Source organism: Rhinatrema bivittatum, chromosome 1 (genome assembly GCF_901001135.1).
Source record: "Rhinatrema bivittatum chromosome 1, aRhiBiv1.1, whole genome shotgun sequence".
Lineage (NCBI taxonomy): Eukaryota > Metazoa > Chordata > Amphibia > Gymnophiona > Rhinatrematidae > Rhinatrema > Rhinatrema bivittatum.
In genome coordinates, this window is record NC_042615.1 from 511,645,675 (window position 1) to 511,717,763 (window position 72,089).

The 72,089-nt window shown below is 46.0% G+C and overlaps 1 protein-coding gene and 3 non-coding genes across 5 annotated transcripts in view; 3 read left to right on the forward strand and 1 right to left on the reverse strand.

The window, feature by feature from the left end:
* The first annotated feature begins 22,625 nt into the window (after nt 1-22,625).
* On the forward strand, nt 22,626-22,698 carry TRNAV-UAC. The gene has a single exon. It is a non-coding gene; the product is annotated as a tRNA-Val (tRNA).
* Nucleotides 22,699-24,537: 1,839 nt separating this feature from the next.
* On the forward strand, nt 24,538-24,610 carry TRNAV-UAC. The gene has a single exon. It is a non-coding gene; the product is annotated as a tRNA-Val (tRNA).
* Nucleotides 24,611-41,107: 16,497 nt separating this feature from the next.
* On the forward strand, nt 41,108-41,180 carry TRNAV-UAC. Its single transcript has one exon. It is a non-coding gene; the product is annotated as a tRNA-Val (tRNA).
* A 6,981-nt stretch (nt 41,181-48,161) lies between these two features.
* The window catches only part of LOC115096696 (anterior gradient protein 2 homolog), a 33,009-nt gene continuing 9,081 nt past the window's right edge, over nt 48,162-72,089 (reverse strand). For both annotated transcript variants that reach the window (XM_029611710.1, XM_029611700.1), the window contains 4 exons: nt 70,554-70,627; nt 52,038-52,101; nt 51,155-51,238; nt 48,162-49,595 (listed from right to left, as the gene is read on the reverse strand). In XM_029611710.1, coding sequence (XP_029467570.1) covers nt 49,546-49,595; nt 51,155-51,238; nt 52,038-52,101; nt 70,554-70,627 — 272 coding nt within the window. In that variant the 3' untranslated portion in view covers nt 48,162-49,545. The remainder of the gene's footprint in view (nt 49,596-51,154; nt 51,239-52,037; nt 52,102-70,553; nt 70,628-72,089) is intronic.

Sequence of the window (72,089 nt, forward strand, 5' to 3'; positions counted from 1 at the left end):
AGCACATGCGAAGTGGAAGAGAGGAGGCCCCTGTCAGCCGGGCCGCATGGCGGAAGAGAGGAGGCCATTGTCAACTGGGCCACGTGGCTGAAGAGAAGAGGCTGCCATCTGCCGGGCCATGTGACTGATGAGAAGAGGCCGCCATCAGCTGGGCTGCACAACTGAAGTGAAGAGGCCGTCATCAGCTGGGCTGCATGGCTAAAGTTAAGAGGCAGCCATCAGCCGGGTCGCGCAGCCTTATCTTTTCTGCCTCACAGCACAGCTGACAGGAGCCTCTTCTCTTCAGCCATGTAGCTGAAGCTAAGAGGCCCCTGTCAGCTGGGCTGCGAGTTTGGAAAATTGAAAGCTGCTATCTGTGGGGGCCACATGGCCAAAGAGAAGAAGCCCTGTCAGCTGGGCCTTGCAATGGAAAAGAGGTTATTGCTTGGAGCTGCACTACTTAAGAACTCTTGCACCTACAGGTCTGCATGGTTGAAAGATGCTTTTGTACTAGCAAGCTGTGTGGCAAGGAGGCTATTGTATTAGTGGGACCACCTGAATAAAGAAAAAAGGCTGATGCTATCTGAACCCTGTGAGAGAGTGAGTATGTCTGTGAGTAAATAGAATGTAAGACAGCATGTGTATGTGTGTGTGAGAGATGTTGTCCAGGCCCAAGGAGCAGGCTTCTGTTATTGGTATGTTCCAGGGAGAGAGGGAGCAAGTGTTTGTGTGGGTGAGAGAGCATATATATGTGAGATGGAGCATGTATGTATATGTGAGAGAGACCTTATGTGTGAGCAAATAACATGTAAGAGAGCATGTGTGCATGTTTATCTATTTATGTATTTATTTATTTAATACTTTTTTATACCGACATTCATGATACAGATCATATCATATCGGTTTACAAGGAACAGAAGGGTTATAACATTAACCTTAACCGTCAGCTGTGCTGTGATGCAGAAAAGATAAGCATATGAGGAAATAGCATGTAAGATTGCATGTGTCTGTGAGAAAGAAGCTGTGCAGGCCCAAGGAAGCCTCTGTATGTTCTAGGGAAAGAGTATGTGCATAAGAGAAATTATGTGTGCGCATGTATGTGTGTGAGAGAACATGAGAGAGTATATGTATGAATATGTGAGTGAGCATATGAGAGAGAGAGAACATTAGTGTGAGGATGTGTGTATAAGCAAGAGTGTGCAAGCAATTGTGTGCGTGTGTGTGTTGGAGAATATGGGTATGTGAGAGAGAGAGGAGAAAGTTTTACGACTCCATTCCTAAACTAATCCATGACAATCTCAGGGAGACTAGAAATCAAAAGTTCCCAGGTATGGAGAGCAGGGATTTTTTTTACCCTTAATAGTTTTAATAATTGGGTGATGAAAAGAATACCCAATAATTTTTTTTAAATTATTCCCAGATAAAATTAAAAGCAGAATATAAACCAAGTAAATAAATAAAATATTTAAAAACAGAAGAAATCAAATAACACGAGATCAGAATGGAGGAAGTGCAAGTCCCGCCAATTTTTTATATCGTAGCGCCTGCACAGAGGACAAGGCAGCAGAATGGGCTTCAGTGCCAGAAGCAGCAAAGAGTGATTGGCTTCTATCTAACAGTCATGCGACAGCGGTAGCAGGAGTGAGAGAAGCTTCGAGGCTACTGGAAAACAAAGAGAGGGGGCCTGCCTTCAGTTTATGTATGTGTATGAATGGTAGCTTGTGTGTGTGTGTGTGTGTGTGTATGTGTGTGAGCGAATTAGTGCCTGCCTGGGGGTATGTGTGTGTGTGTGTGTGTATGTGAGAGAGAACCGGTGCCTGCGTGAGGGTCTGACTATATGTGTGTGAGAATGGTTGCTTGCCTGGGGTTGGTCTGTGTTTGTGTATGAGAAAATGGATGCCTGCCTGGGGGTTGGTCTGGATGTGTGTGTGAAAAAATGGGTGCCTGCCTAGGTCTATATGTGTGTGTGTGTGTGTGTGAGAGAGAGAGAGAGAGAGAAGAGAGAGAGAATGGATGCCTGCCTGGGGATCTGTGTTTGTGTGAGAGAGAGAGAATGGGTGCCTGCCTGACGGTCTGTCTGTGTGTGTGAGAGAATGGGTGCCTGCCTGAGGGTCTATGTGTGATTGTGTGTGAGAGAATGGATGCCTGCCTGGGGATCTGTGTTTGTGTGTGAGAGAGAGAATGGGTACCTGCCTGAGGGACTATCTCTATGTGTGAGAGAATGGGTGCCTGCCTGAGGGTCTATGTGTGATTGTGTGTGAGAAAATGAGTGCCTTCCTGGGAGTCTGTCTATATAAGTGTGAGAATGGGTGCCTGCCTGAGGGTCTGTCTGTGTGTGTGAGAGAATGGGTGCCTGCCTGAGGGTCTATGTGTGATTGTGTGTGAGAGAATGAGTGCCTTCCTGGGGGTCTGTCTATATGAGTGTGAGAATGGGTGCCTGCCTGAGGGTCTGTCTGTGTGTGTGAGAGAATGGGTGCCTGCCTGAGGGTCTATGTGTGATTGTGTGGGAGAGAATGAGTGCCTTCCTGGGGGTCTGTCTATATGTGTGTGAGAATGGGTGCCTGCCTTAGGGTTGCTCTGGAAATGTGTGTGTGAAAGAATGGGTTCCTGCCTAGGTGTGGGGGTTTGTGTGTGAGAGAGAGAGAGAGAGGGGGGGGGGAATGGGTGCCTGCCTGGGGGTCTGTGTGTGTGTGTGTGTGAAAGAGAATGGGTGCCTGCCTGAGGGTCTGTGTGTGTGAGAGAGAATGGGTGTCTGCTTGGGGGTCACTCTGTGTGTGAGAGAATGGGTGCCTGTCTGGGGTTCTGTGTGTGTTTTTGTGTGAGAGAATGAATGCCTGTCTGGGGGTCTGTGTGTGTGTGTGAGAATGAATGCATGCCTGCCTGCCTGGCGGTCTGTGTGGGTGAGAGCCTGTGTATGAATAAGGGAATCTGGGGGAGTAAGAGCTATTGTTTGCACTGGAAGGGGAAAAGGGATTAGAGCCTGTGTATGAGATTTTGTGGGTATGTTTGAGAGCATGTATGTATGTGTATGTGTGAGAGAAAATAAACATTTGAGTGTATGTGTAAGTGAGAGAGGATAACGTTTGGGTGTCCCCCTAGCTCCCTAATTCTTGACAATCTCAGGGTAACAGGAAATCAAGAGTTCCTAGGTATGGACAGTAGGGGCTTTTTTATCCTCATTAGTTTTAATTATTGGGTGTTATTTGATATGCGTGCTGTTTTGAAATATGTTATTGGTGCTTGGGAAATTTTTTAAAAAGTATATGATTTTAATAGATGATGTTCTATTTGTCAGTAGTTTTGAAATATTCATTCTTTTATTAGTATGAGTCTACTGTTATAATTGATGCTTTATGTTTCTTGATTTTATTGTTTATGAGGAATGGTGGTTCTGGTTTTCCATTGTTACACTGTAGACAGAGTCTGGCTGCTTGGGGCTTCCATTTCAGTTTTTGTCTGCATATTGCTGGTTCTAATTTGTGATTCTTTTTTCTGTATTGGTTGAGGGTCTGTCTCTGCTCTGTGCGTGTGACCAAGGTGAGAGATTCTGCAACGTGATTGCCTGCTATTTGGCAAACGGTTCAACAGCTGATTGGTTGGTGAGAAACTCTGACACACATACAAATAAATAAATATTATATACATGATGTAACCCAACTTTGGTGCATGATGGGGCCCAACAAATTGTATGAATGGAAGGGGGGAGGGGGGCTGAGGCTCAAAATGTTTGCTCACCACTGGTCTAGCTGTTCTGCTACAGTGTGTTGATGATCCAACCAGGCCATAGGATTTAGAAAAAGTCAGGAAGTAAAGAGTGAACTGGATGTTGCCATGGGATGCACTGATTGCCTCTGTCCTAATTTGTTGGACATCACAGTCTGGATTCTCCATAGAAGCTAAAGAGGACATGCATTCTTGCAATCTGTTTCTATCCTGTAAAGCAGGCTTTTTATAGATACTAACCTGTGATTTTTTAGGGATCCCCGGGGGGGGGGGGGGGGGGGATTTCAAGGTCTATCCTTAGATTTGGGAAGATATGGCACAGGCAGTATAATTATCTATGCCTGGTGAGAAGTATACTAATGATGGGATAATCATCAGCTAGAGAATATAATTATTTTAATGATGGGCTATGCAAATTGAAATGTTTGAAACACTGTTATTAGGAGAGATAACGGTGTAGGAGTTTCAGTTAAGGACCCAATAGAGTTGCTAACCCACCAGAATTTTCCGAGAGTCTCCAGGAATTAAAGATCAACTTTTAGCACAATGTTGCAAGCAACCCTGGACAAAAAGCAGAGAGAAATCTAAAAAAAATAATGCTGAATTATGAATCATTTTTATCTGGATATCACTTTCTCATTAGATTCATATATTCTTTTTGATTATAACTTGAGTATGTTCATTGTTACATGATAACATAATAATATAGTAAATGACAGCAGAATAATACTCCTTGGTCCATTCATTCTGCCTGAAATATCCCAGTTGGGCAGTACCTGGCTGTCACCAACTTGTTGACCATTTGGAAGAATTGGGGTGTTATGAATCTGAAAGCAATAGTGCCAGTTCCATTCATGCATTTACTTCCCCAACTATTTCCTAAAAAATAAACTCCCAGGGAGTATTTTGTAACCAATTGGAGACTGACAATCTCCTATCTGTTATTTCAAGTCACCCTCGCATGGTAAGGGATAGAGGCCAGATTCCCTGTTTCCCATCATGGTACAGTTATGGGTGGGGATTGTAATGTTTGTTAAACTGAAGTAATGAGTTTGGTTAATGGAACACATATGTGTAGATGTTGTAGTATTACAGAAATAGTCTGAACAATTCCATATTCTTGGCATACACCTATACCATTGGGATATACATAACAGTTTTATTACATCAGAGTCCTGTGCTGGACATATCCACTTGTGTTCACCACCCACTGAACACCAGGCTTGCATCATATGCAGAGTGTTGCAATGGGAAATACCGGCACTGGGTGGCATTTGTAACAGCAAAAGTAGTTTTGTTCATTGTCGCAAGGAATGAAATAAAAAGGCCAACAGCTCTCTTTCCAGATTTCATGCCTATCCAACAGTTAAGTTGAAGGAGTTGGCGCAGTTCATAGTTAAAATAATATGTGTTTGTGAAGAGCGGGTATGCTTCCAGTATTAACCCATGAATGAGAAGAACAATGAACAGAAATGCCTTGGTGGGGCTCTAAACCACCGTACAAGGAAACAGGCTAAAAAGGGGGATTATTACACCCAAACATAACTTGGGTGTAATACCCCGTACCTCCAGATATTCCCGGCACAGCTTCCTGCTACGTGCTGCATCCTAGGGCCTGGTTAAAATCACCTGTACTTTCTGAAGCCCTTTTATAAGCCATGCAGCTAGCACTTCCTGTGGGCACTGAATGATGATGTCATCTTAGATCTAGTATAAAAAAGGAAGCTCATTCTTACCACCCAGTGCTTCAGGAACAGGTCTTTGCTGTCCTTCTTCCTGCAGTGCTAATTTCTTTGAGGTTCCTACCTTGCTGTGTTCCATTATTCTCACCTTGTTCCTGTCCTGCCATGTTCTAGTCCTCCTGCCTTGTTCCTGCCTTGTCATGTGGCAGTTTTCCCATCCCGTCCTGCCTTTTTGCCCTGCCTTCCTGTCCCATCCGTATCTCCCAAGTCTTTGTCTCCTTGGCTTCGCTCCTCAATTACTGACCTCGGACCAGGCATTTACCTTGCATGCCATCTACCACAACCCTTGCCTGAACTTTGATTATACCTTGCCTACTGTCTGCCTTGATCGCAGACCAAACTCTGACTTCGTCTTGCCTGCCGCCTATCATGACCCTTGCCTGACCACTTCTTTGCCTGCTGCCTGCCCTGACCCCAGCTTAGACTCTGAACACTCTCACTCTGCCATCAACCTGCAGTCTGACACATGGGATAGAGCTACCTCATGGTACTTCCTCCTCACATTGGCCCAATAGTCCATTCCATGCCATGCTACAGATTGCTGAGGCCATGGACCTGGCTGATGTTCTCCTGGTAGATTCCCTGCGAGACCTCTCCCAAGCCATCCAGCAGCAACACATAAACCAGGCCCTGATCATGCAAACCCTCAGGACCTCTCTATTAGGCTGGATCATCTGCAGACTCAGGTCACACCTGTTAAATCTCCTCTGTTGCCTCCTTCACAGGCTATCTCAGGACCTGTGCCTCTACACACGGATTCTCTCCATCTACCCTTGCCACCGTTGAACAATGGAAATCCAAAAGCCTGCCGGGGTTTTCTCAGCTAATGTGAAATTCACTTTGAGTAACAACCGGCTAATTCTGCTTCTGAGAGGGCCAAGGTTACCTTTGCCATCTCCTTGCACATAGGATATGCATTGGCTAGGGTTTCTCCATTTTGGGAGAAAAGGAACCCTGCACAATTTCTCTCCACCTCTTTATGGCAGCCTTAAGGAGAGTCTTCGATGAGCCTGCTCGAGCCTCCTCCACTGCTGCAGAACTTCTTTGCCTCCAGCAGAGTGCCATGACCGATATAATTCTACATTCTAGCAGCAGAATTGGACTGGAACGAGGAGGCACAGATAGTGTCTTCAGTCAGAGACTATCAGCATGCCTCAAAGATGAGCTGGCCACCTGTGACACCCCAACTCACCTCGATGACCTCATCTCTCTGTATTTGCAAATTGACATCCAATTCCAAGAAAAATCCATGAACAAGAAGATGCCCAGTGAAATTGGTTTCTCAATTCCTTCAGCCACTCCAGCCTCCTGCTCGCCCCCTGCCATGAGCTATATGTAACAAAGAACCTATGCAGCTCGGGAGAGCTAAAATACCTGAGGAGGAGAAGCATCACCGCAGATTAAAAAAATTGTGCCTCTACTATACTGCATCCTGCTCAAAGAAATCAGGAAATTTCTAGCCTAGGAGTGAAAGGGGAGGCTATCCTAGGCTCTACTTCCTCTACATCTCCCCTAAAGAAAACTGAGTTACATGTGAAATTCACAGAGGCCTTCCTAGAAATGGGTGCTGCCACTAATGTCATAGAGGAAGCTCTGGTCAAAAAATCTGTGGAACCATTGGACAAGCCCTTTCACATACCATCCATTTATGGAGAGGTTCTGACTATTAACTGGCCAATATCTCTACAGATTGGACTGCTGCATGAGGAAGTTATCTCCTTCTTAGTGCTCCAAAAGTCCATCAACACCATTGTACTTGGTCTGTCATGGCTTTGATTGCAATGCCTGATGGACTGATACACCGGGGATGTCTTGGCCTGGAGTGCTTATTGCTGTCAGCATTGTCTATATTCACTTCAGCCCTTGGTGATACTTGCAACCTCTGACCTCTTAATGCCTCCTGGATTACCCAAGGCATATGCATCCTTCTTGGATATATTCTCCAAGAAACAAGCCAAAACTGTTCCTCCACATTGCTTATATGACTGCGCCATTGACCTGATTCCGGCTGATGAACCACCTTGTGGAAGAGTCTACTCTTATCTCCGTTCTAGAGATGAAGACCATGTCTCAGTACATCAAAGAGAACCTGGGTAGAGGATTTATCCAGTCACCCACCTCCCCTGTTTGGGTGGGATTCTTCTTCATTGGAAAAAAGGATGGCTCACTATGACCTTGTATTGATTAACAAGGCTTGAACAACATCAACATTAAAATAAATACCCTTTATCCTTGATTTGAGAATTATTTGATCATCTGCTGGCGACTACAATATTTTCAAAATTAGATCTCCGGGGAACCTACACGTAGGTCCGCATCTATGATGGTGATGAGTAGAAGACCACTTTTAAAACCCATGATAGACATCATGTTTGGCGCGCCGCAGATGCCAGACCGCAATTTGCCACACTCACCCTTGGAGGCGCCAGTTCTTCACCACAGCTGTGGCTTCCTTAGGCGCACGTGCACACTAGTTGCATGTCTAAGTCTTGTGGCAGGAATTGACCGCAGGTCACGGAATGATGATGTCAGCCAGCTGGGGGATTTAAACCCCAGACGCACTACTCCCTTCACCTTGCAATGGGTCTCCTGCATCGCAGCAGTGCTAGTTGCTCAGTGTTCCTGTGTTCCAGCTAGTTCCTGCCCTTTCCTGTGTTCCAGCTCATTCCTGTGTTCCTGTTCGCTCCTGTGCTCCTGCTTGTTCTTGTATTCTTGTGATCCAGTGATCCTGCTTTTCCTTGCCCTTGCTCTGTTCTAGTTCTCATCCATGAGTCTTGTCTTGTCTGGTGTCTGCTCCCTGTTTATCCTTGTCTTGGCCCTATTTTGATTCCTTGTTGCCTAGATTTCAGATTGGACGCTGGCTCCACTTTGCTCTCAGCCTGCCCTGGCCTCGGGTTGGAGCTTGACTCTGTCTTGTCTTCAACCTGCCTGGATCCCAGTCCAGTCTAGAACTCATGAAGGCCGCCATAACCTGCAGGCTCAACCCAAGGAGCAGGAGGTTGATCAGGCAGAAGACCAAGGCTCACGACAAGTCAGCTACTGCCTGTTAAGGCTTGTGCTCGCACAAGATAGGTTGTGCCAAATTAACAGCTATCTAAGGGCTCACTGATAACTCAGCATAACATCTAGTGATGCCCTTTGGATTTTGTAATGGCCCAGAGATCTTCCAAAACTTTGTAAAGCATATCTTTAGAGATCTGCTATCGTTTACTTAGATGATATTCTAATATACTCCCCAAGCTCTCTGGACTCACAGGGATCATATAGGAATAGTGCTTCAACAACTGCATGATCATAAAAACATAAGAACATAACATAAGAACAGACCAAGGGTCTATCAAGCCCAGCATCCTGTTTCCAACAGAGGCCAAACAAGGCCACAAGAATCTGGCAAGTACCCAAACACCAAGAAGATCCCATGCTACTGATGCAATTAATAGCAGTGGCTATTCCCTAAGTAAACTTGATTTATAGCAATTAATGGACTTCTCCTCCAAGAACTTATCCAAACCTTTTTGAACCTAGCTACACTAACTGCACTAACCACATCCTCTGCAACAAATTCCAGAGCTTAATTGTGCATTGAGTGAAAAAGAAGTTCTCCAATTAGTCTTGAATGTGTTACTTGCTAACTTCATGGATGCCCCCTAGTCCGTATATTATCCGAAAGTGTAAATAACCGATTCACATCTCTCGTTCAAGACCTCTCATGATCTTAAATGACTCTATCATATCCCCCCTCAGCCGTCTCTTCTCCAAGCTGAACAGACCTAACCTCTTCAGCATTTCCTCATAGGGGAGCTGTTTCCATCCCCTTTATTATTTTGGTTGCCCTTCTCTGTACCTTCTCCATCGCAACTATATCTTTATTGAGATGTGGCGATCAGAATTTGTACACAGTATTCAAGGTGCGGTCTCACCAAGGAGCGATACAGAGGCATTATGACATTTTCCGTTTTATTAACCATTCCCTTCCTAATAATTCCTAACATTCTGTTTGCTTTTTTGACTGCTGCAGCACACTGAACTGACGATTTAAAGTAGTTATCCACTATGATGCCTAGATCTTTTTCCTAATATGGAACCTAACAATCGTGTAACTACAGCAAGGGTTATTTTTCCCTATATGCAAACACCTTGCACTTATCCACATTAAATTTGCATCTGCCATTTAGATGCCCAATCTTCCAGTCTTGCAAGGCCCTCCTCTAATGTATCACAATCTGCTTCTGATTTTACTACTCTGAAGAATTTTGTTTCGTCCGCAAATTTGATAACCTCACTCGTCATATTCCTTTCCAGATCATTTATATATATATTGAAAATCATCGGTCCAAGTGCAGATCCGTGAGGCACTCCACTGTTGGAGAAGTGTCTTTTTGAAAAGACTGAGCTGCCTTTCTTGGGCTATATAATATTTGCACAAGGCATATGAATGGACCCGCATGTTATGATTCCTCCTGTAGCTTGTGCCACGGGAGGCCTCTCACCTTTCTCTGGAGGCCGCACCGAAGCCGGGGCCTTGCCTGACAGTCTATCCCAGCTTGGCTCCATGGCCTAGGAGGCCACCGTTGCCATCTCGGCCTACCTGAGGCCTGCTCTGCTTCCTCCTTGACTTTTGGTTTGGGGCCTCGACCTTTCTTCCTAAGGGTCGGCCCGCAGCTCTTCTCTTTAGTTATAGGGCCAGCCGAGTGTGGGGCCATCTAAACTCCTCCCAGGGAGTTGCCTGCTTCCTGCTCTATAAAAGGACGTCTCTTTCAGTTCTGCTTTGCCTTGCATTGTAGTTACTTGCTCCTGGATTGTTCGCAGTCCAGCGCTCCGTCAGGCCTTTGTTCTTCAATGGAGCTCCATGTCTTCGTCTTGATGTCAGTGATCCCGTCCTGATGTTCCTCGCCTGTTCCTGATGTCCTGTACCCCAGGTTCCTCGTCGCCTCCTTTCCTGGCGTGACATGTCATGGTCCATGACTAGCCCATGGGTAGTGGCTGTGTAGGGCGCTCATGGTACAAGGCCATCTTCACCTGCACAGTACAAGCCTCCGGAAGACTTCTGCTTCAGTACTGAGTTGTCTTTGAATCCTTGCTTGCTTCCGTCCCGGTCTTTGACTCCATGCCTAAGACTCTGACTGAACCTGTGCCATTCCAGCGTGGTCCGTGACCAGCCTAGGATGGGCTGTGCAGGGCGCGCCTTGGTACAGGCTTCTACCGAATCTTCGCCATCTTCCAGTTTTCATCTATTCCATACCTCGTCTAGAGCCTGCTTCACATTCAAGCGTGGTCCACGACCAGCCCATGGGTAGTGTATGGCGCACTGCGTCGCAGTCTCAACCCAGTACTTGATCTTGCTCCTGAATACCTTTGCCTGCAGTATCTTGCTTCTGAACCTTCGTCCAAAGTCCTTGCATGTGTCTTCGTCTGTACCTCCAAGTTATTTGCCTACGTCTAGAGTCTCTATGTTCCAGAGCCTTTGTCTGCCCTTGTCCGTAGTCCAGCCTGCTGCTTCTTGTCATTCCTTGTGGCAGGTCCGAAAGGGCTGGGAACGGTCAGAGGACTGTTCAATAACCAACACCATGTGTTGGCTCCAGAAGCAAGTAGGTCCAGCAGAGGGTCAGAGACCGTCCTTCTCAACCCATGCTGGGACACGTCTTGGCCTACCTCGGTGCTGCCTTGGAGTCCTCTGGGGTCATGCCGAGGCCTAAGGGCAGACTATCTCAAGTTGGGACCACTCTCCCAGCATTCCCTAACACTGCAAAGGTATCTGTGATCATTGACTGGCCCCAATAGGTAGACCAGAAGGGCCACTCAAAGGTTCCTTAGTTTTAATCAACTACTACTGCCAATTTATAAACAAATACTCCTCTCTGGTAGCGCCCCTCACTGCCTTCATGAAGAAGGGTTCTGATACCAGAAAATGACCATCTGAAGTGATTCAAGCTTTCCACTAGTTAAAGACTACTTGTTATGGCCACCGGCCATGGCCACCCGTGGCAGGCTCAACTCAGTTCATGTCATGCTTGGCTCACTACCCCCCCGGTACACTCGCGGCGGTTGCCAGCTGCTACCGCCGCATTCCTCCTGGCTCCCTGTGCTCCAATATGGTGGCTGGTCTGTCCTGGGCCTCCCTAGGCTGAGCGCACACCATCCGTCCTCCCTTCAGGCTCGTTCCCACTTGATGACATCACAGGCCTGGGATATTTAGCCTTACCTCCAGCCACCACTGACCGACTTGGCAATGGGTTCCTTGATCCCTATTAGTGCCAGTTTCCTTCTCTACGGACCTGTTGTTCCTGCTCTACAGATCTCTGTGCTTTTCCACCCGGGGTTCCTGTCTCAGCACTTTCTGCTCCTTGGGGCCTGGCACAGCGCTACTTCACCTGGACTTCTCTCAGAGTTTCCCGCCCCTTGGGGCCTGGTATAGCACTATGTCACCTGGACTCTCTCTCAGCGCTTCCTGCCCCTTGGAGCCAGGCTCAGCGCTACTTTACCTGGACTCTTTCTCAGCACTTCACACTCCTCGGGGCCTGGCTCAGTGCTAATTCACTTGGACTCTATCTCAGCACGTCCCGCTCCTCGGGGCCAGGTTCGGCTCTACTTCACCTGGATTCTCTCTCAGTGCTTCCCGCTCCTCGGGGCCTGGTTCAGTGCTACTGTTGCGTCCGTCGGTCGCAGATGGCTGCGACCGCTCTGCCTCACCTCTTTTTTGCCTTTCTCCTCCTCCATGGGTAAGATGGCTGCCTCCGGTGCCGAGTGCCGAAACCCTCGGTGTCTCCAACTCAGTTTGGGCGTCCCCGTCCGCCATGTTCCTTCCCGTGGCCTCCTAGGGCGCGCACACGCATGCTGCCTATGCTTATCTACATGTCATGGCGGGAACCTCGGGGGCGCCCCCACCGCATGACATCATACCTCCGGGTATTAAGCCTCTGCTCCGCTTCCTGCAAACGAGTTAGCAAGGACTTCGGTTTAGCTACTCTGACTGCTTCTAAGCTACACGCTTAGACTCCTCGCTACCCTCCAGGGGTATCTCGCTCCTGAAGAGCTCTGGGCACCCGCTCCTCAGGGGCCTCTCACATCCAACTACCCTTTGGGGTTTCTACTAACTAGACAACTTCTCCTCGGGGGTTCTCTCTTCTCTTTCAGGATTATCACAGTATATACTGTGCTTTATTGTTTTACTTTTACTTATTTTTATTTTCAAACTATGATAACCCATTGTTTTATTTGTTACTATAATATGATATTGAGTTCATAAGTTTTTCTTTTCTTGTAACTATTTCTATGCCATGCTCAATTTGTACTTTGTTTTATAGTTATATGTAAGCCCCTCCCTTTCGGGCATCTCACTGTTTTATGTAAACCTGGAGTGATTTGTATCTGATACAAGAACCTCGGTATATAAAAATAATTAAAATAAATAAAATAAATAAATAAATAAATTATCTGCGCTCCCAGGTACTCGCTCCTCAAGGGCCTATCCAGCTCAGTATATCCTGCACCATGGACCTCAGGTTCACCTTCACCATCAACCAGGATTCCAGCACTACTCTTCAGTGAGTATCTCTATGATCCAGCTCTCCATACCACCCACCAGGTTCGTCTTATCCCGCTCTGCGGAAACACTACAACCTTGTACATCTGGGTGAGGCTTCTACATCTGAGGCTGTCTGAGCGTATTGGCACCTTGCTGGACTTCAGTGCCATACCTTCCTGCATAATTACCATCTATCTAAGCAGTACAATAAAGCTTTTCATCTCCAGTGTCTGCTCTCTGAGTCTAGCCTATCACTGTGGTTCCCCACGGGGCCCCTCCACATGGGAGGAGTCATCTCCACATTGACTAAGAGTCCACACTATGCCACAAACCCATCAGATTGCTAACTCCATGGACTCGGCTCAGCTCGCAGCCTTGCAGGTCATTCCTGGCCTAGCCCAGCGGATCACGGAGCAACAAAAGTCTCTGGAAAGCCTAGTTTACTGCCGTCAGTCAGTTGCATAGCTCAACTGAATACTTCAGCAACTCCATTGAAAGAATCACTGTCTCCAGTGGTGACCATCAAGACCACTGTACCTTTATACACACCTACCCGCTTCACGGGTGAAGCAAAGATGTGTAGATGGTTTGTTAATCAATGCAGCATGCATTTTTCATTACAGCCTACACTCTTCCCACAGAAGCATCCAAGACCACTTACATCCTATCTTTTCTAGAAGGATGAGCCTTGGCTTGGGCTTCACCGCTATGGAACGTGAAGATCCTATCCTGAATGACTTACCAGGATTTCAAGTCTGTCTTTGATGACCCAGCTTGCCAGACTGTCGCTGGATCTGTTTTGCTTAATCTCCAGCAAGGTAATAAGCCGCTCACAGACTATGTGATTGAATTCAAGATTTTAGCATCCGAACTGCATTAGACACTGGATGTCTATGTGGTATCTTCATGGAGGGTCTCAACTCTTGCTTAAAGGACTAATTGGTGGCTCGTGATTTGCCTGATACCCTTGAGTCACTGCTGGAACTGGCCGGGAGAACTGACTGCCGTATTCGAGACCGAACTCAGAAGGCTAAGAGCCCACGAAAGTGCACTGCGGGAGCTAACCGTCCTAAACCTGTGCCTATTGCTTCAAGTTTACCGTCTTCTCCCTAGAAGAGGAAGAGCCTATGCAAGTAGGCTGAAGCCATTTAACTTCCAGGAGAGACGTTTTTGTAAGTGCATGGGGTTATGCATGTACTGTGGGCAATCAGGCCATGCCGTCCAAACCTGTCTCATCTGTCCAGGAAACTGACAGGCCTGCAGGAGGACTTCTCCTAGGCTTCACCTCTCCTACTCCTCCATTATCTTTACCAGTCTCTCTGCTCTGCGGAATTCCTGAATTTCAGACTCTCGCCCTCATTGATTCCGGAGCTGGAGGTAATTTTATCTTGAAATGCTTAATAGAACGTCTACGGATTCCTACCATACCATAGCTAAGCCATTGCTATTGTCTTCTATCCATGGGGAACCACTTCCTGGAGAAGTTTAATTAAGTACCCAGGCCGTTGGCCTGCGCACTGTAGCCTTACACTCTGAATCCATTTCATTTCTCACATTGGAAAAGGCCATGCACCCGGTAGTATTTGGACTGCCTTAGCTACAAGATCATATGCCACAATTTAATTGGGCCACATTGGAATTGTCCCGGTGGGGGTCTGACTGTCATGGTCGGTGCCTCGTGGAAGTTTCACTGCTCATTTGCATGCCCACTACACCATTGTTACCTGGCTTACCTCCACAATACGCATCTTTCCAGGATGTTTTCTCGAAACAAGCAGCAGATGAACTTCCACCGCACAGAGGTTTTGACTGCGCTATAAACCTGAAACCCAATTCGGAACCTCCCAAGGGAAGAGTTTACTATGAGATGTGCATTCTTTTACCACAAATTAGGCAATTTCAACCCTTCCTGACCCCCCCCCCCAGACTTACCAAAAGTACCTGGGGTCCAGCGGGGTCATGAAGCGATCTCCTGCACTCAAACTGTCGGCTGCCAGTATTCAAAATGGTGCCGGTAGCCTTTGCCCTTACTATGTCACAGGGGCTACCGGTGCCATTGGTCGGCCCCTGTCACATGGTAGGAGCACAAGATGGCGTCGGCCATCCATTGCTCCTACCATATGACAGGGGCTGACCAATGGCACTGGTAGTCCCTGTGACACAGTAAGGGCAAAGGGCACCGGTGCCATTTTGATTCATGGTAGGCCCGACGGCCAGAGAGGGAGATATCACTCGGCAGGACCCCCGCTGGACCACCGGGGCTTTTAGTAAGTCTGGGGAGGGATCGGGATGGTGGGGGGGGTTGTAATAAAGTAAAATTGAAGGGTTGCAGTGGTTTTTTCTGATTCGTTTTTTTCCCCGATTTTTTTTTTTGATTCGTTTTCTGACTCGTTTCCTCTGATCCGTGTCACCGAAAAACGATCCGCAGAAAAATGAAATTTTTCAACGAACCGCCCGAACCAAAATCCGACCAGACATGGAAAAGCTAAGCTCATCTCTAGAGTTTACCCTCTTTCTGTAGCTGAGACTAAGGCCATGTCCGCCTACATACAAAAGAAACTTCAAAAGGGATTCATCAGACCCTCCAAATCTCCTGCTGGTGCAGGCTTCTTTTTTGTAGGGAAGAAAGATGGCACCTTACGCCCCTGCATCGACTACAGGGATCTGAATGAGATTACCATCAAGGACCAGTATCCCCCTGCCCTTAATATCTGGACTGTTTGACAGGCTCCAAGGATCCAAAATATTCTCCAAATTGGACCTTAAAGGAGCTTATAACTTGGTGCGTATTCGTGAAGGAGGCGAATGGAAGACTGCTTTTAACACCCACGATGGATACTTCGAATATCTCGTCATGCCCTTCGGTTTGAGTAACGCACCTGCAGTCTTTCAAAATATGATGAACGACATCTTACGTGACTTACTGTATCAATGCGTAGTAGTATATCTCGATGATATACTGATCTTCTCTCAAGATCTGCAAACTCATCAGAGGATGTCAAGAAAGTTTTAAGACGCCTCTCTGAGTACCACCTATATGCAAAGCTTGAAAAGTGTGAATTCCATAAGGAGGTCTGTACCCTTCCTGGGTTACATTGTTTCTAAGAACGGGTTTCAAATGGACCCCAAGTAAAGAAATTAGAAAGTATCCGGGATTGGCCCCAACTTACATGTTGCGTCCGTCGACGCTAGACGGCTTCGCCCTGTTTGCCTCACCTTGTTCAAGGCTCCTCCCGCTTACCTAGGAAAGATAGCTACTGCTTGTCTACAAGCCGACCTCTCCAGCTTCCCCCGGAACGGCTATGGTGCAGCCTCCTGCCATGCTCCTCCCAGTACCTACTAGGGTGCACGCGCGCGTCACCCACGTCTTTATTCCAACCTTGGCGCGAACGTCGGGGGCGTTCCCCCCTTGCTGACATCACGCCATATGGGTATATCACCTATTCTAATTTGCTAGCTCGTTGAGTTAGCAAGGACTCGAATCCGTTCCTGTCTATGCTACTCTGCCGCTTCCGTGCTGCCGCTGGAAGCTCTCTCTCTGCCCTTCGGGGTAACTGCTACCTGGGTAACCGCTCCTCGGAGGCCCTCTGCTTTATTTCAGGTGCCTTACAGGGAAGAGATACTCGCTCCTCGAGGGCCTGCTCTCCCTGTCTCGGTGCCTGCACTATCTTCTTCCTGGTGGAATCGCATACGTACAGCAAACACCTAGTGAGTACTCTCTCAGTCTATCTCATCCACAGTACTACCTTGCTGGGAAACCTGTTCGGAACCTCCCTATACCACGGGGTGAGAAGGGCTCCCTCTGCAGAGGTCCCTGAGACTGCTACTACCAGACTGCCTCACTACTACCAACTCTGGTGGAACTCTTCAAACTATATAATAAAGAACTATCTTGTGTTTGTGCATTCTGATCAAGCCCAGTACTGTGGCTCCTCACGGGGCTCCTCCCCGTGGGTGTGGTCATCTGCCTCAGTACCCAAGGATCCACCCAAACAACCGCTCAACCATAACAGATTGCTAACTCCATGGATTCGGCTCAGCTCACCGCATTACAGGCCATTCCAGGCCTGGCCCAGCGAATCTCCGAACAGCAGAATGTTCTGGTGGGGTTTGACCGCTGGCATTCAGCCTACTTAGGGAATAGCCACTGCTATTAACTGCATCAGTAGCATGGGATCTTTTTAGTGTTTGGGTAATTGCCAGGTTCTTGTGGCCTGGTTTGGCCCTCTGTTTGGAAACAGGATGCTGGGCTTGATGGACCCTTGGTCTGACCCAGCATGGCAATTCTTATGTTCTTATGCACACACAGATGAAACGTACCTACTACCACAGGTAAAGAAGCTACAACAACACCCGCCTGAAGTGACGGTCAAGACTATTGTACCTCTATCTGCTCCTACCCGCTTCTCAGGGGAGGTTTGGAGATGTAGAGGTTTCATTAACCAGTAGGGATGTGAATCGTTTTTCAACGATTAAAATTATCGTCCGATAATTTTAATATCGTCTTAAATCGTTATAGAACACAATACAATAGAAATTGTAACGATTTATCGTTAAAAAAATCGTTAAATCGTGTTAGTGCGCACGAACGGAGTTAGTGCGCACTAACAGAAAATGATACAAATTGACACTTTCTAGGTCAGTAAAGGTCAGTTAGGAATGAATATGTATTCCTAAGGGCTGGCTGCCCTCTTATCTATTGATGTTACCAAGGTTCCCACTGAGGTGATGGTTGGGGGGATGGGAAATGGAAATGGAAACTCAGGAACACTAACAGAAAATGATACAAATTATTGACACTTTCCAGGTCAGTTAGGAATTAATATGTATTCCTATTGGCTGGCTGCCCTCTTATCTATTGATGTTTACCAAGGTTCCAAACTGAGGTGATGGTTGGGGGGATGGGAAATGGAAACTGTTGGTAGTTGACAAAAAAAAGTAATGTGATCAGTCAATATGTAATGGCAGTGCCAAAAGTTCTGTTTAATGACACTGTCAAAAAAGTTTTAGTTTTCTGGAAACCGATACGATGTGCAAACGGCTATCGGTATATAAAATCATTTAAATAAATAAATAAAATAAATATGACTAGAACTTGTGCCCTATTCCTGATACCAGGGGTGTTGTGATCTTCCTGCACTCAGTGCCCTATCCCTGATACCAGGGGTGTTGTGATCTTCCTGCACACAGTGCCCTAACCCTGACACCAGGGTGTTGTGATCTTCCTGCACACAGTGCCCTATCCCTATTAATACCAGGAGTGTTGTGATCTTCCTGCACACAGTGCCCATTCCCTATTAATACCAGGAGTGTTGTGATCTTCCCTGCACACAGTGCCCTAACCCTGATACCAGGGGTGTTGTGATCTTCCTGCACACGGTGCCCTAACCCTGATACCAGGGGTGTTGTGATCTTCCTGCATGCAGTGCCCTATCCCTATTAATACCAGGAGTGTTGTGATCTTCCTGCACACAGTGCCCTATCCCTATTAATACCAGGAGTGTTGTGATCTTCCTGCACACAGTGCCCTATCCTTATTAATACCAGGAGTGTTGTGATCTTCCTGCACACAGTGCCCTAACCCTGATACCAGGGGTGTTGTGATCTTCCTGCACACGGTGCCCTAACCCTGATACCAGGGGTGTTGTGATCTTCCTGCATGCAGTGCCCTATCCCGCCTGCATTACTAGTGAGAGGCTGGATTCACAGACAGGGGGAGCTGCCTGACCCTCACTCCTGACTTCCCCCCCCATGTCCCAGCCAGTGAATGGTGTGTGGGTGAGGGGGGGGGGGAGGATGGTGAAGTCTGAGACAGCTCCCTCCCTGCATTACTAGTGAGAGGCTGGCTTCACAGACAGGGGGGAGCTGCCTGACCCTCACTACTCCCCTCCCCCATGTCCCAGCCAGTGAATGGTGTGTGGGTGAGGGGGGGGAGGATGGTGAAGGCTGAGACAGCTCCCTCCCTGCATTACTAGTGAGAGGCTGGCTTCACAGACAGGGGGGAGCTGCCTGACCCTCACTCCTCTGGGGTGTTGTGATCTTCCTGCACACAGTGCCCTATCCCTGATACCAGGGGTGTTGTGATCTTCCTGCACACAGTGCCCTATCCCTGATACCAGGGGTGTTGTGATCTTCCTGCATGCAGTGCCCTATCGCTATTAATACCAGGAGAATTGTGATCTTCTGCACACAGTGCTCTATCCCTAATACCAGGGGTGTTGTGATCTTCCTGCACACAGTGCTTTATTCCTGATACCAGGAGTGTTGTGATCTTCCTGCACGCAGTGCCCTATCCCTGATACCGGATGTGTGCAAGAAGATCACAACACCCCTGGAATTAGGGATAGGGCACTGTATGCAGGAAGATCACAACACCCCCGGTATCAGGGATATGGCACTGCATGCAGGAAGATCACAACACCCCCGGTATCAGGAATAGGGCACTGTGTGCAGGAAGATCACAACACCCCTGGTATTAGGGATAGGGCACTGTTTGCAGGAAGATCACAACACTCCTGGTATTATAGGAATAGGGCACTGCATGGCAGGAAGATCACAACACCCCTGGTATCAGGGATAGGGCACTGTGTGCAGGAAGATCACAACACCACAGAGGAGTGGGGTCAGGCAGCTCCCCCCTGTCTGTGAAGCCAGCCTCTCACTAGTAATGCAGGGAGGGAGCTGTCCTCAGCCTTCACCATCCGTCCCCCCCCCCCCCTCACCCACACAACCATTCACTTGCTGGGACTTGGGGGGAAGGGAGGAGTGAGGGTCAGGCAAGCTCCCTCCTGTCTGTGAAGCCAGCCTCTCACTATAATGCAGGGAGGGAGCTGTCTCCGCCTTCACCATCCTCCCCTCCCCCACTCACCCACACACCATTCACTGGCTGGGACATGGGGGAGGGAGGAGTGAGGGTCAGGAAGCTCCCCCCTGTCTGTGAAGCCAGCCTCTCACTAGTATGCAGGCGGGATAAGGGCACTGCATGCAGGAAGATCACAACACCCCTGGTGTCAGGGTTAGGGCACTGTGTGCAGGAAGATCACAACACTCCTGGTATTAATAGGGATAGGGCACTGTGTGCAGGAGATCACAACACTCCTGGTATTAATAGGGATAGGGCACTGTGTGCAGGAAGATCACAACACGCCTGGTATTAATAGGGATAGGGCACTGTGTGCAGGAAGATCACAACACCCCTGGTATCAGGTTAGGGCACTGTGTGCAGGAATATCACAACACTCCTGGTATTAATAGGGATAGTGCACTGCATGCAGGAAGATCACAACACTCCTAGGTATTAATAGGGATAGGGCACTGTGTGCAGGAAGATCACAACACCCATGTGTCAGGGTTAGGGCACTGTGTGCAGGAAGATCACAACACTCCTGGTATTAATAGGGATAGGGCACTGTGTGCAGGAAGATCACAACACCCCTGGTGTCAGGGTTAAGGCACTGTGTGCAGGAAGATCACAACACTCCTGGTATTAATAGGGATAGGGCACTGTGTGCAGGAAGATCACAACACCTCTGGTATCAGGGTTAGGGCACTGTGTGCAGGAAGATCACAACACTCCTGGTATTAATAGGGATAGGGCACTGTGTACAGGAAGATCACAACACCCCTGATGTCAGGGTTAGGGCACTGTGTGCAGGAAGATCACAATACCCCTGGTATCAGGGTTAGGGCACAAGTTCTAGTCACATTGACTGATCACATTACTTTTTTTCAGCTACCAACTGTTTCCATTTCCCATCCCCCATATATTGTCAGTGGAACCTTGGTAACATGAATAAATAAGAGGGCAGCCAATAGGAATACATATTCATTCCTAAACTGACCTTAACTGACCTGAAAAGTGACAAATTGTATCATTTTCTGTTAGTGCGCACTAACTCCTATTGGTGCGCACTAATCGGGAAAAAACGATTTTTTAACTAAAAAATCGTGCCAATCACGATTTTCTTCTCCTGCTAGACGATTTCAATCGCTAAGACGATAGGCACACGATTCACATCTCTAGCACGGCTATCCCTCTGAAGATTTTCATGTAAATCAGTGGAGGAAAATTTGGCTTTCACTGCAACCTCTGCAGCACATTTTCTCTCTCTCGCTGAACACAGAAGATTGGAGAGAAAAACACTCACTGTTATCTGCACTCTGCAGCAGTGACACATCATCAAGCTCGTATGCCAGTTTCTTTAGCTTAAAGCTGGCTCCTGCTGTTGTAGTAGTCCAGAAGAAATCCCTCTTCAGTTTCAGGGCAGGACCTCATTTTTGGTTTTTACCTGCCAGTGCCAGTGCAAAAGTGCGCAATTTTGGACACATTTAAATTTACTTCATCTGCTCTGCCTTTCCCTCTCCCTCACATCATTGTATATATGTTACCGGGGATGTGTAAGATTACAACAACGATTTAACATTTTTCCGTGGTATTATAATGCACTGCCTAGTGCCCACTGCACACACTTTGCCTTCTGCCAGGCAAACAGTGAGTGTCATCCTTTCTGCTCTGTGTGCACTATTTCTCTGTCACAGACAGGCTTCACAATACAGCGTTATGCTGCACTTTCTGGCTGCCTCCCTGCTCACTTATGCCCAGTTCTTCCTAGCTGCCACTGCCTACACTGTGCCTACTGGCAGTCATACAGAGAATAAATAACTAATTGAAGTGAAGCTAAGGCTTCAATCACGAAAAAAGGATAAACAGAACAGCAAGCGAAGCAACACAAATCTACAATGATGCAGAGATATTGTGATGCCATGCTGCCTCCATGGTTTGTTTTCCTGTCTTGTGTTAATGGGCTGCCACAGCAAAATCCTTACCAAGAACTCGGAGAGAGCTCAGGGCTATGTTTCACACAGACAATGTCTAGAGAAACAATGCAGAGCAAGGCTGTGGCATGCTCATTTCTTCGAGCTCAGCATCACTGTAAACCCGCTCTGCGGCATTATAGGAGACTAGGAAAAATGCGCTCCGCTGCGATACATCATAACTCTCATTGCTTGACGGTAATGCCAATCCGTCCCTTCTCTGCAGCCTGCCCGCTCCACATGTATGAACCGTTCTCCATACATTTGCACCTGTTGCTATGCCTATGATTTCCATGGGTCTTTTGACTATAATTGCTTATAGAAATCATTCTGTTTGACAGAAATGAAACAAGTAGGATTCCTTTAGTTCACGGGTCCCCTTCAGCTCATTTTGGACCCTAAGAGTTTTAGAGTCAGAGTTTAAAGCTTTTAAAAAGCTCTAAAAGCATGGCTTTTCAACAGGCTTATATTGACTATCTTGAAAAAAAGGACTCATTGGTTTAAAGAAACATTATTTTTATCTTTGTTTTATGTTCATTTATTAATAATTGATTAACAATTTTATTTTATCATATTTTACTGTACCTTTTAGATATTTCAGTTTGATTTTATGATTTTGTAACATGTAAACCATTGTGATGTATATTATGAACGATGGTATACAAGAATTTTTAATAAATAAAATAAATAAAAAAGAATCAAGTTGGCTCCACTGATTTAATTTTTATATTTTGTTTTCAATGAATGCACTTCTCTAGTTGAGATGCTTGTTCAATTAGTCTTCCTTTAGGCGGGCATCAAGGGTTTGATGGTTGCTCACAGATTAATAAAAGGGGTTAGTTGGTTCCATAGTGTAGTGGGTATCACATCTGCTTTACATGCAGAAGGGCCTGGGTTCAATCCCCAGTGGAGCCATTTTTAACTTGCTGCAGAAACAGGCATGAGTCTGAGTGCAAGGATAACTTAGATACCGAAAAAGCAAGTTGAAGACCAATGGGTTCCATATATGTGCAGTGGAAACCCCACCTGTCAGGTTTTCAGGATACCCACAATCTATATGCGTGGGATAGATTTACAGGCCCTTCCTTCTATGCTTGCTACTTGAGCTCATGCGAATTCATAGCATATATCGTCTTCCCCAGAAGAAGTGTGGGAATGGTTACTGGAGATGAAATAAGGAAGCTTTAGGTAAACTCCTAAGCCAACATCTTATGTGGTAAAAAGAATTCAGCAGTGAATCTATTAAAACAAATTTTTCATGGTAGATGGGATGGCTCTTGGAAAATCTATTTTTTGCCAAGAGTAAAAAATGTTAGAATGTGAATGGTGGCTGAGGCTATTATCCCATGAATAATTCAAACAGTATTCTAAAATAACTGGATAGGTGTTTGAAAGTGTAATAAGGAAGAGATCAGTCAAGGAAATGGTTCCATGGTGTAGAGGTTATCACATCTGTTTCACACACAGAAGGTCTTGGATTCAAGTCCCAATGGAGCCACTTTATGTTTCTAGCAGTAGATGAGCATTTTATAGATGTTCAGCCATCAGCTATATTGGTGTCAGTGAATGCTTGCATTGTTATGGGACCTTGTTAGGAACGGTTTGGGAGCGATCCTACAAAGATCTTGCTTCACAGTACAGCCTGTTGTGCTGCACTTTCTGGCCTGCCTTCACTGCTCGCTTATCCCCAGTACTACCTAGCTCCCACTGCCCACACTGTGCCCACTGGCAGTCATACAGAGAATAAATAACTAATCTGAAGTGTAGCTAAGGGCTTTAATCACAAAAAAAGGATAAACAGAACAGCAAGCGAAGCAACTCAAATCTACAATGATGCAGAGATATTGTGATGCCATGCTGCCGTCCATGGTTTTGCTTTCCTGTCTTGTGTTAATGGGCTGCCACAAGCAAAAATCCTTACCAAGAACTCGGAGAGAGCTCAGGGCTATGCTTTCACACAGACAATGTCCTAGAGAAACAATGCAGAGCAAGGCTGTGACAATGCTCATTCTTCGAGCTCAGCATCACTGTAACCCGCTCTGCGGCATTATAGGAGACTAGGAAAATGCTCCGCTGCGATACATCATAACTCTCATTGCTTGACTGTATGCCAATCCGTCCCTTCTCTGTAGCCTGCCCGCTCCACAGGGTATGAACCTTTCTCCATACATTTGCAACTGTTGCTATGCCTATGATTTCCATGGGTCTTTTGACTATAATTGCTTATAGAAATCATTCTGTTTGACAGAAATGAAACAATTAGGATTCCTTTAGTTCACGGGTCCCCTTCAGCTCATTCTGGACCCTTAGAGTCTTGAGTCAGAGTTTAAAGCTTTTGAAAGCTCTAAAATCATGGCTTTTCGAACAGGCTTATATTGACTATCTTGAAAAAAAAGGACTCATTGGTTTAAAGAAACATTATTTTTATCTTTGTTTTATGTTCTTTATTAATAATTGATTAACAATTTTATTTTTAATCATATTTTACTGTACCTTTTAGATATTTCAGTTTGATTTTATGATTTTGTAACATGTAAACCGTTGTGATGTATATTATGAACGATGGTATACAAGAATTTTAATAAATAAAATAAATAAATAAAAAAGAAAACAAGTTGGCTCCACTGATTTCATTTTTATATTTTGTTTTCAATGCATGCACTTCTCTAGCTGAGATGCTTGTTCAATTAGTCCTCCTTTAGGCGGGCATCAAGGGTTCGACAGTTGCTCACAGATTAATAAAAGGGATCAGTTGGTTCCATAGTGTAGTGGGTATCACATCTGCTTTACACGCAGAAGGGCCTGGGTTCAATCCCCAGTGGAGCCATTTTTAACTTGCTGCAGAAACAGGCATGAGTCTGAGTGCAAGGATAACTTAGATACCGAAAAAGCAAGTTGAAGACCAATGGGTTCCATATATGTGCAGTGGCATCCCCACCTGTCAGGTGGGGATGCCACTGCACATTGTGCAGTATCCTGCACATTGTGGGTATCCTGCATTGTGGGTATCCTGAAAACCTGTCAGGTTTTCAGGATACCCACAATGCAAGGGATAGATTTACAGGTCCTTCCTTCTATGCTTGCTACTTGAGCTCATGCGAATTCATAGCAGATATCGTCTTCCCTAGAAGAAGTGTGGGAATGGTTACTGGAGACGAAATAAGAAAGCTTTAAGTAAACTCCTAAGCCAACACCTTGTGTGGTAAAAAGAATTGACTCCCTCACAGGCTTTCTGCTTCGGTTATATTTAAAAAAGGTTTTACTGTGAGTTTTTGCCTCTACAGCCAACTTCTTTTCAAATTCTCTCTTAGCCTGTCTTATCAATGTATTACATTTATCTTGGGACAATTATCTTGGAGCTCAAAATTCACGTTTTTTCTTATATTTATTTGGCTTTGCTTATATTTTTTATTTATTACTACGTTAAATAGTTTTACTTCTTCATATTTAAAATATTATACTCTTTATTTATGTTCCAGTTAAACTATTATTTCTTTATTTAGTACTATGTTAAATTGTCAAACAGTTATACTGTTACTATGTTCTACTGTTCCATGTAAAGCTCCGCTCACTGTTGAGCAGTTATTCGTTTATGTAAACCGGAGTGATTTGTAGTCCCTACAAGAACTTCGGTATATAAAAATTAAAATAAATAAATAAATAAATAAAATAATTTAACTTGCCAACATTTATGCTTTATCCTATTTTCTTCTGTTGGATGCTTCTTCCAATTTTTGAATGAAGATCTTTTGGCTAAAATACCTTCTTTCACCTCCCCTTTTAACCACGCCGGTAATCGTTTTGCCTTCTTTCCACCTTTCTTAATGTGTGGAATACATCTGCACTGTGCTTCTAGAATGGTATTTTTTAACAATAACCACGCCTCTTGGACATTTTTTTACTTTTGTAGTTCTCCTTTCAGTTTTTTTCTAACAATTTTTCTCATTTTATCAAAGTTTCCCTTTTGAAAGTTTAGCATGAGAGTCTAGGATTTGTACTCTGTTCCTCTTCCAGTCATTAAATCAAATTTGATCATATTATGATCACTATTGCCAAGCGGCTCCACCACCATTACCTCTCTCACCAAGTCCTGTGTTCCACTGAGAATTAGATCTAAAATTGTTCCCTCTCTCGTCGGTTCCTGAACCAATTGCTCCATAAAGCTATCATTTATTCCATCCAGGAACGTTATCTCTCTAGCGTGACCTGATGATACATTTACCCAGTCAATATTGGGGTAATTGAAGTCTCCCATTATTATTGCACTACCAATTTGGTTAGCTTCCTTAATTTCTCTTAGCATTTCACTGTCCGTCGCACCATATTGACCAGGTGGACGGTAGTATACCCCTATCACTATAGTATTCCCCGACACACAAGGGATTTCTACCCATAAAGATTCAATTTTGTATTTAGTCTTATGCAGGATGTTTATCCTGTTGGACTCTATGCCATCCCAGACATAAAGCGCCACACCTCCTCCCGAGTGCTCCTCTCTGTCATTGCGCTATAATTTGTACCCCGGTATAGCACTGTCCCATTGGTTATCCTCTTTCCACCATGTCTCTGAGATGCCAGTTAAGTCTGTCATCATTCACTCCTATACATTCTAATTCGCCATCTTACTTCTTAGACTTCTTGCATTAGCATACAAACATTTCAAAGTTTGTTTTTTGTTTGTATTTTCATTCTGCTTTTTAATTGATAGGGATAAGTTAGAAATTTTTAGCTCAGGAGAGTTTTTAGTTACAGGCACTTGGACCACTTTTCTAATTATTGGAACCTCACTGTTGGGATGCCCTAATTCTAATGCATCATTAGTATCCTTTAAAGATACCTCTCTCCGAACCATGTGCTGCTGAGCGACTGTCGGCTTTCCCCTTTGTTCTAGTTTAAAAGCTGCTCTATCTCCTTTTTAAAGGTTAGCACCAGCAGTCTGGTTCCACCCTGGTTAAGGTGGAGCCCATCCCTTCGAAAGAGACTCCCCCTTCCCCAAAAGGTTCCCCAGTTCCTAACAAAACTGAATCCCTCTTCCTTGCACCATCGTCTCATCCACGCATTGAGACTCCGGAGCTCTGCATGCCTCTGGTGACCTGTGTGTGGAACAGGGAGCATTTCAGAGAATGCTACCCTGGAGGTTCTGGATTTAAGCTTTCTACCTAAGAGCCTAAATTTGGCTTCCAGAACCTCCCTCCCACATTTTCCTATGTCGTTGATGCCCACATGTACAACGACAGTCGGCTCCTCCCCAGCACTGTCTAAAATCCTATCTAGGTGACGCTTGAGGTCCACCACCTTCGCACCAGGTAGGCATGCTACCAGGCGATACTCATGCCCACCAGCCACCCAGCTATCTACATTCCTAATAATTGAATCACCAACTATGACGGCCGACCTAACCCTTCCCTCCTGGGCAGTATGCCTTGGGGAGATATCCTCAGTGAGAAAGGACAATGCATCACCTGGAGAGCAGGTCCTTGCTACAGGATCCTTTCCTGCTGCACCTGGTTGGTGCTCTCCCATCATGAGACCTTCTTCCTCCAAGGCAGCACTAGGGCTGCCAGTCTGAAGTTGGGACTTGACTACTATGTCCCTGAAGGTCTCATCTATATACCTCTCTGTCTGCCTCAGCTCCTCCAGGTCTGCCACTCTAGCCTCCAAAGATCGGACTCGTTCTCTGAGAGCCAGGAGCTCTTTGCATCGCATGCACATGTACAACTTCTCACCGGTGGGTAAAAAATCATACATGTGACATTCGATGCAAAAGACTGGGAAGCCCCCTCTTGTGCTGGACTGCTGTCTTCATCTCAATTTTGATCAGTTCCTAGTTAAGTTTTAGGTTGCTATGGGAGTAGGAATGTGTCTAATGTCCTTTAAATGTATTAGTGAATTCACTATGTGTCTGGTAGTGGCCTACTGGGCTCTGATTGAATTCTCAATAAAGGTTTTGTTGGGTTTTTTGGTTTTTTTTTTGTGAAACTGGCACTTGCCTATAAATTAAGGGATGACCTAGGGGGGTGGGTGGGAGGGTTGGGAAATACAAACAGTCTTAACTTCAGTTAGTCAGCCTGAGTGACTCTCTGCTCTCTTGATTAACAAATGTTGGTCCCTATTCAAACCCAATCACACTACCTCAACACCTTTCCAAGGTGAGTAACTGAGCTGAACTATTCAACTTTTCTACTTAGATATATACTGCTCCTAGCTTATTTCTAGCTTCTGGATACTTTTTGGGTTGGTTGGTTTTTTTTGTGGTTTTTTTTTTTTTCAATACAAACACTCAGTTTGTATTTAATACTAACACTCAGTTCTTTAAAAGTCTGGAGAACATTCAGTTCTGCAGACTTTTAAAAATAAACACACTACATACTGCTACCTTATTGACTGACTATTTAAAAATATAGTCTAACTTGTTTATTCACTGCCTTTCTGACTATTAAAGGCACAAACACACTAAATAATATTCCCAAATAGTTAACTTTGCCCCAATACTTTTAAAAAAAGACAATGTCCCAAGCAAAAACTTACTGATTCCTTTCAGCCACCAGCAAGGTGATCCTCTCCTCTCAGGATTTGGTGAGAGAGGTAACAGTGGTGGGGCTGCTTGGCAATAGTGATCATAATATGATCAAATTTAAATTAATGACTGAAAGGGGAACAGTATGTAAATCTATGGCTCTAGCACTAAACTTTCAAAAGGGAAACTTTGAGAAAATGAGAAAAGTAGTTAGAAAAAACAGGCGTGGGCCTTGTTTAAAAGTAGCATCTCAGAAGCACAGACCAGGTGTATTCCATGCATTAAGAAAAATGGAAGGAAGGCAAACTGATTACCAGCATGGAAATGTTCTCAAATTTAGCTTAGCCGGTTCAGCACTGAGTAGCCTCCAGAAGATCTAACCCACTGAAGGGCCAAACCCTTAATCTAAAAAAATACCCAACTCTATCCTGACTCCCAATCGCTCGGTCATTTTTGATGCAGGCTTGTCTTCGTCTGTTAAAGAAAGTTTCAGACTTTAAAATGTGCAAGGCTGAATGCACATCACCATTATACACAGGGAGGACAATAATGAAAGCCATTTCTGGGGGTAAAGCGCTCTTTTATCCACAGAAATAGGCTGTTTGATTACTGTCCATCCTCTACACAAGTAAAGGTAGGAGCATATAACAAGGCATATTTCTGGTTTGGAGTTCGGACAGGGGGAAAACTATAGCCAGAGAGCAAAGTGTTAGGTCCCTTTAAGGGCTGCAGCTGGGGAGCTAAGCCAGCTCGGGATTATGATGTCTGATTATGACATCACCATAGTAGAGGTTTGAAACCAGGCAACTCCTTTCTTTCTTGCTCTTTGCAACAGACGTCCTCTGTTGCTCCTAGGCTGTGATCCCTGTGCTTTGGTGTCGTGCCTCCAGTGTCTCCTGTGTCATCGTCCCTCCAGCGTCTCCTGTGTCTTCATGCCTCCAGCGTCTCTTGGGTCTTCATGCCTCCAGCGTCTCCTGTGTCTTCATGCCTCCAGCGTCTCTTGGGTCTTCATGCCTCCAGCGTTTCCTGTGTCTTCATGCCTCCAGTGTCTCCTGTGTCATAGTCCCTCCAGTGTCTCCTGTATCTTCATGCCTCCAGCGTCTCTTGGGTCTTCATGCCTCCAACGTCTCCATGTTCCTGTGACCATCACTTCGTCTCTTCACTATCTGCCACAGACCTTCTGCCTGGACTACGCTGTCTCTTCAAGAGATTGGTTCCTATCTTGCTGGGTGAACGCTCTATATCTTCCTTCTCTTTCCTCTCTGCCCACCTGCCTTTGCTGTTCTTTGCGTTTCCTTCCCTTTCTCTGTCTTGTTTATGCTTCCCCTTTTCCTTTCCCTTACTTCTCCTTTTAGCAAAACAGTTTTAGGGGTTAATATTATTTCCCTCCCATGTAAAATTCCCTTTTATTACCATTAGAGGGTCCCTGAGGGAGAGAGAGAGCTGTGGGTTAATAGGGACAGACAGGGAGAGTTTGTAAAGCTAAAGAAGACCAGCCAGTTGTATAGTCTGAGCTGATCCTATCAGCACCCTCATAGCTGACTGAGACAGGTGCAGCATTCAGCTCTGCAAAAACATTCACTTAAAAACCAGTTGGAGTTACTGTGAAATTCCTTTTCTTCTTCCCCTGCTTGTAATACAGTCTTCATAACAAGCTCTGTTTATTAGCACTGTGGATCCTAGGTAAGTGAGTTTTTCAGTGATTCTTGTATTTTTTGGATGTGCCTTCTTCATTTGTCTGGATACTGTGAAACCCCAGGTTTAGGGAGTCACAATGTCCTGAGAAAGCCCTCATGAAGGAGCAGGTGGTAGGGTACTTGGGAAACCCAGTTGGTGGGTGGGAGGTTGTCAGGAGAGAGGCACAAGTGCAGGAGCAGACAAGGCCTCTGCAGTGCTTGCTAGGATCTTCAAGGTCCAAGCAAGTGAGCAAGGGTTTAACCTCCGAGTGTCAAGTGAAGCAGGGTTTGCTTTACTTCTGCTAAGAATGTTTTATTCCAGGGAGGTAAAGGAAGAGATGTGATGTGTGAGCTTCATTCCTGCCATGAATATTTCATTCTGTGTGGCAGGGGCAGAGCCAGAAGCAGCACAGCTCTTGCTCTGTTTTCCCTGTGAACATTTAAGTGAAGGCTAAGCAATCTTGTATTGCTTAGCAGATAATAAGGGGGGGGGGGCTAGCGAGCGGTAGGATAGGGTTACATTATAAGTTAGGAGGGAAAGGGGAGTGGGAGAAAGTAAAGCTAAGGGGCCAATGAAAAGGAAGTATTTTGAATTGAGGAGCTGGGATTGGTTGGGGTAATAGTTAGTTAGGGCAGAGAGCCCTTTGGCGCCTCAGTTGGGTGCGAGAGGGCTGAGGGAGCAGGCTGGAATAATTTCCCTCCTCCCTCCCTTATGGTAGAATCATTGGATGTTATTCAATGTGTGTTGTCTTTATTGATTGTCACAGTGGTGGGTAACCCCAGCCCAATATGGTTGATTTTGTTATGTCTTGTTAAAAGGCATTTGGGAGGGGGGGGGTATCTCGTGTAGCGTGGGGCTGCTACATGAGGTGGCCAATGAGCAAGAGGGAGGCCGAAGCTCAGAGGCCGGGGTACTTACCCACGCTGGTGCGAGGCGGGGTAAGGAAATGGACTCTATGGGTGTAGCTCTACCACTGGGTCGAGGTGGGGAGCAAGTTGTTAAGAAGGGGATAAAAGGGGGGGGGGGGGGTGTATATGTTGAATAGTGTATTAAGTGTTAGGGGCTCGGGTCATGTTATAATAAACTGCGGCCTTTATTTAACCAAAACAAACATTGTGTGGGATTATAAAGGGGGAGGGGAAGCAATTGAAAGCGAGTCTTGCCTCTCCCAGTTTTTCTTGGGGTGGGAGGCTGCAGGAAGGAGCCAAGGATGAGGCAGGAGCTCTCGTGCCACTCTCCAGTCCTTATGAATATTTCATTCAAGGACAAGGTTGGGAGATGAACCCAAGCTGTGGCAGCAGATCATGCTCGCTCCTGCCGTGAACATTTGATTTTGGGGGGGAGGGGGAGGAGTCAGAGACACTGAGCAAAAGCTCCCTCCATGAAGCTCTGGTTTGGGGCTCTGGCAGTGGCTGCCTGGGACTGAGCTGTGGGTCTCATCTGGGTCTGGATGTTTCCCAGCCTTGACCTAAATAATCAAAGTATGCAAGGGCTGGCTAATCCCATCTGAATTTTAACCTGAGGTGATAAGGAATGCAAAAGAACACATCTAGATTTGCTTTGTTTATTGCCTCCTCAAAAATACCCCTGCCTGCTTTTTGTGAGGGTACGGTGTTAAAGGAAAACTCTGCATGTAGTTTTCCCCCTGTCCGAACTCCAAACCAGAAATATGCCTTGTTCTATGCTCCTACCTTTACTTGTGTAGAGGATGGATAGTAATCAAACAGCCTATTTCTGTGGATAAAAGAGCGCTTTACCCCCAGAAATGGCTTTCATTATTGTCCTCCCTGTATATAATGGTGATGTGCATTCATCCTTGCACATTTTAAAGTCTGAACCTTTCTTTAACAGACGAAGACAAGCCTGCATCAAAAATGACCGAGCGATTGGGAGTCAGGGTAGAGGTGGGTATTTTTTTTAGATTAAGGGACAGGCCCTTCAGTGAGGTTAGATCCTCTGGAACTGCTCAGGCTAAGTTTTCAGGAGGCTCCTCAGTGCTGAACTGGCTAAGCTAAATTCCCTATACGTACCCGGATCAGTCCAGACTCCTGGGTTTTGCCCCCCCTCTAGCAGTTGGAGACAGAAGTTTATCAAACAAACCTATGCCTTATCTAGGCTGGTGCCACCTACAGTCTGGCAGTCTTCTTCTGTCTCCTAGCAGGTGGAGGAGGTGCAAAACCTACAGTCTGTGCTGAGGCCTAGTTTTTCAGTTCTAGATAGTATTGTTAGCTGGGTAAAAAGAAGGATAAAGTTAGAATAAGGTATAGGAGCGCAGTGGTTTGCCTGCAGGTCCAGTCTCCCGCCTCCCGGGGGGTTGTGAGGTCCGGAGGGGATCATCCCCCCTGGTTTCCGAGGCCGCTGAGGTGTGGGGTGCTTTGCCCTCCTGCCAGCGTGAATTCGTGACTGGGGGTGATACCGGGGAGCCCGGCTCACTCCCCCCAGTAGGTCCAGGACCCGGAGACTATTGGGCGAGTATATTTAAAAAAAAAAAAAAGTTAAAATTTTTTTTGTGTGTGTGTGTTCTGTCGGGGCTTCATTCTCCTTCCCTTCCGATCGCATTTGGGTGCTTGCGCGCCATTTTCGCCACCTTCCGAGCGATTTTCGGGGCTGTTTTTTGCTGCAGCATGCCGCATCGGGCCGCTTGTAGGGCCTGCGGCACCACGCGGGCGCAACTGTCCTGGGACAATTTGTGTTCCGATTGCCTCTCCGGAGCCAAGGGAGTCTCTGCGGCCACGGGCAGGGACCTGGTGAGGGTCCAAACAGTGACCGGAGCATTTGGGGACTTACATTCTTCAGGTGCCGACCCGTTCCCGTGGGAACGCCCCAAGGCGCCAGCGGCACGGGGGGAGGACGAGCCTCCACCGCGATTGTCACCACAACGCAGAGTCCCTAAGGGGGACAGACCTGCGAGACCCAGCTGTGCTGCCAATCCAGAGGTCCCTGAGGGGGATCAGACAGATTTGTCTTCAGACTCTTCTTTTTCGTCTGATTTCGTGTTGCTTATGCATAAAGCCTTCAAGGCCCGCAAAGATTGCCATTTAAATACAGTCTCGAGCGATATGTGATCCGAACTGTGCGTGCGGCAAACGCAGGTGCGCCCGGCACTAATGCACCTCTTTCTACCGCACCTTACTGTATTGGCCTGTTTGTGATAACCAAGATCAATGCCTGTAGCTCAGATGGAAAGTAGGACATCAGGAAATGCTTACATATCTCTTTTCTTTCTCTTTCCGGTTCCGCTCATCCTGCAAACTTCAGCACCGGTGCAACTACTCCCACCCCTCTTTCCACTGCTCCCTCTGCTCTCCCCTACCCCAAGCCTCCCCCTCTCTATCTTCCCTCCACCCTCTCCCATCAATCTCCCTGCCTTATCTCCTGTTCTCCCCCTTCCATCTTTTTCTCCTTTGCTCCTTCCTGTTATTGTATCAACTCCTCCCACCCTCCTTCCAATGCTCTCTCTGCTCTCCCTCCTCTCCCCTAGCCCATGCCTCCCTTCTCTATATCTTCCTTCTCCTTTCTCTCTGCCCACCTGCCTTTGCTGTTCTCTACTTTTCCTCCCCTTTCTCTGTCTTGTTTATGCTTCCCCTTTCCCCTTTTCCTTTCCCTTACTTCTCCTTGACATCCCGTGTGTGATTGGTCTGATTGCAGTGCATGTGCTTCGAAGAAAAAAAACCGGTAAGGAGACTTTGCAAACATCGCTTTGTGCCCTATAATACTTTTAAAGGTCCTTGGTCAGCGGATTTGTCCGGCTGAGTTCGGAATTTAGCTGGACAAACCGCAAAGTGTTAAAATTGTGGGCCAATGAATGGCTAACTTACCTGGATAAAATGAGATGACTGGGTGTGGGGCTTATGTTTAGCTGGGTAGCATATAGTTTTCCCCCTGTCCGAACTCCAAACCAGAAATATACCTTGTTTTATGCTCCTACCTTTACTTGTGTAGAGGATGGACAGTAATCAAACAGCCTATTTCTGTGGATAAAAGAGCACTTTATCCCCAGAAATGGCTTTCATTATTGTCCTCCCTGTATATAATGGTGATGTGCATTCAGCCTTACACAATTTAAAGTTTGAACCTTTCTTTAACAGACGAAGACAAGCCTGCATCAAAAATGACCGAGCGATTGGGAGTCAGGATAGAGGTGGGTATTTTTTTTAGATTAAGGGACAGGCCCTTCAGTGAGGTTAGATCCTCTGGAGCTGCTCAGGGTAAGTCTTCAGGAGGCTTCTCAGTGATGAACCGGCTAAGCTAAATTTGGGAATATTTCCAGCCGCCAAGCTGTGATTGAAAATTTATCCAGTAAACGGAATCAACTCTTGTGGTCACTTAGCAGCTCTTCTGAAAACTTACCCCTTACTATGTATACAGAAATGGGCACAATTAACTTTGTGATAACCAAGAACAATGCCTGTACCTCAGATGGAAAGTAGGACATCAGGAAATGCTCACATATCTCCTTTCTTTCTCTTTCCGGTTCCGCTCGTCCTGCAAACTTCAGCACCGGTGCAGCTACTCCCATCCCTCTTTCCACTGCTCCCTCTGCTCTCTCTCCTCTCTTCTACCCCATGCCTCCCCCTCCGCATCTCCATCCTCCCTCTCCCATCAATCTCCAGGCCTTATCTCCTGTTCCCCCCTTCCATCTTTTTCTCCTTTGCTCCTTCCTGTTATTGTATCAACTCCTCCCACCCTCCTTCCAATGCTCTCTCTGCTCTCCCTCCTCTCCCCTAGCCCATGGCTCCCTTCTCTATATCTCCCTCCTCCTTCCTCTCTGCCCACCTGCCTTTGCTGTTCTCTACTTTTCCTCCCCTTTCTCTGTCTTATTTATGCTTCCCCTTTCCCCTTTTCCTTTCCCTTACTTCTCCTTGACATCCCGTGTGTGTTTGGTCTGATTGCAGTGCATGCGCTTTGAAGAAAAAAAACCGGTAAGGAGACTTTGCAAACATCGCTTTGTGCCCTGTAATACTTTTAAAGGTCCTTGGTCAGCGGATTTGTCCGGCTGAGTTTGGAATTTAGCTGGACAAACCGCAAAGTGTTAAAATTGTGGGCCAATGAATGGCTAACTTACCTGGATAAAAAGAGATGACCTGGTGTGGGGCTTATGTTTAGCTGGGTAGCAGCCCTGAAGTGAGATAGATAAACTTACTCCACTGTCTTTGGGTCTATCCAGCGGGAACCCGTACCTGGGTAAGTCCAGCTAACTTCCTGCTCTCAGCATGGACCTATTAGTTTATAAATATAAATGAAGAAACATTTTGTTGGTATTCAGGGATTTCACAGTGCTAATCAGTGATTTCTCAGAGACGAGGAGTCCCTCAGATCACAGGGAACTGTCTGCCCTCTATAGTTACTCCAGTGAGCCATAGCAAATGGTTTAGTCCACTCACTACCCCTAAACCTCTAAGGTTTAGGGGTAGTGAGTGGACTAAACCATTTTCTAAGGTCTAAGCACCTCTGGGAGGTGCTTAGACCTTAGAAAAGGGACCCAGAAAAGACAAAACAATAAATATAACAACTGAGGAATCACTAAATAGCAGTCAAATGTTTATTTATTAGCACAATCTGTGGTCAGAAGACCTCCTCACTGATTCAGATGCTGGTTGGTTACTCCAGCTCTGCTGACACAAAAACCTGTTAGAGCTGTGTGAGACTTGGTGCAGGACCCTGCTGATACCCAGCACTAACTTACCTGTCACTAATCATTCACAGAAACAGTGCTAATAAATGAATGTTATAATATATAAGAAAAGGATTTACAGTTAACTCAAAAGGCTTGGAAAACTGCAAACAGCAAAGAGGAAAAAAGGAAAGGAGCAGTAACTGCTGGTACTTAACAGTTTGTCTGCAGAGTGAAATGCTGCTTCCTTCCTAGTCAGATATGAGGGTCCTGTGTAACCTTTTCCTGTCAACCCACAGCTGTACTTCCCAGCTGAAACAGGTCTCTCTCTCTCTCTTTCTGCTAATTCCAACTGTCATTCTCTCAGCCCGTTCTATCACTCTTACAGATCCTCAGCAGCAGTGCAATGTCTGCTGAAACGAGCATCTCTCTCTCAGTGTTACAGTCTCTCTCTCTCAGAACTTAGCAGCAGGGTGAAGACATCGGTCCTGGGATTCATCCACTCAGCTCCAGCTCCTGGTGCCAGTGGAACTCTGCGCTCTTATGCTACTGCCCGGCTGAAGATCATCTGAATAAAAAAACCTTCTCTCAATATACCAGACTAGGAAAATGCTCCGCTGCGATACATCATAACTCTCATTGCTTGACGGTATGCCAATCCGTCCCTTCTCTGCAGCCTGCCCGCTCCACAGTGTATGAACCTTTCTCCATACATTTGCAACTGTTGCTGTGCCTATGATTTCCATGGGTCTTTGGACTATAATTGCTTATAGAAATCATTCTGTTTGACAGAAATGAAACAAGTAGGATTCCTTTAGTTCACGGGTCCCCTTCAGTTCATTTTGGACCCTAAGAGTTTAGAGTCAGAGTTTAAAGCTTTTAAAAAAGCTCTAAAAGCATGGCTTTTCAAACAGGCTAATATTGACTATCTTGAAAAAAAGGACTCATTGGTTTAAAGAATCATTATTTTATCTTTGTTTTATGTTCATTTATTAATAATTGATTAACAATTTTATTTTTTATCATATTTTACTGTACCTTTTAGATATTTCAGTTTGATTTTATGATTTTGTAACATGTAAACCGTTGTGATGTATATTATGAACGATGGCATACAAGAATTTATAATAAATAAAATAAATAAATAAAAATGAAACAAGTTGGCTCTACTGATTTCATTTTTATATTTTGTTTTCAATGAATGCACTTCTCTAGCTGAGATGCTTGTTCAATTAGTCCTCCTTTAGTCGGGCATCAAGGGTTTGATGGTTGTTCACAGATTAAAAGAAGTGGTCAGTTGGTTCCATAGTGTAGTGGGTATCACATCTGCTTTACATGCAGAAGGGCCTGTTTTCAATCCCCAGTGGAGCCATTTTTAACTTCCTGCAGAAACGGGCATGAGTCTGAGTGCAAGGATAACTTAGATACCGAAAAAGCAAGTTGAAGACCAATGGGTTCCATATATGTGCAGTGGAAACCCCACCTGACAGGTTTTCAGGATACCCACAATCTATATGCGTGGGATAGATTTACAGGCCCTTCCTTCTATGTTTGCTACTTGATCTCATGCGAATTCATAGCAGATATCGTCTTCCCCAGAAGAAGTGTGGGAATGGTTACTGGAGACGAAATAAGGAAGCTTTAGGTAAACTCCTAAGCCAACATCTTGTGTGGTAAAAATAATTCAGCAGTGACTCTAGTAAAACAAATTTTTCATGGTAGATGGGATGGCTCTTGGAAGATCTATTTTTTGCCAAGAGTAAAAAATGTTAGAATGTGAATGGTGGCTGAGGCGAATATCCCATGAATTATTCAAACAGTATTCTAAAATAACTGGATAGGTGTTTGAAAGGGTAATAAGGAAGAGATAAGTCAAGGAAATGGTTCCATGGTGTAGAGGTTGTCACATCTATTTCACACACAGAAGGTCTTGGGTTCAAGTCCCAATGGAGCCACTTTATGTTTCTAGCAGTGGATGAGCATTTTATAGATGTTCAGCCATCAGCTGTATTGGTGTCAGTGAATGCTTGCATTGTTATGGGACCTTGTTAGGAACAGCTTGGGAGCTATCCTACAAAGATCTTGCAAGCACAGCTATCCAGGAGGGTTGAGTGCAGTAGAAGACAGTGACAATAACTGTCTTGCACTAGTCCTGTTGTCCCTGAGGTGGTCATCCCCTGTGATGGACTGCAACAGTATATCCTTGGCAGTATGGACTGGAATGACAGGGCAGAATGAATGCAAAAGTTGGTCGTTTCCTTGCAGTTACTCTCTGAGAGAAAATTAGCATTTGTAGAAAGACCTCAGGTGCTAGTGGAGGATCCTCAAAACATCTTGCTTCACTTTTATCCATGTAGTTCTATTTTCAAGCCCTCATTCTCTACCAGCTGCAGGGGCTGGCTATCAAGGGCATTTATTTCAGAACTGCCCCTTTTTCTAACTTTGACTGCTGCTTCTCTCCTGTCCTGGGGCATTGCTATTGAAACCTGTTCCATTTCTTCCATCGTAGCTTTTTACTTCTCATGTTTGGCAGGGGGCTGCTTGCCTCTTCCCTGAATGATGGAAAGGGTTGAGGGCATGGTATCAGATTGAGAAACACTTTTCCTCTTTTCTGACACAGATTGGGAATGTGATCCCATGCCCTCAACCCATGCCCTCAGATTCCTCTTTTCTGCCACTTCCAAACTCCCCAGATGCTAGTCCTAAGGGCTGCTGCTTCTGTGGCTTATAAAGCATGCCAGTGTTAGTTAAATGCCCCATTTGTTTGCCAGGACCAGTGTCTTTGCCATGTGCTTGCATTTTGCAAAGCGTGGGCCTTCCCTTATTTAGAAATGTCTCCAGATCTTCCAAGTCCACTCTGATCCCTTCTCTACATACTTAGCAGAGGATGCTGCCACTGGAGCTGATATAGTGGGTGGACTCTGAGGAACAATGCCAAGGGCATCAGATGTGCTCTCTAACTGTGCTGCCTGCTCTTCAGCCACATCCTAATTTTGTCCTGCCCCCCCCCCCCCCCCCATCAAAGAACTGGATAAGGTGGCTAACACACTACTATAAAGGCCTCCCAAATTTTCCCCTTCTGGTACACTATCAATAGCTTCTATTTCAGGGAAAAAAAGTAATGACTCTTCATCTGAATAAAAAAGCACTAGGAGTCGAGTGGAATCATTTAGACTAACTGTTTTATTGAAGCATGAGCTTTCGAGGACACAGTCCACACCATCAGATGCATGAAATGATGTACAGTTGATGTGTACAATATATACAGAACAGTGAGAAGACATGGGAAAAGGCAGGAAACGGTGTGGAGAGAGTGTGAATAGGATTGTAGTTTAGCCAACTGACAACTGAGGTAAGTGTGAATAGACAGAATGATCAGACAACAGTTCAGTTTATGCATATTTGTAGTGAGTCATGAATCCATTGCTTCTGTTCAGCCCTTGGGTGATGGTATTTAGATTTTTAATGAGTTCCAATTCAGCAGTTTCAGGCTGGAGTGCTCCTTTGAAGTTTTCATGTAGGGGTATGGCAACCTTAAGGTCAGATAGAGAATGTCAAGGAAGGTTGAATGTTGTCATTTCTAACCTCAGGTTTAAATCCTTTTACCTTGTCCTTATAGATTGTCCCGTTTGTCCTATGTAGACAGAAGCAGGACTTTGCTGGCAGGTGTTGGCATATATTAGATTGGAAGAAAAGCAGGAGAATGTGTCCCGCATGTTGCTGATGATGTTGTGTCCAGTGATGGCATTGTCTGGGATAATATGTGGAAAGTGTTGGCATCTCCTTTTCTGGCAAGGTCTGGGTCCTGGGTTGGTGTCCTTGTACTATTTGCAGCGGCTGATGAGTATCTTTTGAGGTTGAGGGGCTGCTACACCAGACTAGCACGGCTATCCTTCTGAAGATTTTTCATGTAAATCAGTGGAGGAAAATTTGGCTTTCACTGCAACCTCTGCAGCAACATTTTCTCTCTCGCTGAACACAGAAGATTGGAGAGAAAAACACTCACTGTTATCTGCACTCTGCAGCAGTGACACATCATCAAGCTCGTATGCCAGTTTCTTTAGCGTAAAGCTGGCTCCTGCTATTGTAGTAGTCCAGAAGAAATCCCTCTTCAGTTTCAGGGCAGGGCCTCATTTTTGGCTTTTACCTGCCGGTGCCAGTGCAAAAGTGCGCAATTTTAGACACATTTAAATTTACTTCATCTGCTCTGCCTTTCCCTCTCCCTCACATCATTGTATATATGTCACCGGGGATGTTAAGATTACAACAACGATTTAACATTTTTCCGTGGTATTATAATGCCCACTGCCTAGTTCCCACTGCACACACTATGCCTTCTGCAGGCAAACAGTGAGTGTCATCCTGTCTGCTCTGCACTATTTCTCTATCACAGACAGGCTTCACAATACAGCCTGTTATGCTGCACTTTCTGGCCTGCCTTCACTGCTCGCTTATGCCCAGTACTACCTAGCTCCCACTGCCCACACTGTGCCCACTGGCAGTCATACAGAGAATAAATAACTAATCTGAAGTGTGGCTAAGGCTTCAATCACGAAAAAGGATAAACAGAACAGCAAGCGAAGCAACACAAATCTACAATGATGCAGAGATATTGTGATGCCATGCTGCCTCCATGGTTTGTTTTCCTGTCTTATGTTAATGGGCTGCCACAGCAAAAATCCTTACCAAGAACTCGGAGAGAGCTCAGGGCTATGCTTTCACACAGACAATGTCTAGAGAAACAATGCAGAGCAAGGCTGTGACATGCTCATTCTTCGAGTTCAGCATCACTGTAACCCGCTCTGAGGCATTATAGGAGACTAGGAAAATGCTCTGCTGCGATACATCATAACTCTCATTGCTTGACAGAATGCCAATCCGTCCCTTCTCTGTAGCCTGCCCGCTCCACAGTGTATGAACCTTTCTCCATACATTTGCAACTGTTGCTATGCCTATGATATCCATGGGTTTTTTTTACGATAATTGCTTATAGAAATCATTCTGTTTGACAGAAATGAAACAAGTAGGATTCCTTTAGTTCACGGGTCCCCTTCAGCACATTTTGGACCCTAAGAGTTTAGAGTCAAAGTTTAAAGCTTTTAAAAAAGCTCTAAAAGCATGGCTTTTCGAACAGGCTTATATTGACTATCTTGAAAAAAAGGACTAATTGGTTTAAAGAAACATTATTTTTATCTTTGTTTTATGTTCATTTGTTAATAATTGATTGTCAATTTTATTTTATTTTTTTACTGTACCTTTTAGATATTTCAGTTTGATTTTATGATTTTGTAACATGTAAACCGTTGTGATGTATATTATGAAGGATGGTATACAAGAATTTTTAATAAATAAAATAAATAAATAAAAAAGAAACAAGTTGGCTCCACTGATTTCATTTTTATATTTTGTTTTCAATGAATGCACTTCTCTAGCTGAGATGCTTGTTCAATTAGTCTTCCTTTAGTTACGCATCAATTGTTCGACGGTTGCTCACAGACTTAAAGAAGTGGTCAGTTGGTTCCATAGTGTAGTGGGTATCACATCTGCTTTACATGCAGAAGGGCCTGGGTTCAATCCCCAGTGGAGCCATTTTTAACTTGCTGCAGAAACAGGCATGAGTCTGAGTGCAAGGATAACTTAGATACCGAAAAAGCAAGTTGAAGACCAATGGGTTCCATATATGTGCAGTGGAAACCCCACCTGTCAGGTTTTCAGGATACCCACAATCTATATGCTTGGGATAGATTTACAGGCCCTTCCTTCTATGCTTGCTACTTGATCTCATGCGAATTCATAGCAGATATTGTCTTCCCCAGAAGAATTGTGGGAATGGTTACTGGAGACGAAATAAGGAAGCTTTAGGTAAACTCCTAGGCCAACACCTTGTGTGGTAAAAAGAATTCAGCAGTGACTCTAGAAAAACAAATTTTTCATGGTAGATGGGATGGCTTTTGGAAGATCTATTTTTTGCCAAGAGTAAAAAATGTTAGAATGTGAATGGTGGCTGAGGCGATTATCCCATTAATTATTCAAACAGTATTCTAAAATAACTGGATAGGTGTTTGAAAGTGTAGTACGGAAGCAACCAGACAAGGAAATGGTTCCATGGTGTAGAGGTTATCACATCTGTTTCACACATAGAAGGTCTTGGGTTCACATCCCAATGGAACCACTTCATGTTTCTAGCAGTGGATGAGCATTTTATAGATGTTCAGCCATCAGCTGTATTAGTGTCAGTGAATGCTTGCATTGTTATGGGACCTTGTTAGGAACAGCTTGGGAGCAATCCTACAAAGATCTTGCAAGCACAGCTATCCAGGAGGGTTGAGTGCAATAGAAGACAGTGACGATAACTGTCTTGCACTAGTCCTGTTGTCCCTGAGGTGGTCATCCCCTGTGATGGACTGCAACAGTATATCCTTGGCAGTATGGTCTGGAATGACAGGGCAGAATGAATGCAAAAGTTGGTCATTTCCCTGCAGTTACTCTCTGAGAGAAAATTAGCATTTGTAGAAAGACCTCAGGTGCTAGTGAAGGATCCTCAAAACATCTTGCTTCACTTTTATCCTTGTAGTTCTATTTTCAAGCCCTCATTCTCTACTAGCTGCAGGGGCTGGCTATCAAGGGCATTTATTTCAGAACTGCCCCTTTTTCTAACTTTGACTGCTGCTTCACTCCTGTCCTGGGGCATTCCTATTGAAACCTGTTCCATTTCTTCCATCGTAGCTTTTCACTTCTCATCTTTGGCAGGGGTCTGCTTGCCTCTTACCTGAATGATGGAAAGGGTTGAGAGCATGGGATCAGATTGGGAAACACTTTTCCTCTTTTCTGCCACTTCCAAACTCCCCAGATACTAGTCCTACGGGCTGCTGCTTCTGTGGCTTATAAAGCATGCCAGTGTTAGTTAAATGCCCCATTTGTTTCCCAGGACCTGTGTCTTTGCCATGTGCTTGCATTTTGCAAAGCGTGGGCCTTCCCTTATTTAGAAATGTCTCCAGATCTTCCAAGTCCACTCTGATCCCTTCTCTACATACTTAGCAGAGGATGCTGCCACTGGAGCTGATATAGTGGGTGGACTCTGAGGAACAATGCCAAGGGCATCAGATGTGCTCTCTAAATGTGCTGCCTGCTCTTCAGCCACATCCTAATTTTGTCCTGCCTCCCCCATCAAAGAACTGGATAAGGTGGCTAACACACTACTATAAAGGCCTCCCAAATTTTCCCCTTCTGGTACACTATCAATAGCTTCTATTTCAGGGAAAAAAAGTAATGACTCTTCATCTGAATAAAAAAGCACTAGGAGTCGAGTGGAATCATTTAGACTAACTGTTTATTAAAGCATGAGCTTTCGAGGACACAGTCCACACCATCAGATGCATGAAATGATGTACAGTTGATGTGTACAATATATACAGAACAGTGAGAAGACATGGGAAAAGGCAGGAAACGGTGTGGAGAGAGTGTGACTAGGATTGTAGTTTAGCCTACTGACAACTGAGGTAAGTGTGAATAGACAGAATGATCAGACAACAGTTCAGTTTATGCATATTTGTAGTGAGTCATGAATCCATTCCTTCTGTTCAGCCCTTGGGTGATGGTGTAACCGTCTAATTTTTAGTCAGAAAGGAGGCCCAGACAACTGATCCGTAAAGATAGACTTTTATTGCCAGCAAGATGCAGCTAAGACAACGGCTTAGTACAACTGCATGCCACGCCCCCTCATGAGCTGGTTCTTATAGATTCTACATTTCTTATCTTGTACACATGCGTTCTACAAACTGCTGAACAAGCATTTTCTAGCGTGGTTTTCAAGTAGGTGTAGCTTATTATCAGACTTATTGTTTTGTCATTTAATTGACGGGTTAGACATTTTATAGCTGCAATCGTATTAATACAATACAAATTATTATTACAAAATGGTGGGGTGTTTCACCGAATGTCAGTGCGTAAGTACGTAATTGCGTAAAGCATGCCATTGCGTTTCAAATGTTAGTACATTCAAGATGGCTGTGCGTTTCAATGCGTGTCACTGCTGGCAGTGTTAATCAAAGGGTTTCAGTTTTTCTCATCCTTCGGTCGTCCATAAAATTGAACTCCTTCATTCCCCCCTTTGATACTTCAACTCTTGTAGAAGGTGGAAGTATCACTCTCATCTGTGAGGTAGCTGAAAAGACAAACAGTAATTAGTATTACATTCACTTGGAATGGCCCTAACATGTTGCTGAGTGGTCGGTTTCTTCACCGGGTTTGAGACGAGGGGTCCCTAGTGGAGCACCCCCCCCCTTTGTAGCCGGACTTGACTCAAGCAGACATGGTGGCCTTACATGTTAGTTCCTTTAAAGGTTAGTGTCGTAGTATACAGAGGATTCATCTTCTGAGTCCGATGAATCATAGGAAGGGAATGATGAGATCGAGGCATACTGGTTCAGCATCATGATTTGGGCTGCGGCTCGTCGATCAGCAATCTTCTCCATCATGGTTGACAGACTCCTGAGTAAGAGAGGGAAACACAAAGGAAGGAGAGCACAAGAAAGTAGGAAAAACAATAAAGGAAATAAAAGTTCCTTGAGTCCAGGAATAGATGAGAGCCAGGAAGGCAGTGAGGCTGTCCAGTCAAGAGCTCCGGACCAAGTCTGCACAGGGACATGAGCTAGTCGCACCATGCGATCTGTAATTTCCTCAATAACCTTGCTCTTATCATCAATTTGTAAACAACAATTAGAGAGGTTAAATTTCCCACACACACCACCCTCCTGAGCGAGGAGATAGTCCAGAGCTAATCGGTTTTGGTATACAGCCGTAATTAGCTTGGTATTCTGTTTAGCTAGAATATTAAGGGCCAATGCTGAATCATTAGTAAGGAACTCAAGAACTGCTTGTAGTCGGATGATGCGGTTATTCATATAGACTGGAGTTCGATATCCAAATGAGCCATCCTCTGCCCAAGTACCTGGCCCATAGTATTCTACAATACGCTCAGGTGGCCATTCTTGATCAGACCAATCTCCAATGGAAACTCTATGCTGTCTTCGTTGTCTACTTGGCTTCATGGGGCTATAGACAGGCACGCCTAAAGTCTCACCTGCTGTGACTGGTAACAGGAAGAAACTAGGGCGTATTGTTGCGAGGAAACAGGTGCCATACCATTTAGAAGGTAATTGTTCATAAGCTCGCCGTTCACATGCAAAGTAGTATCCATCAGGAGCTATGAATGAAACCGTTTTTTGACCAGCTGCTTTCCAAGTAGCATTCAAAGTAGACTCTGTCCAAAATGGGGTAGGTATGGTCAGATTTTCTGTTTGCCACCATGTATGATTGTTATTTGTAACAGTAAGGACTCCTGTGCATGGGGAATTTCCGACAGGCACCGTATATAATTTGGAGAATTGCCGTGATAAGCATTGTCTTCCGATGACATCGGTCTGAAGAGCCCATTCATAGGGATTGTGTTTTCGGTTGTATGTTGTAGTGGTATTCATACAAAAATGAATGAATCCACAAATACCAGGAAATAAATGATATCGACAATAAATAAATCATTCCTGAAAAAAGTAGGCGATGGGAAGCTCAAAGAGACCTCATATATTGAATGCCCAGTAGCTAGGCTAATAAAAGCATATAATGGCGCAAGCTTTTCTTTATTTATAATTATAGGTCTCAATAAGCAAAGTTATAAGGGCGCCATATGAGATATAGCTGCCCCGATTATGCACTTAGAGTCAATTGTACTGAGGTGTTGTAGTTCACGTTTTGACGGTCACTGGGGCTTTTGATGAGTTAGAGTCTCCATCTCTGGGCCTGTTCCCGCTGACCGCGTTGCCGACGTGACAGAATTCAAAATGGCGCCCGTTCCCACACTCAGCGGGAACAGGCCCAGAGATGGAGACTCTAACTCATCAAAAGCCCCAGTGACCGTCAAAACGTGAACTACAACCCTCCTGGGGGCTGAGAAGGATCCCTCTCCCCCCGGGAGGCAGATTGAATACAACCCAGCTTCGGAGAGTCAAGCACGCGCCACGCCGCACACGCTGGCCTCCACGGCACGATTAAAGCAAAGAAAAAAAGGAATTCACCCCATTTTACTAAAAAAAAAAAACGGCGAAATTAATTGCGACTTGAGGGCGCGGAAAATGGAGAGTGCGAGAAAAGGCAGGAACTTTTAATTTAATTTTTTTTTTAAACAAGCCACCAAATAAGTGGAATGACATTACATTTACCCATCTTCTGAGGGTCCAGGAACAACTGGGGTGAGCTGGGCTCCCCATTTTCACTCCCAGCACTGCTACGAACAGGCTAATAGAGCTCTCAGCTCCTAGCTGCAGCTGCCTCTGCAACCAGAGGGGATGGTCCCCTCAGGACCTGGCTACCCCCTGGGAGGCTGACCCATGTCTTCCTTTTTTTTTTTTTTTTTTTAAAGCGCATCGAGCTAATTAAGACTATTACCAGACAACTATTTTAAAACTAAGGAACCTGACCATACTGTAGAATTTGCACCTCCACCATCTGCTGGAGACAGAGAAATACTGCCGGACTGTAGGTGGCATTATCCTATATAAGGCCACCTATATATCCCCCTCCCAGTTGTCAACTCCCTGTTAATATGTATTTTCCAAGCTTAAATGTTCGAATGTAAACCGGTATGATGTCCCCCACTAATACCAGTATATAAAAGTCTTAAATAAATAAATAAGGCGGAGTTTTGTTTTGAAAACTTCTGTGTCTCCATCTGCTAGAGGGGGGCAAAACCCAGGAGTCTGGACTGATCCGGGTACGTATAGGGAACAGTCCCCAAGTTTATCGGCGGCCATTTTCATTACTGGCAGATGGCCGGTCTAATTTTAGTAGGGATGTTTTTCACCATCCATAAGCAGCGCACAGCGAAAATAAAGCCCTGCTTCCTTGCAATACTGAAACGCACAGAAAGCAAAAATAAAAAAATATCATTGTTGGCTGGGTTGAGTTATTGTGCATCGCTTTCCCTTTCCCCACACTGCTGGGTTTTTATTTTGCTTTGTGAGATGTTAAGTGGCAGAGGCGCCCTGGCAAGAGCGCGCTCGGGTTCCGGCTTTTGTTGCCAATATCTCTCTCTTTCTCTGCTGCAGAAAGCATGCACTGTCCCAAAGCCACTGCTCCGAAGAGGCATGAGGAGCTGCCCTTCAGGTACGGCCCAGGCTCTCAGCCCCTTCTTTTCTTTCTTTTTTACTTTAAAAAAGAAGTACAGAAAAGCAGTTTTTTCTCTTTTCTGTACTCCTTTTCAATACGCTCAGCTATTAATGCCTGCTCCAGGCAGGCGTTAATATCTGAGAGATAAATGTGCATCTGAGACACACATTTATCTTTTTGCATTGGGAGTGAATTAGTAATAATAGGCTCATTCACATGCATTTGCATGTGATGAGCGCTATCTCATTCACTCCGCGTTAGACAGGCGCTAATCCCCTTATTGCATTAGAGGACTGATTAGCGCCTATTTTACCCGCGTCTAACTGCTCGTTATGAGTGCGCTCAGGATATTGCATCAGCCCCATTGATTGTTGCCTTTGGAGACAGGATGCAGGGCTAAATGAACCTTTGGAACTAGCTCTTAGATTGCTTCTTAAGTTTCCACCCACAATCATCTTCATCAGGCCTTGAATGAGGACCTTATTATAGATCAAACATGTGTTGGTCTGTCTCTATGTTAAAATAAGCAGGTAGAATTTTATTCCATACATCAACTGGCATTCTATTTTCATTTAGAAAAAAAATAAAAAAGCAGGAGAATAAATTTTGTAGTGAGGCATCCTCTTGTATTCTCCATTAAACTGTGATACTGCTCAAGGCTATACATTACTGATCCACTGACTGCTTCCCAAGAAAATGTAACATGAAACACAGCACAACAGACTTTAGATCTATTGAACATGATATTCAAAAGACTTGCCTAACTAACTTTGGGAGTTAGCTGGACAAATAGTTGGGGCTTAAAATTCTCCCCCCCAAAGAGTGGGTGAATTTAGTGCAGCAACTCATTATATGCACGAATTTATGCACATATAAAAACGAGGGGCAGAAGGCATTCCTGAGGCATGGTTAAATTTTATCCAGCGTGCGCAAATATTCGGCAGACACCAGCTAGTTACATGGATTAATCAGGTTGGAAAAATGGCAGGAGAGGTTCTGCATGTAAGGGGTAAGTTCTGCTGAATATCCAGATAATGTTACCTGTATAACTTTACCCAAAGAACTCACCTGCTTGCCAGATTTCTGAACAGTGATCTCATTTTCTTCTATACTGCAAGCAGTGCTCAGCTTTCAATTTAAAAAAACCTACAGGAGAATAAAGCTTGTAGTGAGGCATCATCTCATATTCCTCATAAACACTGGTATTGCCTCCAGTTGATGCATTACCAGCCTGCTAAACACGATCACTGGCAATGTGAATTTCTACCATGTCTTTACTGCATTCCTGGTCTTTTATCAGCCTTATTTATATTGTCAAAACACTATTTCCAGCAGCTTGTATGTTTCCAGCATAGGCTTGACTGCTTCTTCCTCTCCAGAAAATGTAAAATAAAACACCATAAGAAGTACTTTAGAAATAATTCAGAAGAAATTTATTAAATAGCCAATATGGTCCATGACTGGGGGAAGTAGAGAGCAGAAAAAAGGGTGAGGGCAGCATAATTGTACCCTTATTAACAAATAGTGCGTTAAAGTGATGCCTGTGTGTGTGTGTCTATGGCCTGTGACTCCAAACTTAGATCTGTTTGAGTTTATTGATTATACATCACTTTCTCATTCAGTTACTGCAGAGTTGCAATGGATGAAGCTCAGTAAGTGTTCTGTACTGGTATGGCTTCCTCTGATGATAAAGTCCCTGTGTAACCTAGGTTTGAAAATTTCTCCCACTTCTTGGCTAAATTTTATCTGAGTAACTTGTTACTCGGACAAAACCCAAGATCTGCAAATTTGTCCCTGCTCCCTGGCAAAATTTTGTCTGGGTTTATCTGGCAAGACTGCACTGGGGGCATTTCCAGGGCGCAGTTTCACTTTGTCCAGGCAACACAGATGTTCAGCACTGCCCAGACAAAGGTAGCTGAGTAAGCCTGGTCAGAAAACTACCTATCCAGATAGTTATCTGAGCATATTCATGCATCGGAATACTTATTAGGATAAATTCTGCTCAGTATCCGGATAACTTTATCTGAGCATATCCAGAACACTTATCCAGATAACTTTCCTTGACTCTCCAGCCCAGTGAACATTGACCTCCAAGAACACAGCAATGATTTGTGGGACTAAACAGGTAAGAGCTCAGGCTGAAGCAGCGGAAACACTTATGGAGGGCACATTTTATAACTTTCCCATAGCAGCAAAATTTGCGATTATGTTGTACACGCAGACTTTACTGAGGATTTTCAAAGTAAACTTATGAGCATATGTTTGCATTAAAAATTCTTATATAAGTACCCAAGTCCATGTACAAATTCACCCACACAAAGTTACACCTGCTCTATCAGGGGCCTATCTTGTGTGGGTTAACTTACGCACATACTTTTTAAAATCAAAAAAGTATGCGGATAAGTTCCAACTCTGCCTCCCTGGAACACCTCTTGCCAATTTGTGTATAGGTACTTGCAAAACCGGGTTACCTGCGCATTTTTATGCAAACCAAGCCCTGGGCGATTTTAGTGCAGCCATTTACAAGCAGAAAATCAGATTTTATGTGTGTAAATGGCTTTGAAAATTCAGAACTAAAGAGGAAATGGCCCTATCTGCAGCAATACTGAGGGGACCAAACAGAAAAAAGAGAGTCACTTAGGTGAAGATAGAGTGAACTGGGGACAAGATATTAAGTTCTGAATGCTGAGCTGATTCTGGGTATTTTCAAAGGTTCCCAAATTCAGATTTTCCAGCAGGAAAAGTCACAAGGGCTTCTTCTTGGAGGACGGATGACAGGAGATGCTGCAGGTTACAGTTCAGGCTTGAGCACATTCAAAGCTTTCTTCATGTTGGCGATCACTGAAACAGAAGAGAAACAATGACATGAAAACAGGATTAGCGGGTCTGGGGTGGAGCACTGATGATATAAGAGGATCTGTAACGCAGGCTGCAAATAATCCTTCTTTTTACTGGTCTGATACAGCTGCCATGCTGACAGGTGGTCTGTAAGCTCTCCAGGACACTGACACTGCAAGCCTAAGAATCATTTTTTCACCACTCTATGTCGGCAAACAGGCTGATACCTTCTATATGATCGAAATAAGAAATATCCAAAGATGATAGATGATAGTATGCATGAGTTTTCAAGGACCACATATACCGGGAATAATATTTTAGAGGGCAATATCGGAAAAGAGGCAAACGAACAACTTATCCAGCTAAAGTTAGCCAAATAAATTGTCAAGGATTTCAGAGGAATAAACATTCCATTAAATATTCTCACCTAAAGTTATCCAGGTATACCCAGGTATACGTGGGCAATAAATGCTTTTTAAATAAATAAATAAAATTAATGTACTGGGATAACTTTCAAATCTAACCGGCCGATACAGTAAAAGTCGTGGGAGAGCCAGCGAACGACCGCTCTCCCGACACGCGCACAGGCCAGTGTCCTGGGCGCGTGACTCAGTATGATATTAAGTTGGAGGGTGTACAGAAAAGCAGTTTTTTCTGCTTTTCTGTACACTTTCCCAGTGCCGGCCAAAATTAACTCCTGCCTTTGGCAGGCATTAATTTCTGAAAGTAAAATGTGCGGCTTTGCTGCACATTTTACTTTCTGTATCACGCGGGAATGACTAATAAGTCCATCAACATGCATTTGCATGTTGCGGGCACTAATAATTTCGGGGGGGGTTGGACACGCGTTTTCCACGCGTTATTACCCCTTACTGTATAAGGGGTAAAAATAGTGCGTGGAAAACACACGGCCAAACGGGGGCTAACAGTGCGCTCAGCCTGAGCGCACTTTACTGCATCGTATGTTTGAATATACCCAGGTTTACAGTTATCATGTACATGGATAACTTTAACCTTGACTAGGTACATGGAAACATATCCTGTTGCGGTAAAATAAACAAACAAAAAAATCCTTGCGTGCCTGCATGTCTGATCCTCCAGCCCACTAAAAAACAAACTAATGTTGGGCAAAGCACCCAAACCCACCCCCACCCTCAAAAGAGTTTAAAAATAATGCCGGTCAATAGGCCCATGGAGCACCCCCCTATCAACCTTTCAAATTCACCAAATAAATGTGGCCTCTAGAACCCCTCCTCATGTCCACTCTTTCACTCACAACCCCAGCCCCAATCCTCCCGCCCCACTAGGCACCCCCCCAAAACTATCAGGCTGGCAGGAGCGTATTGGGATTGTGGTACTCCCAGTGGCATCCAGTGTCACTGTATCTGTCAAAACAACGCTGGGAACATCCCCATCCTCTAGGGAAAGCAGCTCATCTGGATTTGGGTGCACCTCTTCTCTGTGGCTCTTGTTCCTGGGTCTCTTTTCTAGTGTTTTCTCTTGATCTCTATTGGGCTGCTTCGTCAAAGGGAAAATGTGGAGGCTGTATCAATCATACTTACACAGAGCGATATCAGCTGGCTCATAAGCATACAGGCGGTTGGAATATCTTCCAGTAATATCTGCTCTCACCGTCAAGGAGGGGTCTGTGGGGATAATGGGTGTAATTTTTAAATAATAGCAGACAGAGCTCATTCACAATCAATCAGTTTTCTTAGAGACATAACTAAAACCAGTGACCCAGGGCGACAGGCCCTGTATCTCTCTGCCAATCCCTTAAACCAGTGGTTTTTGCTCCCAGTCCTTGGCTGCAAACACATCAGGTTTTCAGGATATCCTTAATTAATATGCATGAGATTTGCATGCATACTGTTTTCAGTGTATGCACTCATTATAGATATACTGATAACCTGACCTGTGTGTGGCCCTCGAGGACTGAAAGTGAATGCCACTGTCCTAAGCCATCCAGTCTCCTGAAATCAGTGACCTACAGGTGAGAGTCTTTCTTCCTGTGCCAATCCCTTCAGCCCATCCAGTTCACTGAAATCAGTGACCTAGAGCAGGGGTGCTCAAACTAGTCCTTGGCTCCATCCCCAGCCTGAGAAATATCTGCATACATAAGAGGTAGTGCATACATACAAATCTCATGCATATTCATTAGAGATATCCTGGAAACCTGACTGGCTGGGGGGGGGGGGGGAGGAGCACTAAGAACCAGTTTGAGCACCCCTGACCTAGAGATGTCGGGTTCTGTATCCCTGTGCCAATCTCTTGAACCCATCCCATCCCCTGAAATCAGTGATCTAGAGGTGATAGGCTCTGTATCCCTGTGCCAATCCCCTATCCAGTCTCCTGATTTCAGTGACCTAGAAGTGACAGATTTCGTTCTCACATCTCTTCAGTACTTTTGTTCTCAAATCTCTGTAGTATTTCTTCATCACTTACCTACAAACAGGATCCTAGGCACATACTGTCCATCAGGGTACAGGTGTTTATCTGGTGTTTCATACTGGGATCAAAAAGAAAATAAAAGCTTCTGCATTAGTTAGCCATATAAAATGGGCACACAGACATTCAAAGGGACCAGTTAGAAACATGAATATTTTTCTAAAACACAAGTTAAATTTCTAATCTCACAACGATGCCTAAATTTAACATCTGTAAGAATGGATGGGTTTGAAGATGCAGCAAAAAGTAAGAGGTTCGTGAAATTGGGTGACAGTTCTGGCTGAAATCTAGCTGTCCATAAACGTGGAAAGAATCGGTTGTGACATAAAGCCCAATTGTTGGAGAACCCTTAGCAAAAAGTCATCCCCCAGACCAGATGGTAAGGGATTAACATTCCCTGGATGTGTCACCTGACTCCATATGGGAAGGGGTGGAACTGTAAGGATTACCTAGATAGGATATAATTGAGTTTCCATCTTCCTGCCTGTGTGATTTAGTAACACCAGTTCAAGTCAAAAGAACATAAGAACATAATAAATTGCCATGCTGGGTCAGACCAAGGGTCCATCAAGCCCAGCATCCTGTTTCCAACAGTGGCCAAACCAGGCCATAAGAACCTGGCAAGTACCCAAACACTAAGAAGATCCCATACTACTGATGCAATTAATAGCAGTGGCTATTCCCTAAGGGGCGGATTTTCATACTCCGCGAATAGGCCTACTTTTGTTTGCGCTCCAGGCGCAAACAAAAGTACGCTGGATTTTAGTAGATACGCGCGGAGCCGCGCATATCTGCTAAAAACCTGGATCGGCGCGTGCAAGGCTATCGATTTTGTATAGCCGGCGCGCGCTGAGCCGCGCAGCCTACCCCCGTTCCCTCCGAGGCCGCTCTGAAATCGGAGCGGCCTCGGAGGGAACTTCCTTTTGCCCTCCCCTCACCTTCCCCTCCCTTCCCCTACCTAACCCACCCACCCGACCCTGTCTAAGCCCCCCCCTTACCTTTGTCGGGGGATTTACGCCTCCCGGAGGGAGGCGTAAATCCCCGCGCGTCAGCAGGCCTCCTGCGCGCCGGGACGCGACCTGGGGGCGGGTCAGTAGGGCGCGGCCACGCCCCCGGGCCGCCACGCCCCGGGCCGTAGCCACGCCCCCGGAACGCTCCCGACACGCCCCGAAAACGCCGCGCGGTTCGGGCCCGCCCCCGACACGCCCCCTCCGAAAACCCCGGGACTTACGCGAGTCCCGGGGCTCTGCGCGCGCCGGTAGGCCTATGTAAAATAGGCTTACCGGCGCGCAGGGCCCTGCTCGCCTAAATCCGCCCGGTTTTGGGCGGATTTAGGCGAGCAGGGCTCTGAAAATCCGCCCCTAAGTAAACTTGATTTATCATCTATATATATATATATCTATCATCGCAATAAGGAACACCATATCAAAGCCAATTGCAGACATCATTAATTGTTCTCTTTCCCAAGGTCTAGTTCCTGACCAACTTAAACTAGCTATTCTCAAACCTTTACTAAAAAAACCAAATCTACCGACCACAGATCCAGCCAACTTCCGCCCAATAGCCAATCTGCCAATGATTGCCAAACTTATGGAAAAGATAGTCAATAAACAGCTATCCGAGTATCTGGAAGAAAACTATATTCTTGCACCATCCCAATACGGCTTTCGTAAATCATTAAGTACGGAATCCCTACTTATCTCTCTTACCGACACTATTCTAGCTAACATGGACAAAAAACAACCACATCTCTTGATACTTTTAGATCTCTCTGCGGCCTTTGACACTGTCAACCACTCATCTCTATTAACAGGTCTGGCAGACATAGGCATTACGGGTACAGTTCTCAGCTGGTTCAAGTCCTTCCTGGCAAATAGACAATTTAAGGTAAAGATAAACAACAAAGAATCTCATCCGGTCCCATCCAACCAGGGGGTCCCTCAAGGTTCCTCACTCTCCCCAACCCTTTTCAACATTTACCTTTTACCTCTCTGTCGACTACTTTCTAAACTAAATCTAACCCACTACCTCTACGCGGATGACATCCAAATACTCATCCCAATCACAGAATCTCTACACAAAACCCTGATTCATTGGAACAATTGCTTGCAACAGATCAATCATCTTCTTGCTAGCCTTAACCTCATTCTTAACAACAACAAAACCGAGATCCTAATCATCAATCAGGACATCAACAACAAATTGCTAAACCCAGCTAACCCACTCACTGCAACCATTCCTTTATTAAATCACTCACCACATGTACGAGACCTAGGCGTCATTCTAGATGATCAGCTTAACCTTAAAAAATTTATAAGCACCACCACTAAAGACTGTTTCTACAAGCTACAGGTCCTGAGAAAGCTGAAACCTCTTCTTCATTTCAATGATTTCCGGTTGGTTCTTCAAGCCATTATACTATCAAAAATCGACTATTGCAATTCGCTCCTCTTTGGCCTCCCAATCTCATCCATCAAACCCCTCCAAATGTTACAAAATTCTGCAGCTAGAATCCTTACAAATACGAATAAAAGAGATCACATCACCCCCATTCTCAAACTCCTCCATTGGCTTCCAATTAAGCAAAGGATTCTTTATAAAGTGCACACAGTAATTCATAAATCAATTCACAATATCTCCCCACTTCACCTAAGCACCCAACTACGTCCTCACTCTTCTGTTAGACCCATCAGAGGAGCATATAAAGGCACACTCCATGTACCCTCAACAAAATCTTTGCTTCAGAAACGTGCCATATCTACTGCTGGCCCCAGTCAATGGAACGCGCTCCCGCCAGATATCCGGCTAGAGATCTGCCACTCCACATTCAAAAAGAAACTTAAAACCTGGCTCTTTAAACAAGCTTTTATAGGACCATAAGCACTTTTTTCCCCTACAGTCAGTAAGAGTTCCTCACCATCGCATTCCCCAGGCTCTATACTTCTTCTCGACTCTTTATCCAATCTCATGCTGCAGGACTCATGTGACATTTACTGTTTTGCTTTTATGTTTTTGTTTTTACTGCTCAATGAGACTTGTTAGCCAATATGTTTTCATCACAATGTTAATTTTGATCTAGTTTACCCTGTTCCAAGTTCCATAACCTTGTTCTATGTAATGCCTCTAGGCAAAAATTTATGTTCTGTTTCAATGTAAATCGATGTGATCTGTATTTCATACAGGAACACCGGTATAAAAAAAAAATAAATCTAAAAATAAATAAATAAATAATAGCAGTTAATGGACTTTTCCTCCAAGAACTTATCCAAACCTTTTTAGAACCCAGCTACACTAACCACATCCTCTGGCAACAAATTCCAGAGTTTTATTGTGCGTTGAGTGAAAAAGAATTTTCTTCAATTAGTCTTAAATGTGCTACTTGCTAACTTCATGGAATGCCCCTAGTCCTTCTATTATTCGAAAGTGTAAATAACCGATTCACATCTACTCGTTCAAGACCTCTCATGATCTTAAAGACCTCTATCATATCCACACTCAGCCATCTCTTCTCCAAGCTGAACAGCCCTAACCTCTTCAGCCTTTCCTCATAGGGGAGCTGTTCCATCCCCTTTATCATTTTGGTTGCCCATCTCTGTACCTTCTCCATCACAACTATATATTTTTTGAGATGCGGCGACCAGAACTGTACACAGAATTCAAGGTGCGGTTTCACCATGGAGCGATATAGTGGCATTATGACATTTTCCGTTTTATTAACCATTCCCTTCCTAATAATTCCTAACATTCTGTTTGCTTTTTTGACTGCTGCAGCACACAGAGTCAACGATTTTAAAGTATTATCCACTGTGATGCCGAGATCTTTTTCCTGGGTGGTAGCTCCTAATATGGAACCTAACATCATGTAACTACAGCAAGGGTTATTTTTCCCTATATGCAACAGCTTGCACTTGTCCACATTAAATTTCATCTGCCATTTGGATGCCTAATCTTCCAGTCTTGCAAGGTCCTCCTGTAATGTATCACAATCCGCTTGTGATTTAACTACTCTGAATAATTTTGTATCATCCGCAAATTTGATAACCTCACCTGTCATATTCCTTTCCATATCATTTATATATACATTGAAAAGCACCGGTCCAAGTAGATTCCTGAGGCACTCCACTGTTTACCCTTTTCCACTGAGAAAATTGACCATTTAATCCTACTCTCTGATTCCTGTCTTTTAAACAGTTTGTAATCGACAAAAGGACATCGCATCCTATACCATGACTTTTTAGTTTTCTTAGAAGCCTCTCATGAGGGACTTTGTCAAATGCCTTCTGAAAATCCAAGTATACTACATCTACCGGTTCACCTTTATCCACATGTTTATTAACCCCTTCAAAAAAATGAAGCAGATTTGTTAGGCAAGACTTCCCTTGGGTAAATCCATGTTGACTGTGTTCCATTAATCCATGTCTTTCTATATGCTCTACGATTTTGATCTTGAGAATAGTTTCCACTATGTTTCCAGGCACTGAAGTCTGGCTCACTGGTCTATAGTTACCCCTCCCCCGAGTTAGCTGGCTAACATTTTTCACTGGATAAAAATATTAGCCAGCTATCTCAGGAGTGGTCTGTGTGGAGGGATATTCAAATTTTGCTGTTTGTCCGCCCAAGTCTAAACCTAGCCAGACAAACCACTGACTATAGATCTCCCTGTGTTTTAGGCTCCAGTTCCCCCATCCTGCCAAATCATGGATGACTCTCTCAGTACATCAATCAGCAGTTCTCTTACTGGACTGATCTGGCTGGAGTGCTGGCATCTCAGGAGGAGACTCTACCAAATGTCAGCCAAATTCATCTCAGAAAAGGGCCTTTTATACATGTGTATGCACTTCTAGATAGATGGAAGTGAAGACACAGAGACAGCACCAATAAAATGAACCTAAAAATGAGACAATATAAAAATGAACATAAGAGAGAATAAAGGAAAATTAGTTTCTTACCTGATAATTTTCGTTCCTGTAGTACCAAGGATCAGTCCAGGACACCTGGGTTGTGACCCCGCACCAGTAGATGGAGACAGACTAAATTTTGTGGGCGGAGCTACATATCCTCCTGTGCCAGTCACAGCCCCTCAGTCATACGTAATGTCAAAGTAGACAATAAAAGAGAACAATCAAACTAAATAACTAACCTTAACAGGGAGCCATTCAAAGACCCCCAAAACGAGGGAACGAAGCAATAACCGGAATAGTTAACAAAGAAATGAGCGGACTCTCCGTTTCTTCAGAACAGTACGGGCGGGATCCTGGACTGATCCTTGGTACTACAGGAACGAAAATTATCAGGTAAGAAACTAATTTTCCTTTCCCTGTACGTACCAGGATCAGTCCAGGACACCTGGGATGTACCAGAGCTAAATTACCGAGGGTGGGAAGAAGAGAGTCCCGCTCGGAGTACCCTCTCTCCAAAACCCCCAGAATCCGCAGCCTGAACATCCAACCGATAGTGTCTAATGAAGGTATGTAAGGACTTCCAGGTAGCTGCCCTACAAATCTTTTGAGGCGAAACCTGAGAAGATTCCGCCCAAGACGCAGCATGAGCTCTTGTCGAATGAGCCCTGAGACCGTTCGGGATAGGCTTCCCTCGTAACACGTACGCTGAGCCGATGGCCTCTTTAAGCCACCGTGCGATTGTCGTCCTGGAAGCCGGGCCCCCTTTCTTTGGACCCGAGAATAGAACAAAGAGATGATCGGACACCCGGAAAGGGTTAGTGACTTCTAGATAACGGAGGAGGACCCTCCGCACATCCAACTTCCGCAATTCTTTCCATTGCGGGTCCGAGTATTCAGCACCTGCGAAAGCAGGGAGCTCAATAGACTGGTTCAAATGAAACGGTGACACCACTTTTGGCAAAAAAGACGGAACCGTCCGCAGGGAAACTCCCGCATCTGAAATCCGCAGGAATGGCTCCCGACAAGACAAAGCCTGTAATTCCAAGACTCTCCGAGCCGAGGTAATCGCAACCAGGAAAACGGTCTTTAAAGTAAGATCCTTAAGAGTAGACCGTTTTAAGGGTTCGAACGGAGCCGCAGACAAAGAAGAAAGGACCCAATTAAGATTCCAGGAAGAACATGGATGATGTAGTGGTGGGCGAAGATGTTTAGCCCCCCGAAGAAAACGAGAGATATCGGGATGCAGGGCCAGAGAGGAACCGCGAACCTTACCCCGCAAACAACCAATCGCTGCCACCTGTACACGAAGGGTACTACATGAAAGCCCTTTGGCTAGGCCGGCCTGAAGAAAGGCCAGAATATCAGAGACGGAAGCGGAAATGGGATCTAGCCCTCGGCTGACACACCACTCCTCAAAAACTACCCAGACACGTACATAAGCCAAGGACGTAGACTGCTTTCTGGACCGCAGTAACGTGGCAATCACCGCATCTGAATAGCCTTTTTTCTTTAGACGTTGCCTCTCAAAAGCCATGCCGCGAGACAAAAGTGATCCGCATCCTCCAAACAAACGGGGCCCTGACGAAGGAGCCCCGGAAACCCCTGTAGCCGAAGGGGAGCATCCACCGACAGCTGAACGAGATCCGCAAACCAAGGGCGCCGTGGCCACTCCGGTGCTACCATGATCACGTTGGACGGGTGCAACTCTATGCGCCTTAAGATCTTGCCTATCATTGGCCACGGAGGGAATACGTACAGCAACACGTTGGTTGGCCAAGGAAGAACCAGCGCATCGACGCCCTCGGCTCCTCGCTCTCGACGTCGACTGTAAAACCGAGGAGCCTTCGCGTTGTGCCACGTGGCCATCAGGTCCATGTGGGGCAGCCCCCACCGATCGCAAATGAGACGAAAGGCATCGTCCGTCAGCTCCCATTCCCCGGGGTCGAGATGGTGTCGACTGAGGAAGTCCGCCTGAACATTGTCGACCCCGGCAATGTGAGACGCTGCTATGGAGTTGAGATGGCGCTCTGCCCAGCTCATCAGAAGCTTTGCCTCTTCCGCCACAAGTGGACTTCTTGTCCCCCCTTGGCGATTGATGTATGATACTGTTGTTGCATTGTCCGACAACACACGGACCGCCTTCCCTTGGACCAACGGGAGGAAGGCTTGCAGAGCCAGGCGCACCGCTCTGGTTTCCAGACGGTTGATGGACCACTGCGACTGGATGGAGGACCACCGGCCCTGTACCGACTTGTCTAGGCAGACCGCTCCCCAACCGGAGAGACTGGCATCCGTCGTCACCACTGTCCAGTCGGGGACCAACAGAGACACTCCGCAAGTGAGATGAACCGGATCGAGCCACCAGTGAAGACTCTCCCGCGCCTGAGTCGTGAGTGGAAGTGGTAGGTGGAACTCTTCTGACACCGGCTTCCATCGGGAGAGCAACGCATATTGTAATGGTCGTAGATGAGCAAAAGCCCAAGGAACCAACGCCAGTGTGGACGCCATAGATCCCAGAACCGTCAGATAATCGCGAACCAGCGGCAGCTGAAGACTTAATAATCGACGCACTTGACACTGAAGCTTGCGTGCACGATCCGTGGACAGAAATACCTTGCCCTGCTTCGTGTCGAATAGAGCTCCCAGGTATTCCAAGGACTGGGTAGGAACAAGCTGACTCTTGTTGAGATTGACAACCCAACCTAAGGTCTGCAACAACTGGAGGACTCTGGCTACCGCCTGACGGCAAGAGGTCTCGGACTTGGCCCGAATCAGCCAATCGTCCAAGTAGGGGTGCATCAGGAACCCCTCTCGTCGAAGGTGGGCCGCCACCACTACCATCACCTTTGTAAATGTTCTCGGAGCCGTGGCGAGGCCGAAGGGAAGAGCCCGAAATTGGTAGTGTCTGCCCAAGATGCAAAATCTGAGAAACCTCTGGAAAGACGGCTGAATTCCGACGTGGAGGTACGCCTCCGTGAGGTCTAAGGAGGCCATGAATTCGCCTGGACGAACCGAGGCAATCACTGACCGAATCGTTTCCATCTTGAAGTGTGGAATACGCAGACATTTGTTTACTCCTTTGAGATCCAAAATTGGTCGGGACGTGCCATCCTTCTTCGGCACGATGAAGTAAATGGAATAACGACCTGTGCCTTGCTGATTGGGAGGAACGGGGACGATTGCTCCTAAATCTTCCAGGCGCCGGAGGGTGCTTAGCACTGCCGTCGTCTTTTTGGGGCACTTGCAGGGCGACATCAGGAACTTGTCTGCTGGAGTCCGTACAAAATCTAACGCGTAACCGTGCCTTATGACGTTGAGGACCCACTGATCGGACGTTATTTTGGCCCATTCCTTGAAGAACAAGGACAACCTCGCCCCTACGTTTGGAACGGAGGCCTGCGGCTGCCGCAAGGAATGGACCTGCCGTATCTCATTGAGAGGCTTTGGGCCCCGTGCTGGACGGGGTGCCTCCCTGTCTGCCGTAACGTTTCCCCCGAAAGGACTGTGTCCACGAAGAAGACCGGGAAGAAGTCGAGCGATAAGACGGACCCGAGGACCTCTGTGGACGAGATCTCTTGTTACCTCGAAACCGGGATCTGGCCGAATAAGAAGACCGGGTTCTGGACCTGTCTTCTGGGAGTTTAAAAGCTCTGTTCTCTCCAAGAGAAAGCATCAGATCATCCAATTCTTTACCGAATAACAACTTTCCCTTGAAGGGCAGGGCTCCAAGGTGAGCCTTGGAGGATCCATCAGCCGCCCAATTGCGAAGCCAAAGCAAGCGGCGTGCCGAAACAGCAGAGACCATGGATCTAGCCGAAGTACGTAGTAGATCATAAAGAGCATCCGCACCATAAGCAATGGCGGCCTCTAGGCGGTCCGCCTGTGTGGCCTCTTCAGGAGAAAGACCTTCATTGGCCTGTAAAACTTGGGTCCATCGCAAACTAGCCCGCATGGCATAGTTGCTGCAGATAGCAGCCCGGACGCCCAATGCTGAGACCTCAAAGATCTTCTTGAGCTGTACCTCCAGCTTCCTGTCCTGTATGTCTCTAAGGGCTGTAGCTCCAGTGACCGGAATCGTGGAACGTTTCGTTACCGCCGACACTGCTGAATCCACCTTTGGAAGCCGAAGAAGTTCAAGTGCGTCCTCCGGTAGGGGGTAGAGCTTATCCATTGCTTTGGTTACCTTCAGTCCCAGCTCAGGAGTGTCCCACTCCCGAAACAAAATGTCCGACGCTGAAAAATGGAATGGGAAGGCTACCGCTGGACCAGTGAGTCCCAGCAGGACTGGGTCCATAGTGGCTCCGGGGCGAGAGACTGTCGGTGGGGCTTCAAGCCCTAACTCGTTGAGAATTGCCGGGATAAGCAGGGACAGCTCGTCCCTTCGGAAAAGGCGTACAACCTTTGGGTCGTCCCCATCACCAGCTTGTGAAGGTTTGCCCGGCCCCGACTGGGCAGAATTGTCCCCTGACGCACCATCGGCCCCCTTCAGGGGCTCATCGGGCGGATCCACCTCATCTTGTGAGGTGGAGTCTGTATCTGTATCTTGCGGGACACCTCTTGGTGTTCGTTTTACTGTGGCAGGGTCATCCCGGGATTTTTTCTTCCTCGGGGTATCCTTTTTGGAGTGGCAATGCAGCTCCTTGCGCCTGCGGCCCTTGTATTTTAAAACTTTGCGCAGCAGGAGGGCAAAATCCGCCGAAAAAGAGGACTCCGAGTCTGAGGTGACTGTGTCATTGCCATCCTCATCCGGGGACTCAGCCCCTTCGATGGAAGCCCCCCCGAAGGCCGTTGCTGAGGCGACAACGCGGGAGGCACGGTAGAATCCCCTGCAGGTTCCCTCCTAACTTCCTGAACCGAAGCCAAGATGGCCGCCGCTCCGGCGCTGAGCGGGAAGGGATCAGCTGGGGTGACAGACGCGGCGGGAGCGCGCGACGGCGACCGCACCGACCGGGAACGGACCCCCCTGCCTGTTCTAGACGGTCCCTCCCCGCCCGGAACACAGGCGGAACAGATTCCCTCACGGGAAAACCGCGCGCGCGCCGAGCCACAAGCGCGGCAAATTGTACCGCGAGGCATCGTTTCAGTCACGGCGGGAACGTGAAGAAAATAAAAGATAAAAGAAAAATTTCTTTAAAACGCCGAAAAACTCCCCTCCCTTCAACGAACCGAGGACCTTTTCCCCCCGGCGAAAAAGAAAACGGAGAGCCGGCTCAAAACAAAGAAAAATAAAATACACTTTTTTTTTTTTTTTTTTTTTAAATCAAACCTGCCGCTGTCCAGGGTCCTGGGGCTCCTGCTCCTGTTGGGGGTGAGTGAACCGGGCTCCCCGGTGTCACCCCCGACGCTGCTGCTTTGGTAGTTCGGGTCCTCGACCCTCAGCAGCGGCCTCAACCAGGGGGGGATGGTCCTCTCAGAACCTTCCCACCCCCCTGGGAGGAAGGACGGACAGTTTTTTTTTTTTTTTTAAACTATTCTAACCAGAAATAGTATAACAAAATTAACTTAACAATAAACTGGACTCAAAAGAAATAATATAACCCTGACTAAATAAGCAACAGTCTTCAGGGCACCTAGAGGCTGTGACTACACCTGCACCACCTACTGGAGACAGAGTAAGACTGAGGGGCTGTGACTGGCACAGGAGCATATGTAGCTCCGCCCACAAGTTTTAGTCTGTCTCCATCTACTGGTGCGGGGTCACAACCCAGGTGTCCTGGACTGATCCTGGTACGTACAGGGAAAAACAATTAAGAGAGAGAATAAAAGAATTAAATACAAATAATTAAGTGAGAGAGGAAATGCCAAAACAGGCAAAGAGAGACAGCACACTTTCACAGCAGTTCTCAGTGGCTTTGCTGTAGGAGTCGCTGCTTGAACATGGTTGAATGGCAGCAGAAGTGCACCAAGGGTCTTGGGACTCATCTAAGAGAAAGATGTTAACCTTGTTAATTAAGCTGCCTCACCCTGGCTTTGCAGCAAGCGATGGAAGCTCGCCATTACACCTTCACATTGCCCGGATCTGGGGGGTGTGCTGGCTGAGGACAAGCTTACATGCCTTTCATAGCCTGCACCCACCATTGTCTGGAAAACAATGGACACGTTCTGATATGAGAGCCAAAAGCAGAAGACCATGGAGAACATGTCACAGTGACCTTTGCATCACACCAGCTGTGTGCACACAACTCTTACTGCTGTTCTGTAATACTTTTTATCTTGACCAGCCATAGCGTGCTCTGAAGCCGCAGCCTGAATGGCTGTACTAGTCAGGCTGCTCAAGCTATGGCCAAATTGGTTCAATGTGAGGAAGGACTGCTGGTTTTTTTTTTTTTGCTAGAAAGCTAATTTTAAAAAAGTATGTCAAATACAGGCAAAATAAAACTTCCTTATTGTATAGTAGAGCATAGCATGACAGCTGTGTTGTACAGTATGTTATTTATAGTCTACTTTTTGGCACTTCAAAACAGAATACATTCAGGTACCTCCCTATCCCCAGAGGGCTTATAATCCATTTGTACCTCAGGCTTACAGTCTATTTGTACCTAAGACAATGGAGGGTAAAGTGACTTACCCAAGGTCACAAAGAGTGGCAGTGGTATTTGAATGCCAGTTTCACTGGTTCATAGCCTGCTGCTCGAACCACTAGGCTGCTCCTCTGTCTCACAGGATCTACTTACTATCTATTGATCCATGCAACTATATTCACTAGCCTGCAATCCACCTTTCAAGTCATTCATCTATCCATTCATCCAGCCATCCATCTTCTATCAGCCAGCAATCCCATCTATACATCCATCAATCTATCTAACCATTCTCCATCCATCTAGCATCTATTTTTCCAACCATCCACCCATCAATTTGTCTACTCTTCTATTTATCCATCATCCATCTATCCTTCATTCATCTGTTTATCCAATCAGTCCAACTCCTATCCAGTTGTTTATCTATCCATTTTCCGGCATCTATATATCTATCCAACTTACACCTACCCATTAATCTATTCCTTCATTATTCATCATCCATTCATCTATACACCATCATTCATTTATCCATTATCCCATCAAAATTCTGTCCATATATGTGCCTCCAGTCATCCAAACATCTATTTATCATCTATCATCTATTAACCATCCAATCAGTCCATCATTCATCTATTTATCTTTCTACCTATCCAACTTTTATCCATAAATATGTCCAGTCAGTCATTTGCCTCTCTATCTATCCATCTACCCATCCATATTCTATAATCTAGAGAGCCAATTTTTAGCAGGATATAGTCAGCTAATTCAGGAATTGGCAAGTTAGAACCCAGAGGATGAAAATCTCACTCCACCGAGCAACTAAATTTAACTCAGTAAAACTAGGAGGCTAGATTTAGTTCCTCAAACTAGGCAGCCCTGGAATAGACTCAGTATAGGAAGATGACTTACTTGTCTAGTACTGATTTTTAGTGCTAGCTAAGTTTAGCCAGCTACCTCTTGAGCACATATTTTGCAACCCAAAATCTACCTAATTTTCAGTGGCAAATTAGCTAACTAGACTGCAGCTGAAAATGAACTTAAATTAAGCTATCCATTCAACTATCAACAATCCATCCATCTATGCATCTACCCATCCAGCTAATCATCTTTTAATTCATCTACACTCTATCCAACCACTGACCTATCTACCGATCCATTTATACATAGGAAAATTAGGTTCTTACCTGATAATTTTCGTTCCTGTAGTACCAAGGATCAGTCCAGACTGCTGGGTTATGCCTCCCCTCCAGCAGATGGAGTCAGAAACTGAAAGCACCCCCTAGATATACTGGTGTGCCACCTGCAATCCTTTAGTATAATCGATATCAAAACAGAAGGAATGTAATAAAACCCATCCGCTAAAGAAGCCAATCATTAACTATGGCAACTGACTAGATCAAGTAGTAAAAATCTTTAAAATTATGTATTAACATTCTGCAAATAAATAACCAAACCCAACCTGAAAGGAAATGGGTAACCACTTACCGGATCAAAATACCGGATACCTTAGATAGCGAAAAAACTGGTAAAAAAGGAGTTCGAGCGGACTCTCCTGAACCACAATCTCGGGCGGGCGTCTGGACTGATCCTTGGTACTACAGGAACAAAAATTATCAGGTAAGAACCTAATTTTCCTTTCCCTGTACGTACCAGGATCAGTCCAGACTGCTGGGATGTACCCGAGCCGCCTTAAATGGGGTGGGACCCAGAGAGTCCCGCTCGAATTACACTGCTTCCAAAAGAGTCAGCTGATGGCCAGCGAACATCAAGCCGATAATGTCGAGCGAAGGTATGCAACGACTTCCACGTGGCCGCCCTGCAAATCTCTTGGCTAGAAACCAGCTGACTTTCCGCCCACAAAGTCGCCTGAGAATGCAGGGAATGGGCCTTGAGCTTGTCAGGAACCGACTTACCACAACCAATGTACGTGGATACTATCGAGCTCTTCAACCAACGGGCAATAGTTGCCTTGGACGCCTGCAGCCCCTTCTTGGGGCCCTGCCACAAAACAAACAGGTGATCCGACCTCCGAAAGTCATTGGTGACCTCCAAATATCTCAGGAGTACTCGACGGACATCCAACCGCCTCAAATCTGAACCTTGAGAAGAGTTTAGCTCTGTCGCCAAGAAAGAAGGCAATTCCACCGTCTCATTAACATGAAAAGCCGATACCACTTTAGGCAAGAAGGAAGGTACTGTAAGCAAAGACACACCGGACTCCGAAATATGCAAGAACGGTTCTCTGCATGAAAGAGCCTGTAGCTCCGATACACGACGGGCGGACGCGATGGCCACTAGAAACACCGCCTTGAGTGTTAAATCCTTTAAGGAGGCCCGCCTAAGAGGCTCAAAGGGGGCCGCGTTGAGTCCTCTGAGAACTAAGTTCAAATTCCAAGAAGGACAAGGAACCCTCAGAGGAGGACGCAAGTTCCGAACGCCACGTAAAAAGCGGGCTACATCTGGGTGACATGCGAGAGAGGACCCTTCAACCTTGCCCCTCAAACAACCCAGAGCCGCCACCTGAACCCTCAGAGAACTGTAGGCCAAACCCTTCTTCAATCCATCCTGCAAAAACGTAAGGATATGACCTACAGAAGCCCGACGTGGCGATATTTCAGAGGCACCGCACCAGGAGTCAAACACTTTCCACACTCTGGCGTAAGTAAGCGTAGTCGAGGGCCTACGCGCCCGAAGAAGTGTGGAAATGACAGGTTCTGAGTATCCTTTCTTCCTCAACTGCCTCCTCTCATAAGCCAAGCCGCCAGACAAAAGCGATCCGCCAGATCGAAAAATACCGGCCCCTGTCGAAGGAGGTTCGGAAGATGACCCAGACGTAAGGGCCCGTCCATTGCGAGATTGACGAGATCCGCAAACCATGGCCATCTCGGCCACTAGAATCACCCGACCGTGATGGGATTCTATGCGCCTTAACACCTTGCCTACTAGGGGCCACGGAGGAAACACATAGAGGAGGATGTGACGAGGCCATGGAAGCACGAGTGCATCTACTCCTTCCGATCTGTGTTCTCGCCTTCGGCTGAAGAAACGCGCTGCCTTTGCATTTAGCCGAGTCGCCATCAGGTCCAGACGCAGAACCCCCCAACGCAGGGTGATGAGACTCATCGCCTCGGTCGATAGCTCCCACTCTCCGGGATCCAAGTGTTGTCGACTGAGAAAATCCGCCTGAATGTAGTCTACACCTGCAATGTGGTTGGCCGCAATGCGGGATAGATGACGCTCCGCCCAGGCCATTAACAACGACGCTTCAGCCGCCACCGGTCGACTTCTTGTGCCGCCCTGGCGATTTATATATGCTACCGTGGTCGCGTTGTCCGACAGAATTCATACCGCCTGACCTTGCACCATCGGGAGAAGGTGGCGCAAGGCTAGATGTACCGCTCTGGTCTCCAGACGGTTGATGGACCAAGAGGCTTGGCGAGGAGTCCACGTCCCCTGCACCGCTCTGGATTGACAGACCGCTCCCCAGCCTGACAGACTGGCATCCGTTGTCACGACAACCCACGGAGGAGGATCTAGGTCCACTCCCTGCAAAAGATGGTCCGGGATCAACCACCATGCTAGGCTTGACCGTGCCGGCTCCATCAGTGGCAACTCCAAGCTGTAATCCTCGGACCTCTGGTCCCAGCGAGAAAGAAGAGCCGTTTGCAAAGGACGCATATGCGCAAAAGCCCATGGCACCATCTCCAGCGTAGAAACCATATGCCCAATGACTTGCAAATAATCCCAGGCCGTAGGTAACGAGAGATCCAGTAGGTTCTGCACCTCAACCATCAGGTTTTCCATTCTCTGCTGAGTCAGGAATACCTTGCCCACCAAGGTATCGAATCGGGCTCCCAAAAACTCCAAATGCTGACTCGGAACCAGCTGGCTCTTTGCAAAGTTGACTACCCAACCTAGCGACTGAAGTTGATTCACTACCAACTGAACCGCCCGCCTGCACAAGTCCTCCGACTTCGCCCGGATGAGCCAATCATCGAGGTAGGGATGCACCAGTATTCCTTGACGGCGCAGAAAAGTTGCGACTACTACGAGAACTTTGGTAAACACCCTCGGAGCCGTGGCCAACCCGAACGGGAGGGTGCAAAACTGGAAGTGTTCCCCCAACACCATGAACCTCAGGTACCTCTGATGACGTTCCCTGATTCCAATGTGAAGATACGCCTCGGCTAGATCCAAAGAAGCCAAAAATTCTCCCTTGTGGACGGCCGCAATAACAGACCGTAGTGTCTCCATGCGAAACCGAGGAACGCGCAAAGCCTTGTTTACTCGTTTCAAATCCAAAATTGGCTGGAACGTGCCTTCCTTCTTTGGGACTACGAAGTAAATGGAATACCGGCCCGTCCTGGTCTCGGCCGGTGGAACGGGCAACACCGCCCCCAGGGTCTGTAACCAGTCCACAGTTTGGGCTATAACCAGTTGCTTTTCCCGAGGACCGCAAGGAGATATCATAAAAAGGTCCCGGAGGGGCCGAGCAAACTCCAACTCGTAACCGTAATGAACAACGTCGAGGACCCACTGGTCTGAAGTGATCTTGACCCATTCCTCCCAAAACAGGGACAACCGACCTCCGATGCGCGGAAAAGAGGAATGGGCCTGCGCGCCTTCATTGCGAAGGTTTACCGGCGGCAAAATTCTGCGAGGATCCCAATCGCTGAGGCCGCCTGCCTCGAAAGGAAGGAGTCCAAGGTTGAGACCTGGGCCCCTGCTGTTTCTGGGGAAAGGGACCTCCCTTTCCCATGCGAAACCGGCGTTGCCCTCGAAACCGAGTCCGTGAATTTCCGAAGGAACGAAATTGACGGGGCTTGTCCTCCGGCAACTTATACACTTTATTATCTCCCAAGTCTTTGATGAGTTAATCCAACTCCTCACCAAACAACTTCCCCTTGAAGGGAAAGGAGGCTAGACGCAATTTGGAAGAGGCATCTGCCGACCAACGACGGAGCCAAAGTAAACGCCTAGCAGCAACCGCCGATGACATAGTGCGGGCCGAGGTGCGCAGCAAATCATACAAGGCGTCCGCAGTGTAAGCGACTGCCGCTTCCACACAGTTGGCCTGTTCTGCTTCGTCCGGCGGAAGCTCCTGTGTGGTAAGTAATTGTTGAATCCAGCGGAGAGTGGCCCTCTGGACCAGACTGCTACAAGCCGCTGCCCGGATTCCTAATGCCGCTATCTCAAAGATGCGCTTCAATAAGATCTCTAACTTTCGGTCCTGGAGATCTTTCAAGGCTACCCCTCCCGTGATGGGAATGGTAATATGCTTAACCACAGCTGTGACTGCCGAATCCACCGAAGGGACCTTGAGGATCTCCAAAGACTCCGAAGGCAGGGGATATAACTTATTCATCGCCCTGCTAACGCACAAGGATGCTTCCGGAACGTCCCATTCCTTAGAGACGATCTGTAACACCTTGGGATGTAAAGGAAAGGTTTGTGGAGGGGCCCTCAGACCCGCCATCGCTACATCCCCCGTGGAAGTATCCGTCTCCTGCTGCGGCGCCGGGATTTCTAACTCCTTCAAAACATGAAGGATCAAAAAGTTAAGCTCATCCTTACCAAACAGGCGCAAAATCAGGGGGTCGTCCCCATCGAGAGACCCCATCGAGAGACCCCTGAGATCCGGGTCCGCCGGACCACCAGTACCCCCCAGTGAATGAGCTCCGGCTTTCTCTGGAGCCCTGGCCTTTTCCTGAGCCCCGGTCTTCTCCTGAGGAGGAGCCACCTTAGGAACCTTTGCCGGGGGGGGGGTTCATCTGGTTCCCAACCTGCCTCTGCCTCTAAAAAAGCCCTGTGCATTAAAAGCACAAATTTTGAAGAAAAAGGTGCTGGCCGTTTAAATGAGCCCCCCGCGGGTCGTGCCGGAGGGGGAGGGGCTCGAGGAGCTTCCAAGTCGGAGCCACTGCGTGGGCTTAAAGCAGGCGGTGAGAGAGGAGTAGAATCCTCCTCTTCCGACACTGAATCGGACGGCTGCCGCGTGTCAAAGATGGCCGCCGGCTCACTTTCACTGGGAGGCAGGGCCGACGATCGAGCCGCCGACAGCCTCCCCAGCCGCGCCGAAGAGGACACAGACGGGCCGCTGCGGGCAGCGCTCGGCCCCCGAGGGTCCCTCGCCCCCGGGAATGCAGCGGGAGCAGAGACCCTCTCGGGAGAGTCGCGCCCCCACCCTCCCGCAGGCCGTGCAGGCCGAAGAACGCGGCATCCAGAGGCAGTAAAGAAAAGCGTGCCAAAAATGAGTAACGCTGGGTGAAATCGGCCACCCCCTCCGGAGTCCCTGGTCAGTGTATAACAAGCGCGGCAGGCTGGGGCTGAAAGTCAGAGCACTGCCTGCTACCAACAGGACTTAAGTGTCCCTCACATATGTGAAACCCAATTAATAATTTTCTGTCTTTTTTTTTTTTTAACAAACAAAAAGAAAAGCCCCCTTCAGAGTAAAAACTCCAGTATAATCATAATGGGGGGGGGGGGAGGGTGACCGGCCCACCGGTAAGCTCTCCCCCAGGACCAAAAGGGACACACTAAATCCGGGAAATCAGTGAGAGCAGTGCTCTCAACGCCTGCCTTTACGCTGCGCTTGACCAAACAGAACAACCAGTAATCAAAAACCACAGATGACAAAACCAATTAATAATTCACTTTTTAACTAAGAAAGAAAGAAAGAAGGAAACCAGTTGATCTAGTCAGCATAATAATAAAGAACACCTGAAATGTTTTTAGTCAGGACAGACAGGACCGCAGGTTATGCCTCTCAATCTGCTGGAGTCAGAGGAAATACTGAAGGATTGCAGGTGGCACACCAGTATATCTAGGGGGTGCTTTCAGTTTTCTCTCTGACTCCATCTGCTGGAGGGGAGGCATAACCCAGCAGTCTGGACTGATCCTGGTACGTACAGGGAGCTACCTCAAATCAAATCAGAATTTATTTTTAACTCACTTTTTCTTACAAAGCAATCTGCCTATTTATTTATCCACCCACCCATCTATCCATACATATATATCTATTTAAATTAAAAAAACAGCATGGCAAGAGAGAAAAATAATACTTATATTCTTGGAATCGTTGGACACATTTCACTTACTATAAAATTTATCATTACAAACTCTTCTGCCAGTTTCTGAATTTCCTTGTTTTCAGAAAATACCTTCTTCAGAGCTAAAAAAATAAAATAAAACAAGATATCAAAAGAGATATAATTCTCAAACTCTGTAGTTTTACAGATTAATGCCGGTCATACAGGGCAAGATGTAATGAAGGGGTATCTCTCATGAATAAAATGCTAACTACATCCTGGTTTAATATTGGCAAAAAGAAGTCCACTAATTTGGTGGTGGATGCATGGAACAGACTCCCAGTACAGGTGCTGAAAGTAAAGGTGGTATCAGAATTCAAGAAAACCTTGGAAAGGCAACAGGATCGTGAGCACTGGGCAAGCAGGTGGTAAAGCCGGGGCAGGTACAGATAATTCTAAGTATTGGGGAAGCAAGGGTTGAAGACTGGATCAGGTACAAAAGATCCTAGGAACTGGTGAAACAAGAAGAAAAGCATGGGGCAGTCAGAGAAGATCCTCAATGATAGGAAAGTAAGGGATTAAGCCTGAGACAGGCACAGAGAATCCTCGGTAATAAGGAAGTGAGGGATATAGCTTGGGACAAGCACAGAGGATCTTCAAAGGTGGCAAAGTAAGGAGTAAAGCAAAAGATTATTTAGGCTTGAGGTACTGCAGTAGGAAGAATAAGCAGGGATTCAATTAGTCTAAAGGTCTTTATCTACTGTCATAGCATAATGTTTCTATGAGTTCAGCTTTCTTCAGATCATGCATATGATGAGGTTGTTTGTGGTGAGACAGGGAAAGATGAAAAAGCTTGCAGAATTTCTACCTTTGTACCTCAATTTAAACATTTTTTTCATGACCCCTAATAAGTTTATCTGAGCAAATGCTTAGCTCTGCACTTACTAACTGCAATCTCAGCAAATCTGAACCCCCCTCCTCCAGTAACAACAGTAACCCATTAGATTCATTTTAGGAGTGCTTACTCAAGTGGCTGGAATTGTCTCGGTCTGCAGCATGTTACAGACTCAGCAAATAGCTCCAGGCCATCGAGGACAAACTGGACCAGTTCTGCTTTTACCCTCATTGCATCTATAGACTTGTAGTTCCAATGTCTTTAAAAAAAATAAAAAAGTAATAGATGCAAGTCCATAGAGGTAATGTGAGCAAATTCAGGCCTGGCTCTCCCTGCTGGCATGGACTTATCTGATAATCCTGCCATGACCAAATCCTCAGAAAGGGAGCCTACTGCTCTGTGTTGAGTTCTCAATGAGAGAAGGTCAGCTCCTGATAGGATCTCCCTGCAATAAAACAAGCTTGGAAAGTGCAGGGACTCAAGAAAGTGATGAGAGTAGGTGGGGGAGTAAGGATAAAAGCTGGAGATCACACAAGTTCTGTGATATTGCAACAGGAGAGGAAAATGAGCTGACAGGATATGCCTGGAGAAGTATTCCTCCGCCATCTGCTTCTATGAGGTTGATATTCAAAGCCTCATTTGAGACTAAATGTAACCAGTTATCTTCAGTCAGATGTTTTACCACATATATCCAGGTAATTTTGTAGTTG